We start from the raw sequence: 70,711 nt of genomic DNA, 5'->3' as shown, positions 1-70,711 counted from the left end.
GTTAGGGTGAGGGAGAGAAATGGGACAGGCTTGCCTTTTATTTACAGCCTTGTGTACCTCTCGACTCGCAACACGTTTAGGGCCACGGTAACCTGGAGGGTATGGGAAAGGATTGAACGTTCCTTAGTGTCAGTCTGAGGGATGGGAGTGTGTTCGGCTACTGCCTGTATCCAGGTACACGTTAATGTTCGGTTGAGGGTTAGGAACTCGGTTAACCCGAGGGTGAACAGGGTTGGTGTGTTAGTTAAAATGACGGTGAGGGTTTGGACAGTGTAGCGTTTCGGATAACGGCCAAGTACGTTCGAAACAGTATTTAAATTTGGTCAGCGTGAGGGAAGTTAAAGGTTGGTATGTTGTTTAGGGTGAGGGTAGTGTTGGGACAGTGTTCAGGTTCTGCTTACAGCCAGATGCACGTTTAGCCTCCTAAGACTCTTAGGTCCAAGGTTGGCGGGAGGTTGTGGGAAAAGATTGAATGTTGGTTAGTGTGAGGCCGAGGCATGGGACAGGTTTCAGCTACTGCCTCCACACAGGTATACATTAAGGTTCGGGTCAGTTTTAGGGCCTGGGTTAGCCCTAGTGTGAGAGAGTGTTGGTGTGTTAGTTACAGAGAGGGTGAGGGTTCCGACATTGTACGGGTTCGGAAAACAGCCAAGTATACATTTAGGATCAGACGAGTGTTAGAGTCTCGGTTATCGCCACGGTACGGAACGGTTGGTATGCTTGATATGTTGAGGGTGAGAGATGGAACTGTGTTCGGCTGCTGCCTACAGTCAGGTGTACATTTAGGTTCGGAGCAGTGTTTGAGCCACGTTCACCCCAACGGAAGTTAAAGTTGGTATGTTGGTTAGGGTGAGGGTGAGGGATGGGTCAGTGTTCGGGTTCTGCTTACAACCAGGTGTCCGTTTAGTTTCAGAACACTGTTAGGATCATTGATAGCTGAGTTTATGAAAAAGGATTTTATGTTGGTTAGTGTGAGGATAAGGGAACGGACAGGGTTCGGCTACTGCCTTCAGACAGGTTTACTTAAGGTTCGGGTGAGTGTTAGCTCCTAGGTTAGCCCAAGGGTGAGACAGGATTGGTGTGTGTTAAAGTGCGAGTGAGGGTTGGGACAGGCAGAGTTTAGTATAACAGCCAAGTTTAGAGTCCGATGAGTGTTAGAGCCTCGGTTACCGCGAGGGTAGGGAAAAGGTCATATATTGGTTTAGTTGAGGGTGAGTAATGGAACTTGTTCGGATGTTGCCTACAACCAGGTACACCTTTACATTCGGAACAGTGTATGAGCAGCAGTAACCGTGAGGCAACTTAAAGGTTGGTATGATGGTTAGGGTGATGGAGAGACATGGGACAGGCTTGCCTTTTATTTACCGCCTTGTGTACCTCTAGACTCTCAACACTGTTAGGGCCACGGTTACCTGGAGGGTATGGAAAAGGAGTGAAGGTTCCTTATTGTCAGTCTGAGGGATGTGAGAATGTTCCGCTACTGCCTGTATCCAGGTACACGTTAAAGTTCCGTTGAGGGTTAGGAACTCGGTTCACCCGAGAGTAAACAGGGTTGGTGTGTTAGTTAAAATGACGGTGAGGGTTTGGACAGTGTGGACTTTCGAAAACATCCACGTAGGTTCGGAGCGGTATTTGAAACTTAGTCAGCGTTAGGGAAGTTAAAGTTTGGTATGTTGGTTAGGGTGAGGGTGAGTGACGGGACAGTGTTCAGGTTCTGCTTACAGCCCGATGCACGTTTAGCCTCCTAAGATTCTAAGGTCCACGGTTGGCAGGAGGTTGTGAGAAAACATTGAATGTTGGTTAGTGTGAGGCTGAGGCATGGTACAGGTTTCAGCTACTGCCTCCAGACAGGTATACATTAAGGTTCGGGTCAGTGTTAGGGCCTTGGTTAGCCCGAGTGTGAGAGAGTGTTGATGTGTTACAGAGAGGGTGAGGGTTCAGACATTGTACGGGTTTGGGAAACAGCCGAGTATAAGTTTAGGATCGGAAGAGTGTTAGAGCTTCGGTTATCACCACGGTAAGGAAAAGGTTGGTATGCTTGATATGCTGAGGGTGAGGGATGGAACTGTGTTCGGCTGCTGCCTACAGTCAGGTATACATTTAGGTTCGGAGCAGTGTTTGAGCCACGTTCACCCCAACGGAAGTTAAAGTTGGTATGTTGGTTAGGGTGAGGGTGAGGGATGGGTCAGTGTTCGGGTTCTGCTTACAACCAGGTGTACGTTTAGGTTCAGAACACTGTTAGGATCACTGTTAGCTGGAGGTTATGGCAAAGGATTTTATGTTGGTTAGTGTGAGGATTAGGGAACGGACAAGGTTCCGCTACTGCCTTCAGACAGGTTTACTTAAGGTTCGGGTGAGTGTTAGCTCCTACGTTAGCCCAAGGGTGAGACAGGGTTGGTGTGTGTTAAAGTGAGAGTGACGGTTGGGTCAGGCAGAGTTTAGTATAACAGCCAAGAGTACGTTTAGAGTCCGATGAGTGTTAGAGCCTCGGTTACCGCGAGGGTAGCGAAAAGTTCATATATTGGTTTAGTTGAAGGTAAGGAATGGAACTTGTTCAGAATTTGGCTACCACCAGGTATACATTTACATTCGGAACAGTGTATGAGCCGCAGTAACCGTGAGGCAACTTAAAGGTGGGTATGATGGATAGGGTGATGGAGAGACATGGGACAGGCTTCGCCTTTTATTTGCAGCCTTGTGTACCTCTAGACTCGCAACACTGTTAGGGCCACGGTTACCTGGAGGGTAGGGGAAAGGATTGAACGTTCCTTAGTGTCAGTCTGAGGGATGGGAGAGTGTTCCGCTACTGCCTGTATCCAGGTACACGTTAATGTTCGGTTGAGGGTTAGGAACTCGGTTAACCCGAGGGTGAACAGGCTTGGTGTGTTAGTTCAAATGACGGTGAGGGTTTGGACAGTGTAGATTTCAGATAACAGCCACGTAGGGTCGGAGCAGTATTTGAAACTTGGTCAGCGTGAGGGAAGTTAAAGGATGGTACGTTGGTTAGGGTGAGGGTGAGTGATGGGACAGTGTTCAGGTTCTGCTTACCCTGCTGTGCTTCGTTAGGCTCGGAAGACTCTTAAGGCCACGGTAGGTGGGAGGTTATAGGAAAGGATTGAACGTTGGTTAGTTGAGGCTGAGGGATGGGACATGTTTCAGCTACTGCGTGCATCCACGTATACATTAAAGTTCAGCTGAGGGTTAGGAATTCGGTAGCCATAGGGTGAGACAGGGTTGGTGTGTTAGTTAAAGTGACGGTGAGGGTTTGGACAGTGTAGGGTTTCGGATAACGGCCAAGTACGTTCGAAACAGTTTTCAAACTTTGGTCAGCGTGAGGGAAGTTAAAGGTTGGTATGTTGTTTAGGGTGAGGGTGAGTGTTGGGACAGTGTTCAGGTTCTGCTTACAGCCAGGCGCACGTTTAGGCTCCTAAGACTCTTAGGTCAACGGTTAGCGGGAGGTTATGGGGAAGGATTGAATATTGGTTAGTGTGAGGTTGAGGCAAGGGACATGTTTCAGCTACTGCCTCCAGCCATGTACACATTAAGCTTCGGGTCAGGGTTAGGGCCCCGGTTAGCCCGAGTGTGAGAGAATGTTGGTGTTTTAGTTACACAGCGTGAGGGTTCAGACATTGTACGGGTTCGGAAAACAGCCAAGTATACGTTTAGAGTGCGATGAGTGTTAGAGCCTCGGTTACCGCGAGGGTAGGGAAAAGGTCAATTATTGGTTTAGTTGAGGGTGAGGAATGGAACTTGTTCGGATGGTGCCTACAACCAGGTATACATTTATGTTCGGAACAGTGTTTGAGCCACTGTAACCTTGATGCAACTTAAGGTCGGTATGATGGTTAGGGTGAGGGAGAGAAATGGGACAGGCTTGCCTTTTATTTACAGCCTTGTGTACCTCTCGACTCGCAACACGTTTAGGGCCACGGTAACCTGGAGGGTATGGGAAAGGATTGAACGTTCCTTAGTGTCAGTCTGAGGGATGGGAGTGTGTTCGGCTACTGCCTGTATCCAGGTACACGTTAATGTTCGGTTGAGGGTTAGGAACTCGGTTAACCCGAGGGTGAACAGGGTTGGTGTGTTAGTTAAAATGACGGTGAGGGTTTGGACAGTGTGGACTTTCGGATAACATCCACGTAGGTTCGGAGCGGTATTTGAAACTTAGTCAGCGTTAGGGAAGTTAAAGTTTGGTATGTTGGTTAGGGTGAGGGTGAGTGACGGGACAGTGTTCAGGTTCTGCTTACAGCCCGATGCACGTTTAGCCTCCTAAGATTCTAAGGTCCACGGTTGGCAGGAGGTTGTGAGAAAACATTGAATGTTGGTTAGTGTGAGGCTGAGGCATGGTACAGGTTTCAGCTACTGCCTCCAGACAGGTATACATTAAGGTTCGGGTCAGTGTTAGGGCCTTGGTTAGCCCGAGTGTGAGAGAGTGTTGATGTGTTACAGAGAGGGTGAGGGTTCAGACATTGTACGGGTTTGGGAAACAGCCGAGTATAAGTTTAGGATCGGAAGAGTGTTAGAGCTTCGGTTATCACCACGGTAAGGAAAAGGTTGGTATGCTTGATATGCTGAGGGTGAGGGATGGAACTGTGTTCGGCTGCTGCCTACAGTCAGGTATACATTTAGGTTCGGAGCAGTGTTTGAGCCACGTTCACCCCAACGGAAGTTAAAGTTGGTATGTTGGTTAGGGTGAGGGTGAGGGATGGGTCAGTGTTCGGGTTCTGCTTACAACCAGGTGTACGTTTAGGTTCAGAACACTGTTAGGATCACTGTTAGCTGGAGGTTATGGCAAAGGATTTTATGTTGGTTAGTGTGAGGATTAGGGAACGGACAAGGTTCCGCTACTGCCTTCAGACAGGTTTACTTAAGGTTCGGGTGAGTGTTAGCTCCTACGTTAGCCCAAGGGTGAGACAGGGTTGGTGTGTGTTAAAGTGAGAGTGACGGTTGGGTCAGGCAGAGTTTAGTATAACAGCCAAGAGTACGTTTAGAGTCCGATGAGTGTTAGAGCCTCGGTTACCGCGAGGGTAGCGAAAAGTTCATATATTGGTTTAGTTGAAGGTAAGGAATGGAACTTGTTCAGAATTTGGCTACCACCAGGTATACATTTACATTCGGAACAGTGTATGAGCCGCAGTAACCGTGAGGCAACTTAAAGGTGGGTATGATGGATAGGGTGATGGAGAGACATGGGACAGGCTTCGCCTTTTATTTGCAGCCTTGTGTACCTCTAGACTCACAACACTGTTAGGGCCACGGTTACCTGGAGGGTAGGGGAAAGGATTGAACGTTCCTTAGTGTCAGTCTGAGGGATGGGAGAGTGTTCCGCTACTGCCTGTATCCAGGTACACGTTAATGTTCGGTTGAGGGTTAGGAACTCGGTTAACCCGAGGGTGAACAGGCTTGGTGTGTTAGTTCAAATGACGGTGAGGGTTTGGACAGTGTAGATTTCAGATAACAGCCACGTAGGGTCGGAGCAGTATTTGAAACTTGGTCAGCGTGAGGGAAGTTAAAGGATGGTATGTTGGTTAGGGTGAGGGTGAGTGATGGGACAGTGTTCAGGTTCTGCTTACCCTGCTGTGCTTCGTTAGGCTCGGAAGACTCTTAAGGCCACGGTAGGTGGGAGGTTATAGGAAAGGATTGAACGTTGGTTAGTTGAGGCTGAGGGATGGGACATGTTTCAGCTACTGCGTGCATCCACGTATACATTAAAGTTCAGCTGAGGGTTAGGAATTCGGTAGCCATAGGGTGAGACAGGGTTGGTGTGTTAGTTAAAGTGACGGTGAGGGTTTGGACAGTGTAGGGTTTCGGATAACGGCCAAGTACGTTCGAAACAGTTTTCAAACTTTGGTCAGCGTGAGGGAAGTTAAAGGTTGGTATGTTGTTTAGGGTGAGGGTGAGTGTTGGGACAGTGTTCAGGTTCTGCTTACAGCCAGGCGCACGTTTAGGCTCCTAAGACTCTTAGGTCAACGGTTAGCGGGAGGTTATGGGGAAGGATTGAATATTGGTTAGTGTGAGGTTGAGGCAAGGGACATGTTTCAGCTACTGCCTCCAGCCATGTACACATTAAGCTTCGGGTCAGGGTTAGGGCCCCGGTTAGCCCGAGTGTGAGAGAATGTTGGTGTTTTAGTTACACAGCGTGAGGGTTCAGACATTGTACGGGTTCGGAAAACAGCCAAGTATACGTTTAGAGTGCGATGAGTGTTAGAGCCTCGGTTACCGCGAGGGTAGGGAAAAGGTCAATTATTGGTTTAGTTGAGGGTGAGGAATGGAACTTGTTCGGATGGTGCCTACAACCAGGTATACATTTATGTTCGGAACAGTGTTTGAGCCACTGTAACCTTGATGCAACTTAAGGTCGGTATGATGGTTAGGGTGAGGGAGAGAAATGGGACAGGCTTGCCTTTTATTTACAGCCTTGTGTACCTCTCGACTCGCAACACGTTTAGGGCCACGGTAACCTGGAGGGTATGGGAAAGGATTGAACGTTCCTTAGTGTCAGTCTGAGGGATGGGAGTGTGTTCGGCTACTGCCTGTATCCAGGTACACGTTAATGTTCGGTTGAGGGTTAGGAACTCGGTTAACCCGAGGGTGAACAGGGTTGGTGTGTTAGTTAAAATGACGGTGAGGGTTTGGACAGTGTAGCGTTTCGGATAACGGCCAAGTACGTTCGAAACAGTATTTAAATTTGGTCAGCGTGAGGGAAGTTAAAGGTTGGTATGTTGTTTAGGGTGAGGGTGGGTGTTGGGACACTGTTCAGGTTCTGCTTACAGCCAGATGCACGTTTAGCCTCCTAAGACTCTTAGGTCCAAGGTTGGCGGGAGGTTGTGGGAAAAGATTGAATGTTGGTTAGTGTGAGGCCGAGGCATGGGACAGGTTTCAGCTACTGCCTCCACACAGGTATACATTAAGGTTCGGGTCAGTTTTAGGGCCTGGGTTAGCCCTAGTGTGAGAGAGTGTTGGTGTGTTAGTTACAGAGAGGGTGAGGGTTCCGACATTGTACGGGTTCGGAAAACAGCCAAGTATACATTTAGGATCAGACGAGTGTTAGAGTCTCGGTTATCGCCACGGTACGGAACGGTTGGTATGCTTGATATGTTGAGGGTGAGAGATGGAACTGTGTTCGGCTGCTGCCTACAGTCAGGTGTACATTTAGGTTCGGAGCAGTGTTTGAGCCACGTTCACCCCAACGGAAGTTAAAGTTGGTATGTTGGTTAGGGTGAGGGTGAGGGATGGGTCAGTGTTCGGGTTCTGCTTACAACCAGGTGTCCGTTTAGTTTCAGAACACTGTTAGGATCATTGATAGCTGAGTTTATGAAAAAGGATTTTATGTTGGTTAGTGTGAGGATAAGGGAACGGACAGGGTTCGGCTACTGCCTTCAGACAGGTTTACTTAAGGTTCGGGTGAGTGTTAGCTCCTAGGTTAGCCCAAGGGTGAGACAGGATTGGTGTGTGTTAAAGTGCGAGTGAGGGTTGGGACAGGCAGAGTTTAGTATAACAGCCAAGTTTAGAGTCCGATGAGTGTTAGAGCCTCGGTTACCGCGAGGGTAGGGAAAAGGTCATATATTGGTTTAGTTGAGGGTGAGTAATGGAACTTGTTCGGATGTTGCCTACAACCAGGTACACCTTTACATTCGGAACAGTGTATGAGCAGCAGTAACCGTGAGGCAACTTAAAGGTTGGTATGATGGTTAGGGTGATGGAGAGACATGGGACAGGCTTGCCTTTTATTTACCGCCTTGTGTACCTCTAGACTCTCAACACTGTTAGGGCCACGGTTACCTGGAGGGTATGGAAAAGGAGTGAAGGTTCCTTATTGTCAGTCTGAGGGATGTGAGAATGTTCCGCTACTGCCTGTATCCAGGTACACGTTAAAGTTCCGTTGAGGGTTAGGAACTCGGTTCACCCGAGAGTAAACAGGGTTGGTGTGTTAGTTAAAATGACGGTGAGGGTTTGGACAGTGTGGACTTTCGGATAACATCCACGTAGGTTCGGAGCGGTATTTGAAACTTAGTCAGCGTTAGGGAAGTTAAAGTTTGGTATGTTGGTTAGGGTGAGGGTGAGTGACGGGACAGTGTTCAGGTTCTGCTTACAGCCCGATGCACGTTTAGCCTCCTAAGATTCTAAGGTCCACGGTTGGCAGGAGGTTGTGAGAAAACATTGAATGTTGGTTAGTGTGAGGCTGAGGCATGGTACAGGTTTCAGCTACTGCCTCCAGACAGGTATACATTAAGGTTCGGGTCAGTGTTAGGGCCTTGGTTAGCCCGAGTGTGAGAGAGTGTTGATGTGTTACAGAGAGGGTGAGGGTTCAGACATTGTACGGGTTTGGGAAACAGCCGAGTATAAGTTTAGGATCGGAAGAGTGTTAGAGCTTCGGTTATCACCACGGTAAGGAAAAGGTTGGTATGCTTGATATGCTGAGGGTGAGGGATGGAACTGTGTTCGGCTGCTGCCTACAGTCAGGTATACATTTAGGTTCGGAGCAGTGTTTGAGCCACGTTCCCCCCAACGGAAGTTAAAGTTGGTATGTTGGTTAGGGTGAGGGTGAGGGATGGGTCAGTGTTCGGGTTCTGCTTACAACCAGGTGTACGTTTAGGTTCAGAACACTGTTAGGATCACTGTTAGCTGGAGGTTATGGCAAAGGATTTTATGTTGGTTAGTGTGAGGATTAGGGAACGGACAAGGTTCCGCTACTGCCTTCAGACAGGTTTACTTAAGGTTCGGGTGAGTGTTAGCTCCTACGTTAGCCCAAGGGTGAGACAGGGTTGGTGTGTGTTAAAGTGAGAGTGACGGTTGGGTCAGGCAGAGTTTAGTATAACAGCCAAGAGTACGTTTAGAGTCCGATGAGTGTTAGAGCCTCGGTTACCGCGAGGGTAGCGAAAAGTTCATATATTGGTTTAGTTGAAGGTAAGGAATGGAACTTGTTCAGAATTTGGCTACCACCAGGTATACATTTACATTCGGAACAGTGTATGAGCCGCAGTAACCGTGAGGCAACTTAAAGGTGGGTATGATGGATAGGGTGATGGAGAGACATGGGACAGGCTTCGCCTTTTATTTGCAGCCTTGTGTACCTCTAGACTCGCAACACTGTTAGGGCCACGGTTACCTGGAGGGTAGGGGAAAGGATTGAACGTTCCTTAGTGTCAGTCTGAGGGATGGGAGAGTGTTCCGCTACTGCCTGTATCCAGGTACACGTTAATGTTCGGTTGAGGGTTAGGAACTCGGTTAACCCGAGGGTGAACAGGCTTGGTGTGTTAGTTCAAATGACGGTGAGGGTTTGGACAGTGTAGATTTCAGATAACAGCCACGTAGGGTCGGAGCAGTATTTGAAACTTGGTCAGCGTGAGGGAAGTTAAAGGATGGTATGTTGGTTAGGGTGAGGGTGAGTGATGGGACAGTGTTCAGGTTCTGCTTACCCTGCTGTGCTTCGTTAGGCTCGGAAGACTCTTAAGGCCACGGTAGGTGGGAGGTTATAGGAAAGGATTGAACGTTGGTTAGTTGAGGCTGAGGGATGGGACATGTTTCAGCTACTGCGTGCATCCACGTATACATTAAAGTTCAGCTGAGGGTTAGGAATTCGGTAGCCATAGGGTGAGACAGGGTTGGTGTGTTAGTTAAAGTGACGGTGAGGGTTTGGACAGTGTAGGGTTTCGGATAACGGCCAAGTACGTTCGAAACAGTTTTCAAACTTTGGTCAGCGTGAGGGAAGTTAAAGGTTGGTATGTTGTTTAGGGTGAGGGTGAGTGTTGGGACAGTGTTCAGGTTCTGCTTACAGCCAGGCGCACGTTTAGGCTCCTAAGACTCTTAGGTCAACGGTTAGCGGGAGGTTATGGGGAAGGATTGAATATTGGTTAGTGTGAGGTTGAGGCAAGGGACATGTTTCAGCTACTGCCTCCAGCCATGTACACATTAAGCTTCGGGTCAGGGTTAGGGCCCCGGTTAGCCCGAGTGTGAGAGAATGTTGGTGTTTTAGTTACACAGCGTGAGGGTTCAGACATTGTACGGGTTCGGAAAACAGCCAAGTATACGTTTAGAGTGCGATGAGTGTTAGAGCCTCGGTTACCGCGAGGGTAGGGAAAAGGTCAATTATTGGTTTAGTTGAGGGTGAGGAATGGAACTTGTTCGGATGGTGCCTACAACCAGGTATACATTTATGTTCGGAACAGTGTTTGAGCCACTGTAACCTTGATGCAACTTAAGGTCGGTATGATGGTTAGGGTGAGGGAGAGAAATGGGACAGGCTTGCCTTTTATTTACAGCCTTGTGTACCTCTCGACTCGCAACACGTTTAGGGCCACGGTAACCTGGAGGGTATGGGAAAGGATTGAACGTTCCTTAGTGTCAGTCTGAGGGATGGGAGTGTGTTCGGCTACTGCCTGTATCCAGGTACACGTTAATGTTCGGTTGAGGGTTAGGAACTCGGTTAACCCGAGGGTGAACAGGGTTGGTGTGTTAGTTAAAATGACGGTGAGGGTTTGGACAGTGTAGCGTTTCGGATAACGGCCAAGTACGTTCGAAACAGTATTTAAATTTGGTCAGCGTGAGGGAAGTTAAAGGTTGGTATGTTGTTTAGGGTGAGGGTGGGTGTTGGGACACTGTTCAGGTTCTGCTTACAGCCAGATGCACGTTTAGCCTCCTAAGACTCTTAGGTCCAAGGTTGGCGGGAGGTTGTGGGAAAAGATTGAATGTTGGTTAGTGTGAGGCCGAGGCATGGGACAGGTTTCAGCTACTGCCTCCACACAGGTATACATTAAGGTTCGGGTCAGTTTTAGGGCCTGGGTTAGCCCTAGTGTGAGAGAGTGTTGGTGTGTTAGTTACAGAGAGGGTGAGGGTTCCGACATTGTACGGGTTCGGAAAACAGCCAAGTATACATTTAGGATCAGACGAGTGTTAGAGTCTCGGTTATCGCCACGGTACGGAACGGTTGGTATGCTTGATATGTTGAGGGTGAGAGATGGAACTGTGTTCGGCTGCTGCCTACAGTCAGGTGTACATTTAGGTTCGGAGCAGTGTTTGAGCCACGTTCACCCCAACGGAAGTTAAAGTTGGTATGTTGGTTAGGGTGAGGGCGAGGGATGGGTCAGTGTTCGGGTTCTGCTTACAACCAGGTGTCCGTTTAGTTTCAGAACACTGTTAGGATCATTGATAGCTGAGTTTATGAAAAAGGATTTTATGTTGGTTAGTGTGAGGATAAGGGAACGGACAGGGTTCGGCTACTGCCTTCAGACAGGTTTACTTAAGGTTCGGGTGAGTGTTAGCTCCTAGGTTAGCCCAAGGGTGAGACAGGATTGGTGTGTGTTAAAGTGCGAGTGAGGGTTGGGACAGGCAGAGTTTAGTATAACAGCCAAGTTTAGAGTCCGATGAGTGTTAGAGCCTCGGTTACCGCGAGGGTAGGGAAAAGGTCATATATTGGTTTAGTTGAGGGTGAGTAATGGAACTTGTTCGGATGTTGCCTACAACCAGGTACACCTTTACATTCGGAACAGTGTATGAGCAGCAGTAACCGTGAGGCAACTTAAAGGTTGGTATGATGGTTAGGGTGATGGAGAGACATGGGACAGGCTTGCCTTTTATTTACCGCCTTGTGTACCTCTAGACTCTCAACACTGTTAGGGCCATGGTTACCTGGAGGGTATGGAAAAGGAGTGAAGGTTCCTTATTGTCAGTCTGAGGGATGTGAGAATGTTCCGCTACTGCCTGTATCCAGGTACACGTTAAAGTTCCGTTGAGGGTTAGGAACTCGGTTCACCCGAGAGTAAACAGGGTTGGTGTGTTAGTTAAAATGACGGTGAGGGTTTGGACAGTGTGGACTTTCGGATAACATCCACGTAGGTTCGGAGCGGTATTTGAAACTTAGTCAGCGTTAGGGAAGTTAAAGTTTGGTATGTTGGTTAGGGTGAGGGTGAGTGACGGGACAGTGTTCAGGTTCTGCTTACAGCCCGATGCACGTTTAGCCTCCTAAGATTCTAAGGTCCACGGTTGGCAGGAGGTTGTGAGAAAACATTGAATGTTGGTTAGTGTGAGGCTGAGGCATGGTACAGGTTTCAGCTACTGCCTCCAGACAGGTATACATTAAGGTTCGGGTCAGTGTTAGGGCCTTGGTTAGCCCGAGTGTGAGAGAGTGTTGATGTGTTACAGAGAGGGTGAGGGTTCAGACATTGTACGGGTTTGGGAAACAGCCGAGTATAAGTTTAGGATCGGAAGAGTGTTAGAGCTTCGGTTATCACCACGGTAAGGAAAAGGTTGGTATGCTTGATATGCTGAGGGTGAGGGATGGAACTGTGTTCGGCTGCTGCCTACAGTCAGGTATACATTTAGGTTCGGAGCAGTGTTTGAGCCACGTTCACCCCAACGGAAGTTAAAGTTGGTATGTTGGTTAGGGTGAGGGTGAGGGATGGGTCAGTGTTCGGGTTCTGCTTACAACCAGGTGTACGTTTAGGTTCAGAACACTGTTAGGATCACTGTTAGCTGGAGGTTATGGCAAAGGATTTTATGTTGGTTAGTGTGAGGATTAGGGAACGGACAAGGTTCCGCTACTGCCTTCAGACAGGTTTACTTAAGGTTCGGGTGAGTGTTAGCTCCTACGTTAGCCCAAGGGTGAGACAGGGTTGGTGTGTGTTAAAGTGAGAGTGAGGGTTGGGTCAGGCAGAGTTTAGTATAACAGCCAAGAGTACGTTTAGAGTCCGATGAGTGTTAGAGCCTCGGTTACCGCGAGGGTAGCGAAAAGTTCATATATTGGTTTAGTTGAAGGTAAGGAATGGAACTTGTTCAGAATTTGGCTACCACCAGGTATACATTTACATTCGGAACAGTGTATGAGCCGCAGTAACCGTGAGGCAACTTAAAGGTGGGTATGATGGATAGGGTGATGGAGAGACATGGGACAGGCTTCGCCTTTTATTTGCAGCCTTGTGTACCTCTAGACTCGCAACACTGTTAGGGCCACGGTTACCTGGAGGGTAGGGGAAAGGATTGAACGTTCCTTAGTGTCAGTCTGAGGGATGGGAGAGTGTTCCGCTACTGCCTGTATCCAGGTACACGTTAATGTTCGGTTGAGGGTTAGGAACTCGGTTAACCCGAGGGTGAACAGGCTTGGTGTGTTAGTTCAAATGACGGTGAGGGTTTGGACAGTGTAGATTTCAGATAACAGCCACGTAGGGTCGGAGCAGTATTTGAAACTTGGTCAGCGTGAGGGAAGTTAAAGGATGGTATGTTGGTTAGGGTGAGGGTGAGTGATGGGACAGTGTTCAGGTTCTGCTTACCCTGCTGTGCTTCGTTAGGCTCGGAAGACTCTTAAGGCCACGGTAGGTGGGAGGTTATAGGAAAGGATTGAACGTTGGTTAGTTGAGGCTGAGGGATGGGACATGTTTCAGCTACTGCGTGCATCCACGTATACATTAAAGTTCAGCTGAGGGTTAGGAATTCGGTAGCCATAGGGTGAGACAGGGTTGGTGTGTTAGTTAAAGTGACGGTGAGGGTTTGGACAGTGTAGGGTTTCGGATAACGGCCAAGTACGTTCGAAACAGTTTTCAAACTTTGGTCAGCGTGAGGGAAGTTAAAGGTTGGTATGTTGTTTAGGGTGAGGGTGAGTGTTGGGACAGTGTTCAGGTTCTGCTTACAGCCAGGCGCACGTTTAGGCTCCTAAGACTCTTAGGTCAACGGTTAGCGGGAGGTTATGGGGAAGGATTGAATATTGGTTAGTGTGAGGTTGAGGCAAGGGACATGTTTCAGCTACTGCCTCCAGCCATGTACACATTAAGCTTCGGGTCAGGGTTAGGGCCCCGGTTAGCCCGAGTGTGAGAGAATGTTGGTGTTTTAGTTACACAGCGTGAGGGTTCAGACATTGTACGGGTTCGGAAAACAGCCAAGTATACGTTTAGAGTGCGATGAGTGTTAGAGCCTCGGTTACCGCGAGGGTAGGGAAAAGGTCAATTATTGGTTTAGTTGAGGGTGAGGAATGGAACTTGTTCGGATGGTGCCTACAACCAGGTATACATTTATGTTCGGAACAGTGTTTGAGCCACTGTAACCTTGATGCAACTTAAGGTCGGTATGATGGTTAGGGTGAGGGAGAGAAATGGGACAGGCTTGCCTTTTATTTACAGCCTTGTGTACCTCTCGACTCGCAACACGTTTAGGGCCACGGTAACCTGGAGGGTATGGGAAAGGATTGAACGTTCCTTAGTGTCAGTCTGAGGGATGGGAGTGTGTTCGGCTACTGCCTGTATCCAGGTACACGTTAATGTTCGGTTGAGGGTTAGGAACTCGGTTAACCCGAGGGTGAACAGGGTTGGTGTGTTAGTTAAAATGACGGTGAGGGTTTGGACAGTGTAGCGTTTCGGATAACGGCCAAGTACGTTCGAAACAGTATTTAAATTTGGTCAGCGTGAGGGAAGTTAAAGGTTGGTATGTTGTTTAGGGTGAGGGTGGGTGTTGGGACACTGTTCAGGTTCTGCTTACAGCCAGATGCACGTTTAGCCTCCTAAGACTCTTAGGTCCAAGGTTGGCGGGAGGTTGTGGGAAAAGATTGAATGTTGGTTAGTGTGAGGCCGAGGCATGGGACAGGTTTCAGCTACTGCCTCCACACAGGTATACATTAAGGTTCGGGTCAGTTTTAGGGCCTGGGTTAGCCCTAGTGTGAGAGAGTGTTGGTGTGTTAGTTACAGAGAGGGTGAGGGTTCCGACATTGTACGGGTTCGGAAAACAGCCAAGTATACATTTAGGATCAGACGAGTGTTAGAGTCTCGGTTATCGCCACGGTACGGAACGGTTGGTATGCTTGATATGTTGAGGGTGAGAGATGGAACTGTGTTCGGCTGCTGCCTACAGTCAGGTGTACATTTAGGTTCGGAGCAGTGTTTGAGCCACGTTCACCCCAACGGAAGTTAAAGTTGGTATGTTGGTTAGGGTGAGGGCGAGGGATGGGTCAGTGTTCGGGTTCTGCTTACAACCAGGTGTCCGTTTAGTTTCAGAACACTGTTAGGATCATTGATAGCTGAGTTTATGAAAAAGGATTTTATGTTGGTTAGTGTGAGGATAAGGGAACGGACAGGGTTCGGCTACTGCCTTCAGACAGGTTTACTTAAGGTTCGGGTGAGTGTTAGCTCCTAGGTTAGCCCAAGGGTGAGACAGGATTGGTGTGTGTTAAAGTGCGAGTGAGGGTTGGGACAGGCAGAGTTTAGTATAACAGCCAAGTTTAGAGTCCGATGAGTGTTAGAGCCTCGGTTACCGCGAGGGTAGGGAAAAGGTCATATATTGGTTTAGTTGAGGGTGAGTAATGGAACTTGTTCGGATGTTGCCTACAACCAGGTACACCTTTACATTCGGAACAGTGTATGAGCAGCAGTAACCGTGAGGCAACTTAAAGGTTGGTATGATGGTTAGGGTGATGGAGAGACATGGGACAGGCTTGCCTTTTATTTACCGCCTTGTGTACCTCTAGACTCTCAACACTGTTAGGGCCACGGTTACCTGGAGGGTATGGAAAAGGAGTGAAGGTTCCTTATTGTCAGTCTGAGGGATGTGAGAATGTTCCGCTACTGCCTGTATCCAGGTACACGTTAAAGTTCCGTTGAGGGTTAGGAACTCGGTTCACCCGAGAGTAAACAGGGTTGGTGTGTTAGTTAAAATGACGGTGAGGGTTTGGACAGTGTGGACTTTCGGATAACATCCACGTAGGTTCGGAGCGGTATTTGAAACTTAGTCAGCGTTAGGGAAGTTAAAGTTTGGTATGTTGGTTAGGGTGAGGGTGAGTGACGGGACAGTGTTCAGGTTCTGCTTACAGCCCGATGCACGTTTAGCCTCCTAAGATTCTAAGGTCCACGGTTGGCAGGAGGTTGTGAGAAAACATTGAATGTTGGTTAGTGTGAGGCTGAGGCATGGTACAGGTTTCAGCTACTGCCTCCAGACAGGTATACATTAAGGTTCGGGTCAGTGTTAGGGCCTTGGTTAGCCCGAGTGTGAGAGAGTGTTGATGTGTTACAGAGAGGGTGAGGGTTCAGACATTGTACGGGTTTGGGAAACAGCCGAGTATAAGTTTAGGATCGGAAGAGTGTTAGAGCTTCGGTTATCACCACGGTAAGGAAAAGGTTGGTATGCTTGATATGCTGAGGGTGAGGGATGGAACTGTGTTCGGCTGCTGCCTACAGTCAGGTGTACATTTAGGTTCGGAGCAGTGTTTGAGCCACGTTCACCCCAACGGAAGTTAAAGTTGGTATGTTGGTTAGGGTGAGGGTGAGGGATGGGTCAGTGTTCGGGTTCTGCTTACAACCAGGTGTACGTTTAGGTTCAGAACACTGTTAGGATCACTGTTAGCTGGAGGTTATGGCAAAGGATTTTATGTTGGTTAGTGTGAGGATTAGGGAACGGACAAGGTTCCGCTACTGCCTTCAGACAGGTTTACTTAAGGTTCGGGTGAGTGTTAGCTCCTACGTTAGCCCAAGGGTGAGACAGGGTTGGTGTGTGTTAAAGTGAGAGTGAGGGTTGGGTCAGGCAGAGTTTAGTATAACAGCCAAGAGTACGTTTAGAGTCCGATGAGTGTTAGAGCCTCGGTTACCGCGAGGGTAGCGAAAAGTTCATATATTGGTTTAGTTGAAGGTAAGGAATGGAACTTGTTCAGAATTTGGCTACCACCAGGTATACATTTACATTCGGAACAGTGTATGAGCCGCAGTAACCGTGAGGCAACTTAAAGGTGGGTATGATGGATAGGGTGATGGAGAGACATGGGACAGGCTTCGCCTTTTATTTGCAGCCTTGTGTACCTCTAGACTCGCAACACTGTTAGGGCCACGGTTACCTGGAGGGTAGGGGAAAGGATTGAACGTTCCTTAGTGTCAGTCTGAGGGATGGGAGAGTGTTCCGCTACTGCCTGTATCCAGGTACACGTTAATGTTCGGTTGAGGGTTAGGAACTCGGTTAACCCGAGGGTGAACAGGCTTGGTGTGTTAGTTCAAATGACGGTGAGGGTTTGGACAGTGTAGATTTCAGATAACAGCCACGTAGGGTCGGAGCAGTATTTGAAACTTGGTCAGCGTGAGGGAAGTTAAAGGATGGTATGTTGGTTAGGGTGAGGGTGAGTGATGGGACAGTGTTCAGGTTCTGCTTACCCTGCTGTGCTTCGTTAGGCTCGGAAGACTCTTAAGGCCACGGTAGGTGGGAGGTTATAGGAAAGGATTGAACGTTGGTTAGTTGAGGCTGAGGGATGGGACATGTTTCAGCTACTGCGTGCATCCACGTATACATTAAAGTTCAGCTGAGGGTTAGGAATTCGGTAGCCATAGGGTGAGACAGGGTTGGTGTGTTAGTTAAAGTGACGGTGAGGGTTTGGACAGTGTAGGGTTTCGGATAACGGCCAAGTACGTTCGAAACAGTTTTCAAACTTTGGTCAGCGTGAGGGAAGTTAAAGGTTGGTATGTTGTTTAGGGTGAGGGTGAGTGTTGGGACAGTGTTCAGGTTCTGCTTACAGCCAGGCGCACGTTTAGGCTCCTAAGACTCTTAGGTCAACGGTTAGCGGGAGGTTATGGGGAAGGATTGAATATTGGTTAGTGTGAGGTTGAGGCAAGGGACATGTTTCAGCTACTGCCTCCAGCCATGTACACATTAAGCTTCGGGTCAGGGTTAGGGCCCCGGTTAGCCCGAGTGTGAGAGAATGTTGGTGTTTTAGTTACACAGCGTGAGGGTTCAGACATTGTACGGGTTCGGAAAACAGCCAAGTATACGTTTAGAGTGCGATGAGTGTTAGAGCCTCGGTTACCGCGAGGGTAGGGAAAAGGTCAATTATTGGTTTAGTTGAGGGTGAGGAATGGAACTTGTTCGGATGGTGCCTACAACCAGGTATACATTTATGTTCGGAACAGTGTTTGAGCCACTGTAACCTTGATGCAACTTAAGGTCGGTATGATGGTTAGGGTGAGGGAGAGAAATGGGACAGGCTTGCCTTTTATTTACAGCCTTGTGTACCTCTCGACTCGCAACACGTTTAGGGCCACGGTAACCTGGAGGGTATGGGAAAGGATTGAACGTTCCTTAGTGTCAGTCTGAGGGATGGGAGTGTGTTCGGCTACTGCCTGTATCCAGGTACACGTTAATGTTCGGTTGAGGGTTAGGAACTCGGTTAACCCGAGGGTGAACAGGGTTGGTGTGTTAGTTAAAATGACGGTGAGGGTTTGGACAGTGTAGCGTTTCGGATAACGGCCAAGTACGTTCGAAACAGTATTTAAATTTGGTCAGCGTGAGGGAAGTTAAAGGTTGGTATGTTGTTTAGGGTGAGGGTGGGTGTTGGGACACTGTTCAGGTTCTGCTTACAGCCAGATGCACGTTTAGCCTCCTAAGACTCTTAGGTCCAAGGTTGGCGGGAGGTTGTGGGAAAAGATTGAATGTTGGTTAGTGTGAGGCCGAGGCATGGGACAGGTTTCAGCTACTGCCTCCACACAGGTATACATTAAGGTTCGGGTCAGTTTTAGGGCCTGGGTTAGCCCTAGTGTGAGAGAGTGTTGGTGTGTTAGTTACAGAGAGGGTGAGGGTTCCGACATTGTACGGGTTCGGAAAACAGCCAAGTATACATTTAGGATCAGACGAGTGTTAGAGTCTCGGTTATCGCCACGGTACGGAACGGTTGGTATGCTTGATATGTTGAGGGTGAGAGATGGAACTGTGTTCGGCTGCTGCCTACAGTCAGGTGTACATTTAGGTTCGGAGCAGTGTTTGAGCCACGTTCACCCCAACGGAAGTTAAAGTTGGTATGTTGGTTAGGGTGAGGGTGAGGGATGGGTCAGTGTTCGGGTTCTGCTTACAACCAGGTGTCCGTTTAGTTTCAGAACACTGTTAGGATCCTTGATAGCTGAGTTTATGAAAAAGGATTTTATGTTGGTTAGTGTGAGGATAAGGGAACGGACAGGGTTCGGCTACTGCCTTCAGACAGGTTTACTTAAGGTTCGGGTGAGTGTTAGCTCCTAGGTTAGCCCAAGGGTGAGACAGGATTGGTGTGTGTTAAAGTGCGAGTGAGGGTTGGGACAGGCAGAGTTTAGTATAACAGCCAAGTTTAGAGTCCGATGAGTGTTAGAGCCTCGGTTACCGCGAGGGTAGGGAAAAGGTCATATATTGGTTTAGTTGAGGGTGAGTAATGGAACTTGTTCGGATGTTGCCTACAACCAGGTACACCTTTACATTCGGAACAGTGTATGAGCAGCAGTAACCGTGAGGCAACTTAAAGGTTGGTATGATGGTTAGGGTGATGGAGAGACATGGGACAGGCTTGCCTTTTATTTACCGCCTTGTGTACCTCTAGACTCTCAACACTGTTAGGGCCACGGTTACCTGGAGGGTATGGAAAAGGAGTGAAGGTTCCTTATTGTCAGTCTGAGGGATGTGAGAATGTTCCGCTACTGCCTGTATCCAGGTACACGTTAAAGTTCCGTTGAGGGTTAGGAACTCGGTTCACCCGAGAGTAAACAGGGTTGGTGTGTTAGTTAAAATGACGGTGAGGGTTTGGACAGTGTGGACTTTCGGATAACATCCACGTAGGTTCGGAGCGGTATTTGAAACTTAGTCAGCGTTAGGGAAGTTAAAGTTTGGTATGTTGGTTAGGGTGAGGGTGAGTGACGGGACAGTGTTCAGGTTCTGCTTACAGCCCGATGCACGTTTAGCCTCCTAAGATTCTAAGGTCCACGGTTGGCAGGAGGTTGTGAGAAAACATTGAATGTTGGTTAGTGTGAGGCTGAGGCATGGTACAGGTTTCAGCTACTGCCTCCAGACAGGTATACATTAAGGTTCGGGTCAGTGTTAGGGCCTTGGTTAGCCCGAGTGTGAGAGAGTGTTGATGTGTTACAGAGAGGGTGAGGGTTCAGACATTGTACGGGTTTGGGAAACAGCCGAGTATAAGTTTAGGATCGGAAGAGTGTTAGAGCTTCGGTTATCACCACGGTAAGGAAAAGGTTGGTATGCTTGATATGCTGAGGGTGAGGGATGGAACTGTGTTCGGCTGCTGCCTACAGTCAGGTGTACATTTAGGTTCGGAGCAGTGTTTGAGCCACGTTCACCCCAACGGAAGTTAAAGTTGGTATGTTGGTTAGGGTGAGGGTGAGGGATGGGTCAGTGTTCGGGTTCTGCTTACAACCAGGTGTACGTTTAGGTTCAGAACACTGTTAGGATCACTGTTAGCTGGAGGTTATGGCAAAGGATTTTATGTTGGTTAGTGTGAGGATTAGGGAACGGACAAGGTTCCGCTACTGCCTTCAGACAGGTTTACTTAAGGTTCGGGTGAGTGTTAGCTCCTACGTTAGCCCAAGGGTGAGACAGGGTTGGTGTGTGTTAAAGTGAGAGTGAGGGTTGGGTCAGGCAGAGTTTAGTATAACAGCCAAGAGTACGTTTAGAGTCCGATGAGTGTTAGAGCCTCGGTTACCGCGAGGGTAGCGAAAAGTTCATATATTGGTTTAGTTGAAGGTAAGGAATGGAACTTGTTCAGAATTTGGCTACCACCAGGTATACATTTACATTCGGAACAGTGTATGAGCCGCAGTAACCGTGAGGCAACTTAAAGGTAGGTATGATGGATAGGGTGATGGAGAGACATGGGACAGGCTTCGCCTTTCATTTGCAGCCTTGTGTACCTCTAGACTCGCAACACTGTTAGGGCCACGGTTACCTGGAGGGTAGGGGAAAGGATTGAACGTTCCTTAGTGTCAGTCTGAGGGATGGGAGAGTGTTCCGCTACTGCCTGTATCCAGGTACACGTTAATGTTCGGTTGAGGGTTAGGAACTCGGTTAACCCGAGGGTGAACAGGCTTGGTGTGTTAGTTCAAATGACGGTGAGGGTTTGGACAGTGTAGATTTCAGATAACAGCCACGTAGGGTCGGAGCAGTATTTGAAACTTGGTCAGCGTGAGGGAAGTTAAAGGATGGTATGTTGGTTAGGGTGAGGGTGAGTGATGGGACAGTGTTCAGGTTCTGCTTACCCTGCTGTGCTTCGTTAGGCTCGGAAGACTCTTAAGGCCACGGTAGGTGGGAGGTTATAGGAAAGGATTGAACGTTGGTTAGTTGAGGCTGAGGGATGGGACATGTTTCAGCTACTGCGTGCATCCACGTATACATTAAAGTTCAGCTGAGGGTTAGGAATTCGGTAGCCATAGGGTGAGACAGGGTTGGTGTGTTAGTTAAAGTGACGGTGAGGGTTTGGACAGTGTAGGGTTTCGGATAACGGCCAAGTACGTTCGAAACAGTTTTCAAACTTTGGTCAGCGTGAGGGAAGTTAAAGGTTGGTATGTTGTTTAGGGTGAGGGTGAGTGTTGGGACAGTGTTCAGGTTCTGCTTACAGCCAGGTGCACGTTTAGGCTCCTAAGACTCTTAGGTCAACGGTTAGCGGGAGGTTATGGGGAAGGATTGAATATTGGTTAGTGTGAGGTTGAGGCAAGGGACATGTTTCAGCTACTGCCTCCAGCCATGTACACATTAAGCTTCGGGTCAGGGTTAGGGCCCCGGTTAGCCCGAGTGTGAGAGAATGTTGGTGTTTTAGTTACACAGCGTGAGGGTTCAGACATTGTACGGGTTCGGAAAACAGCCAAGTATACGTTTAGAGTGCGATGAGTGTTAGAGCCTCGGTTACCGCGAGGGTAGGGAAAAGGTCAATTATTGGTTTAGTTGAGGGTGAGGAATGGAACTTGTTCGGATGGTGCCTACAACCAGGTATACATTTATGTTCGGAACAGTGTTTGAGCCACTGTAACCTTGATGCAACTTAAGGTCGGTATGATGGTTAGGGTGAGGGAGAGAAATGGGACAGGCTTGCCTTTTATTTACAGCCTTGTGTACCTCTCGACTCGCAACACGTTTAGGGCCACGGTAACCTGGAGGGTATGGGAAAGGATTGAACGTTCCTTAGTGTCAGTCTGAGGGATGGGAGTGTGTTCGGCTACTGCCTGTATCCAGGTACACGTTAATGTTCGGTTGAGGGTTAGGAACTCGGTTAACCCGAGGGTGAACAGGGTTGGTGTGTTAGTTAAAATGACGGTGAGGGTTTGGACAGTGTAGCGTTTCGGATAACGGCCAAGTACGTTCGAAACAGTATTTAAATTTGGTCAGCGTGAGGGAAGTTAAAGGTTGGTACGTTGTTTAGGGTGAGGGTGGGTGTTGGGACACTGTTCAGGTTCTGCTTACAGCCAGATGCACGTTTAGCCTCCTAAGACTCTTAGGTCCAAGGTTGGCGGGAGGTTGTGGGAAAAGATTGAATGTTGGTTAGTGTGAGGCTGAGGCATGGGACAGGTTTCAGCTACTGCCTCCACACAGGTATACATTAAGGTTCGGGTCAGTTTTAGGGCCTGGGTTAGCCCTAGTGTGAGAGAGTGTTGGTGTGTTAGTTACAGAGAGGGTGAGGGTTCCGACATTGTACGGGTTCGGAAAACAGCCAAGTATACATTTAGGATCAGACGAGTGTTAGAGTCTCGGTTATCGCCACGGTACGGAACGGTTGGTATGCTTGATATGTTGAGGGTGAGAGATGGAACTGTGTTCGGCTGCTGCCTACAGTCAGGTGTACATTTAGGTTCGGAGCAGTGTTTGAGCCACGTTCACCCCAACGGAAGTTAAAGTTGGTATGTTGGTTAGGGTGAGGGTGAGGGATGGGTCAGTGTTCGGGTTCTGCTTACAACCAGGTGTCCGTTTAGTTTCAGAACACTGTTAGGATCCTTGATAGCTGAGTTTATGAAAAAGGATTTTATGTTGGTTAGTGTGAGGATAAGGGAACGGACAGGGTTCGGCTACTGCCTTCAGACAGGTTTACTTAAGGTTCGGGTGAGTGTTAGCTCCTAGGTTAGCCCAAGGGTGAGACAGGATTGGTGTGTGTTAAAGTGCGAGTGAGGGTTGGGACAGGCAGAGTTTAGTATAACAGCCAAGTTTAGAGTCCGATGAGTGTTAGAGCCTCGGTTACCGCGAGGGTAGGGAAAAGGTCATATATTGGTTTAGTTGAGGGTGAGTAATGGAACTTGTTCGGATGTTGCCTACAACCAGGTACACCTTTACATTCGGAACAGTGTATGAGCAGCAGTAACCGTGAGGCAACTTAAAGGTTGGTATGATGGTTAGGGTGATGGAGAGACATGGGACAGGCTTGCCTTTTATTTACCGCCTTGTGTACCTCTAGACTCTCAACACTGTTAGGGCCACGGTTACCTGGAGGGTATGGAAAAGGAGTGAAGGTTCCTTATTGTCAGTCTGAGGGATGTGAGAATGTTCCGCTACTGCCTGTATCCAGGTACACGTTAAAGTTCCGTTGAGGGTTAGGAACTCGGTTCACCCGAGAGTAAACAGGGTTGGTGTGTTAGTTAAAATGACGGTGAGGGTTTGGACAGTGTGGACTTTCGGATAACATCCACGTAGGTTCGGAGCGGTATTTGAAACTTAGTCAGCGTTAGGGAAGTTAAAGTTTGGTATGTTGGTTAGGGTGAGGGTGAGTGACGGGACAGTGTTCAGGTTCTGCTTACAGCCCGATGCACGTTTAGCCTCCTAAGATTCTAAGGTCCACGGTTGGCAGGAGGTTGTGAGAAAACATTGAATGTTGGTTAGTGTGAGGCTGAGGCATGGTACAGGTTTCAGCTACTGCCTCCAGACAGGTATACATTAAGGTTCGGGTCAGTGTTAGGGCCTTGGTTAGCCCGAGTGTGAGAGAGTGTTGATGTGTTACAGAGAGGGTGAGGGTTCAGACATTGTACGGGTTTGGGAAACAGCCGAGTATAAGTTTAGGATCGGAAGAGTGTTAGAGCTTCGGTTATCACCACGGTAAGGAAAAGGTTGGTATGCTTGATATGCTGAGGGTGAGGGATGGAACTGTGTTCGGCTGCTGCCTACAGTCAGTTGTACATTTAGGTTCGGAGCAGTGTTTGAGCCACGTTCACCCCAACGGAAGTTAAAGTTGGTATGTTGGTTAGGGTGAGGGTGAGGGATGGGTCAGTGTTCGGGTTCTGCTTACAACCAGGTGTACGTTTAGGTTCAGAACACTGTTAGGATCACTGTTAGCTGGAGGTTATGGCAAAGGATTTTATGTTGGTTAGTGTGAGGATTAGGGAACGGACAAGGTTCCGCTACTGCCTTCAGACAGGTTTACTTAAGGTTCGGGTGAGTGTTAGCTCCTACGTTAGCCCAAGGGTGAGACAGGGTTGGTGTGTGTTAAAGTGAGAGTGAGGGTTGGGTCAGGCAGAGTTTAGTATAACAGCCAAGAGTACGTTTAGAGTCCGATGAGTGTTAGAGCCTCGGTTACCGCGAGGGTAGCGAAAAGTTCATATATTGGTTTAGTTGAAGGTAAGGAATGGAACTTGTTCAGAATTTGGCTACCACCAGGTATACATTTACATTCGGAACAGTGTATGAGCCGCAGTAACCGTGAGGCAACTTAAAGGTAGGTATGATGGATAGGGTGATGGAGAGACATGGGACAGGCTTCGCCTTTCATTTGCAGCCTTGTGTACCTCTAGACTCGCAACACTGTTAGGGCCACGGTTACCTGGAGGGTAGGGGAAAGGATTGAACGTTCCTTAGTGTCAGTCTGAGGGATGGGAGAGTGTTCCGCTACTGCCTGTATCCAGGTACACGTTAATGTTCGGTTGAGGGTTAGGAACTCGGTTAACCCGAGGGTGAACAGGCTTGGTGTGTTAGTTCAAATGACGGTGAGGGTTTGGACAGTGTAGATTTCAGATAACAGCCACGTAGGGTCGGAGCAGTATTTGAAACTTGGTCAGCGTGAGGGAAGTTAAAGGATGGTATGTTGGTTAGGGTGAGGGTGAGTGATGGGACAGTGTTCAGGTTCTGCTTACCCTGCTGTGCTTCGTTAGGCTCGGAAGACTCTTAAGGCCACGGTAGGTGGGAGGTTATAGGAAAGGATTGAACGTTGGTTAGTTGAGGCTGAGGGATGGGACATGTTTCAGCTACTGCGTGCATCCACGTATACATTAAAGTTCAGCTGAGGGTTAGGAATTCGGTAGCCATAGGGTGAGACAGGGTTGGTGTGTTAGTTAAAGTGACGGTGAGGGTTTGGACAGTGTAGGGTTTCGGATAACGGCCAAGTACGTTCGAAACAGTTTTCAAACTTTGGTCAGCGTGAGGGAAGTTAAAGGTTGGTATGTTGTTTAGGGTGAGGGTGAGTGTTGGGACAGTGTTCAGGTTCTGCTTACAGCCAGGTGCACGTTTAGGCTCCTAAGACTCTTAGGTCAACGGTTAGCGGGAGGTTATGGGGAAGGATTGAATATTGGTTAGTGTGAGGTTGAGGCAAGGGACATGTTTCAGCTACTGCCTCCAGCCATGTACACATTAAGCTTCGGGTCAGGGTTAGGGCCCCGGTTAGCCCGAGTGTGAGAGAATGTTGGTGTTTTAGTTACACAGCGTGAGGGTTCAGACATTGTACGGGTTCGGAAAACAGCCAAGTATACGTTTAGAGTGCGATGAGTGTTAGAGCCTCGGTTACCGCGAGGGTAGGGAAAAGGTCAATTATTGGTTTAGTTGAGGGTGAGGAATGGAACTTGTTCGGATGGTGCCTACAACCAGGTATACATTTATGTTCGGAACAGTGTTTGAGCCACTGTAACCTTGATGCAACTTAAGGTCGGTATGATGGTTAGGGTGAGGGAGAGAAATGGGACAGGCTTGCCTTTTATTTACAGCCTTGTGTACCTCTCGACTCGCAACACGTTTAGGGCCACGGTAACCTGGAGGGTATGGGAAAGGATTGAACGTTCCTTAGTGTCAGTCTGAGGGATGGGAGTGTGTTCGGCTACTGCCTGTATCCAGGTACACGTTAATGTTCGGTTGAGGGTTAGGAACTCGGTTAACCCGAGGGTGAACAGGGTTGGTGTGTTAGTTAAAATGACGGTGAGGGTTTGGACAGTGTAGCGTTTCGGATAACGGCCAAGTACGTTCGAAACAGTATTTAAATTTGGTCAGCGTGAGGGAAGTTAAAGGTTGGTACGTTGTTTAGGGTGAGGGTGGGTGTTGGGACACTGTTCAGGTTCTGCTTACAGCCAGATGCACGTTTAGCCTCCTAAGACTCTTAGGTCCAAGGTTGGCGGGAGGTTGTGGGAAAAGATTGAATGTTGGTTAGTGTGAGGCTGAGGCATGGGACAGGTTTCAGCTACTGCCTCCACACAGGTATACATTAAGGTTCGGGTCAGTTTTAGGGCCTGGGTTAGCCCTAGTGTGAGAGAGTGTTGGTGTGTTAGTTACAGAGAGGGTGAGGGTTCCGACATTGTACGGGTTCGGAAAACAGCCAAGTATACATTTAGGATCAGACGAGTGTTAGAGTCTCGGTTATCGCCACGGTACGGAACGGTTGGTATGCTTGATATGTTGAGGGTGAGAGATGGAACTGTGTTCGGCTGCTGCCTACAGTCAGGTGTACATTTAGGTTCGGAGCAGTGTTTGAGCCACGTTCACCCCAACGGAAGTTAAAGTTGGTATGTTGGTTAGGGTGAGGGTGAGGGATGGGTCAGTGTTCGGGTTCTGCTTACAACCAGGTGTCCGTTTAGTTTCAGAACACTGTTAGGATCCTTGATAGCTGAGTTTATGAAAAAGGATTTTATGTTGGTTAGTGTGAGGATAAGGGAACGGACAGGGTTCGGCTACTGCCTTCAGACAGGTTTACTTAAGGTTCGGGTGAGTGTTAGCTCCTAGGTTAGCCCAAGGGTGAGACAGGATTGGTGTGTGTTAAAGTGCGAGTGAGGGTTGGGACAGGCAGAGTTTAGTATAACAGCCAAGTTTAGAGTCCGATGAGTGTTAGAGCCTCGGTTACCGCGAGGGTAGGGAAAAGGTCATATATTGGTTTAGTTGAGGGTGAGTAATGGAACTTGTTCGGATGTTGCCTACAACCAGGTACACCTTTACATTCGGAACAGTGTATGAGCAGCAGTAACCGTGAGGCAACTTAAAGGTTGGTATGATGGTTAGGGTGATGGAGAGACATGGGACAGGCTTGCCTTTTATTTACCGCCTTGTGTACCTCTAGACTCTCAACACTGTTAGGGCCACGGTTACCTGGAGGGTATGGAAAAGGAGTGAAGGTTCCTTATTGTCAGTCTGAGGGATGTGAGAATGTTCCGCTACTGCCTGTATCCAGGTACACGTTAAAGTTCCGTTGAGGGTTAGGAACTCGGTTCACCCGAGAGTAAACAGGGTTGGTGTGTTAGTTAAAATGACGGTGAGGGTTTGGACAGTGTGGACTTTCGGATAACATCCACGTAGGTTCGGAGCGGTATTTGAAACTTAGTCAGCGTTAGGGAAGTTAAAGTTTGGTATGTTGGTTAGGGTGAGGGTGAGTGACGGGACAGTGTTCAGGTTCTGCTTACAGCCCGATGCACGTTTAGCCTCCTAAGATTCTAAGGTCCACGGTTGGCAGGAGGTTGTGAGAAAACATTGAATGTTGGTTAGTGTGAGGCTGAGGCATGGTACAGGTTTCAGCTACTGCCTCCAGACAGGTATACATTAAGGTTCGGGTCAGTGTTAGGGCCTTGGTTAGCCCGAGTGTGAGAGAGTGTTGATGTGTTACAGAGAGGGTGAGGGTTCAGACATTGTACGGGTTTGGGAAACAGCCGAGTATAAGTTTAGGATCGGAAGAGTGTTAGAGCTTCGGTTATCACCACGGTAAGGAAAAGGTTGGTATGCTTGATATGCTGAGGGTGAGGGATGGAACTGTGTTCGGCTGCTGCCTACAGTCAGGTGTACATTTAGGTTCGGAGCAGTGTTTGAGCCACGTTCACCCCAACGGAAGTTAAAGTTGGTATGTTGGTTAGGGTGAGGGTGAGGGATGGGTCAGTGTTCGGGTTCTGCTTACAACCAGGTGTACGTTTAGGTTCAGAACACTGTTAGGATCACTGTTAGCTGGAGGTTATGGCAAAGGATTTTATGTTGGTTAGTGTGAGGATTAGGGAACGGACAAGGTTCCGCTACTGCCTTCAGACAGGTTTACTTAAGGTTCGGGTGAGTGTTAGCTCCTACGTTAGCCCAAGGGTGAGACAGGGTTGGTGTGTGTTAAAGTGAGAGTGAGGGTTGGGTCAGGCAGAGTTTAGTATAACAGCCAAGAGTACGTTTAGAGTCCGATGAGTGTTAGAGCCTCGGTTACCGCGAGGGTAGCGAAAAGTTCATATATTGGTTTAGTTGAAGGTAAGGAATGGAACTTGTTCAGAATTTGGCTACCACCAGGTATACATTTACATTCGGAACAGTGTATGAGCCGCAGTAACCGTGAGGCAACTTAAAGGTAGGTATGATGGATAGGGTGATGGAGAGACATGGGACAGGCTTCGCCTTTCATTTGCAGCCTTGTGTACCTCTAGACTCGCAACACTGTTAGGGCCACGGTTACCTGGAGGGTAGGGGAAAGGATTGAACGTTCCTTAGTGTCAGTCTGAGGGATGGGAGAGTGTTCCGCTACTGCCTGTATCCAGGTACACGTTAATGTTCGGTTGAGGGTTAGGAACTCGGTTAACCCGAGGGTGAACAGGCTTGGTGTGTTAGTTCAAATGACGGTGAGGGTTTGGACAGTGTAGATTTCAGATAACAGCCACGTAGGGTCGGAGCAGTATTTGAAACTTGGTCAGCGTGAGGGAAGTTAAAGGATGGTATGTTGGTTAGGGTGAGGGTGAGTGATGGGACAGTGTTCAGGTTCTGCTTACCCTGCTGTGCTTCGTTAGGCTCGGAAGACTCTTAAGGCCACGGTAGGTGGGAGGTTATAGGAAAGGATTGAACGTTGGTTAGTTGAGGCTGAGGGATGGGACATGTTTCAGCTACTGCGTGCATCCACGTATACATTAAAGTTCAGCTGAGGGTTAGGAATTCGGTAGCCATAGGGTGAGACAGGGTTGGTGTGTTAGTTAAAGTGACGGTGAGGGTTTGGACAGTGTAGGGTTTCGGATAACGGCCAAGTACGTTCGAAACAGTTTTCAAACTTTGGTCAGCGTGAGGGAAGTTAAAGGTTGGTATGTTGTTTAGGGTGAGGGTGAGTGTTGGGACAGTGTTCAGGTTCTGCTTACAGCCAGGTGCACGTTTAGGCTCCTAAGACTCTTAGGTCAACGGTTAGCGGGAGGTTATGGGGAAGGATTGAATATTGGTTAGTGTGAGGTTGAGGCAAGGGACATGTTTCAGCTACTGCCTCCAGCCATGTACACATTAAGCTTCGGGTCAGGGTTAGGGCCCCGGTTAGCCCGAGTGTGAGAGAATGTTGGTGTTTTAGTTACACAGCGTGAGGGTTCAGACATTGTACGGGTTCGGAAAACAGCCAAGTATACGTTTAGAGTGCGATGAGTGTTAGAGCCTCGGTTACCGCGAGGGTAGGGAAAAGGTCAATTATTGGTTTAGTTGAGGGTGAGGAATGGAACTTGTTCGGATGGTGCCTACAACCAGGTATACATTTATGTTCGGAACAGTGTTTGAGCCACTGTAACCTTGATGCAACTTAAGGTCGGTATGATGGTTAGGGTGAGGGAGAGAAATGGGACAGGCTTGCCTTTTATTTACAGCCTTGTGTACCTCTCGACTCGCAACACGTTTAGGGCCACGGTAACCTGGAGGGTATGGGAAAGGATTGAACGTTCCTTAGTGTCAGTCTGAGGGATGGGAGTGTGTTCGGCTACTGCCTGTATCCAGGTACACGTTAATGTTCGGTTGAGGGTTAGGAACTCGGTTAACCCGAGGGTGAACAGGGTTGGTGTGTTAGTTAAAATGACGGTGAGGGTTTGGACAGTGTAGCGTTTCGGATAACGGCCAAGTACGTTCGAAACAGTATTTAAATTTGGTCAGCGTGAGGGAAGTTAAAGGTTGGTACGTTGTTTAGGGTGAGGGTGGGTGTTGGGACACTGTTCAGGTTCTGCTTACAGCCAGATGCACGTTTAGCCTCCTAAGACTCTTAGGTCCAAGGTTGGCGGGAGGTTGTGGGAAAAGATTGAATGTTGGTTAGTGTGAGGCTGAGGCATGGGACAGGTTTCAGCTACTGCCTCCACACAGGTATACATTAAGGTTCGGGTCAGTTTTAGGGCCTGGGTTAGCCCTAGTGTGAGAGAGTGTTGGTGTGTTAGTTACAGAGAGGGTGAGGGTTCCGACATTGTACGGGTTCGGAAAACAGCCAAGTATACATTTAGGATCAGACGAGTGTTAGAGTCTCGGTTATCGCCACGGTACGGAACGGTTGGTATGCTTGATATGTTGAGGGTGAGAGATGGAACTGTGTTCGGCTGCTGCCTACAGTCAGGTGTACATTTAGGTTCGGAGCAGTGTTTGAGCCACGTTCACCCCAACGGAAGTTAAAGTTGGTATGTTGGTTAGGGTGAGGGTGAGGGATGGGTCAGTGTTCGGGTTCTGCTTACAACCAGGTGTCCGTTTAGTTTCAGAACACTGTTAGGATCCTTGATAGCTGAGTTTATGAAAAAGGATTTTATGTTGGTTAGTGTGAGGATAAGGGAACGGACAGGGTTCGGCTACTGCCTTCAGACAGGTTTACTTAAGGTTCGGGTGAGTGTTAGCTCCTAGGTTAGCCCAAGGGTGAGACAGGATTGGTGTGTGTTAAAGTGCGAGTGAGGGTTGGGACAGGCAGAGTTTAGTATAACAGCCAAGTTTAGAGTCCGATGAGTGTTAGAGCCTCGGTTACCGCGAGGGTAGGGAAAAGGTCATATATTGGTTTAGTTGAGGGTGAGTAATGGAACTTGTTCGGATGTTGCCTACAACCAGGTACACCTTTACATTCGGAACAGTGTATGAGCAGCAGTAACCGTGAGGCAACTTAAAGGTTGGTATGATGGTTAGGGTGATGGAGAGACATGGGACAGGCTTGCCTTTTATTTACCGCCTTGTGTACCTCTAGACTCTCAACACTGTTAGGGCCACGGTTACCTGGAGGGTATGGAAAAGGAGTGAAGGTTCCTTATTGTCAGTCTGAGGGATGTGAGAATGTTCCGCTACTGCCTGTATCCAGGTACACGTTAAAGTTCCGTTGAGGGTTAGGAACTCGGTTCACCCGAGAGTAAACAGGGTTGGTGTGTTAGTTAAAATGACGGTGAGGGTTTGGACAGTGTGGACTTTCGGATAACATCCACGTAGGTTCGGAGCGGTATTTGAAACTTAGTCAGCGTTAGGGAAGTTAAAGTTTGGTATGTTGGTTAGGGTGAGGGTGAGTGACGGGACAGTGTTCAGGTTCTGCTTACAGCCCGATGCACGTTTAGCCTCCTAAGATTCTAAGGTCCACGGTTGGCAGGAGGTTGTGAGAAAACATTGAATGTTGGTTAGTGTGAGGCTGAGGCATGGTACAGGTTTCAGCTACTGCCTCCAGACAGGTATACATTAAGGTTCGGGTCAGTGTTAGGGCCTTGGTTAGCCCGAGTGTGAGAGAGTGTTGATGTGTTACAGAGAGGGTGAGGGTTCAGACATTGTACGGGTTTGGGAAACAGCCGAGTATAAGTTTAGGATCGGAAGAGTGTTAGAGCTTCGGTTATCACCACGGTAAGGAAAAGGTTGGTATGCTTGATATGCTGAGGGTGAGGGATGGAACTGTGTTCGGCTGCTGCCTACAGTCAGGTGTACATTTAGGTTCGGAGCAGTGTTTGAGCCACGTTCACCCCAACGGAAGTTAAAGTTGGTATGTTGGTTAGGGTGAGGGTGAGGGATGGGTCAGTGTTCGGGTTCTGCTTACAACCAGGTGTACGTTTAGGTTCAGAACACTGTTAGGATCACTGTTAGCTGGAGGTTATGGCAAAGGATTTTATGTTGGTTAGTGTGAGGATTAGGGAACGGACAAGGTTCCGCTACTGCCTTCAGACAGGTTTACTTAAGGTTCGGGTGAGTGTTAGCTCCTACGTTAGCCCAAGGGTGAGACAGGGTTGGTGTGTGTTAAAGTGAGAGTGAGGGTTGGGTCAGGCAGAGTTTAGTATAACAGCCAAGAGTACGTTTAGAGTCCGATGAGTGTTAGAGCCTCGGTTACCGCGAGGGTAGCGAAAAGTTCATATATTGGTTTAGTTGAAGGTAAGGAATGGAACTTGTTCAGAATTTGGCTACCACCAGGTATACATTTACATTCGGAACAGTGTATGAGCCGCAGTAACCGTGAGGCAACTTAAAGGTAGGTATGATGGATAGGGTGATGGAGAGACATGGGACAGGCTTCGCCTTTCATTTGCAGCCTTGTGTACCTCTAGACTCGCAACACTGTTAGGGCCACGGTTACCTGGAGGGTAGGGGAAAGGATTGAACGTTCCTTAGTGTCAGTCTGAGGGATGGGAGAGTGTTCCGCTACTGCCTGTATCCAGGTACACGTTAATGTTCGGTTGAGGGTTAGGAACTCGGTTAACCCGAGGGTGAACAGGCTTGGTGTGTTAGTTCAAATGACGGTGAGGGTTTGGACAGTGTAGATTTCAGATAACAGCCACGTAGGGTCGGAGCAGTATTTGAAACTTGGTCAGCGTGAGGGAAGTTAAAGGATGGTATGTTGGTTAGGGTGAGGGTGAGTGATGGGACAGTGTTCAGGTTCTGCTTACCCTGCTGTGCTTCGTTAGGCTCGGAAGACTCTTAAGGCCACGGTAGGTGGGAGGTTATAGGAAAGGATTGAACGTTGGTTAGTTGAGGCTGAGGGATGGGACATGTTTCAGCTACTGCGTGCATCCACGTATACATTAAAGTTCAGCTGAGGGTTAGGAATTCGGTAGCCATAGGGTGAGACAGGGTTGGTGTGTTAGTTAAAGTGACGGTGAGGGTTTGGACAGTGTAGGGTTTCGGATAACGGCCAAGTACGTTCGAAACAGTTTTCAAACTTTGGTCAGCGTGAGGGAAGTTAAAGGTTGGTATGTTGTTTAGGGTGAGGGTGAGTGTTGGGACAGTGTTCAGGTTCTGCTTACAGCCAGGTGCACGTTTAGGCTCCTAAGACTCTTAGGTCAACGGTTAGCGGGAGGTTATGGGGAAGGATTGAATATTGGTTAGTGTGAGGTTGAGGCAAGGGACATGTTTCAGCTACTGCCTCCAGCCATGTACACATTAAGCTTCGGGTCAGGGTTAGGGCCCCGGTTAGCCCGAGTGTGAGAGAATGTTGGTGTTTTAGTTACACAGCGTGAGGGTTCAGACATTGTACGGGTTCGGAAAACAGCCAAGTATACGTTTAGAGTGCGATGAGTGTTAGAGCCTCGGTTACCGCGAGGGTAGGGAAAAGGTCAATTATTGGTTTAGTTGAGGGTGAGGAATGGAACTTGTTCGGATGGTGCCTACAACCAGGTATACATTTATGTTCGGAACAGTGTTTGAGCCACTGTAACCTTGATGCAACTTAAGGTCGGTATGATGGTTAGGGTGAGGGAGAGAAATGGGACAGGCTTGCCTTTTATTTACAGCCTTGTGTACCTCTCGACTCGCAACACGTTTAGGGCCACGGTAACCTGGAGGGTATGGGAAAGGATTGAACGTTCCTTAGTGTCAGTCTGAGGGATGGGAGTGTGTTCGGCTACTGCCTGTATCCAGGTACACGTTAATGTTCGGTTGAGGGTTAGGAACTCGGTTAACCCGAGGGTGAACAGGGTTGGTGTGTTAGTTAAAATGACGGTGAGGGTTTGGACAGTGTAGCGTTTCGGATAACGGCCAAGTACGTTCGAAACAGTATTTAAATTTGGTCAGCGTGAGGGAAGTTAAAGGTTGGTACGTTGTTTAGGGTGAGGGTGGGTGTTGGGACACTGTTCAGGTTCTGCTTACAGCCAGATGCACGTTTAGCCTCCTAAGACTCTTAGGTCCAAGGTTGGCGGGAGGTTGTGGGAAAAGATTGAATGTTGGTTAGTGTGAGGCTGAGGCATGGGACAGGTTTCAGCTACTGCCTCCACACAGGTATACATTAAGGTTCGGGTCAGTTTTAGGGCCTGGGTTAGCCCTAGTGTGAGAGAGTGTTGGTGTGTTAGTTACAGAGAGGGTGAGGGTTCCGACATTGTACGGGTTCGGAAAACAGCCAAGTATACATTTAGGATCAGACGAGTGTTAGAGTCTCGGTTATCGCCACGGTACGGAACGGTTGGTATGCTTGATATGTTGAGGGTGAGAGATGGAACTGTGTTCGGCTGCTGCCTACAGTCAGGTGTACATTTAGGTTCGGAGCAGTGTTTGAGCCACGTTCACCCCAACGGAAGTTAAAGTTGGTATGTTGGTTAGGGTGAGGGTGAGGGATGGGTCAGTGTTCGGGTTCTGCTTACAACCAGGTGTCCGTTTAGTTTCAGAACACTGTTAGGATCCTTGATAGCTGAGTTTATGAAAAAGGATTTTATGTTGGTTAGTGTGAGGATAAGGGAACGGACAGGGTTCGGCTACTGCCTTCAGACAGGTTTACTTAAGGTTCGGGTGAGTGTTAGCTCCTAGGTTAGCCCAAGGGTGAGACAGGATTGGTGTGTGTTAAAGTGCGAGTGAGGGTTGGGACAGGCAGAGTTTAGTATAACAGCCAAGTTTAGAGTCCGATGAGTGTTAGAGCCTCGGTTACCGCGAGGGTAGGGAAAAGGTCATATATTGGTTTAGTTGAGGGTGAGTAATGGAACTTGTTCGGATGTTGCCTACAACCAGGTACACCTTTACATTCGGAACAGTGTATGAGCAGCAGTAACCGTGAGGCAACTTAAAGGTTGGTATGATGGTTAGGGTGATGGAGAGACATGGGACAGGCTTGCCTTTTATTTACCGCCTTGTGTACCTCTAGACTCTCAACACTGTTAGGGCCACGGTTACCTGGAGGGTATGGAAAAGGAGTGAAGGTTCCTTATTGTCAGTCTGAGGGATGTGAGAATGTTCCGCTACTGCCTGTATCCAGGTACACGTTAAAGTTCCGTTGAGGGTTAGGAACTCGGTTCACCCGAGAGTAAACAGGGTTGGTGTGTTAGTTAAAATGACGGTGAGGGTTTGGACAGTGTGGACTTTCGGATAACATCCACGTAGGTTCGGAGCGGTATTTGAAACTTAGTCAGCGTTAGGGAAGTTAAAGTTTGGTATGTTGGTTAGGGTGAGGGTGAGTGACGGGACAGTGTTCAGGTTCTGCTTACAGCCCGATGCACGTTTAGCCTCCTAAGATTCTAAGGTCCACGGTTGGCAGGAGGTTGTGAGAAAACATTGAATGTTGGTTAGTGTGAGGCTGAGGCATGGTACAGGTTTCAGCTACTGCCTCCAGACAGGTATACATTAAGGTTCGGGTCAGTGTTAGGGCCTTGGTTAGCCCGAGTGTGAGAGAGTGTTGATGTGTTACAGAGAGGGTGAGGGTTCAGACATTGTACGGGTTTGGGAAACAGCCGAGTATAAGTTTAGGATCGGAAGAGTGTTAGAGCTTCGGTTATCACCACGGTAAGGAAAAGGTTGGTATGCTTGATATGCTGAGGGTGAGGGATGGAACTGTGTTCGGCTGCTGCCTACAGTCAGGTGTACATTTAGGTTCGGAGCAGTGTTTGAGCCACGTTCACCCCAACGGAAGTTAAAGTTGGTATGTTGGTTAGGGTGAGGGTGAGGGATGGGTCAGTGTTCGGGTTCTGCTTACAACCAGGTGTACGTTTAGGTTCAGAACACTGTTAGGATCACTGTTAGCTGGAGGTTATGGCAAAGGATTTTATGTTGGTTAGTGTGAGGATTAGGGAACGGACAAGGTTCCGCTACTGCCTTCAGACAGGTTTACTTAAGGTTCGGGTGAGTGTTAGCTCCTACGTTAGCCCAAGGGTGAGACAGGGTTGGTGTGTGTTAAAGTGAGAGTGACGGTTGGGTCAGGCAGAGTTTAGTATAACAGCCAAGAGTACGTTTAGAGTCCGATGAGTGTTAGAGCCTCGGTTACCGCGAGGGTAGCGAAAAGTTCATATATTGGTTTAGTTGAAGGTAAGGAATGGAACTTGTTCAGAATTTGGCTACCACCAGGTATACATTTACATTCGGAACAGTGTATGAGCCGCAGTAACCGTGAGGCAACTTAAAGGTAGGTATGATGGATAGGGTGATGGAGAGACATGGGACAGGCTTCGCCTTTCATTTGCAGCCTTGTGTACCTCTAGACTCGCAACACTGTTAGGGCCACGGTTACCTGGAGGGTAGGGGAAAGGATTGAACGTTCCTTAGTGTCAGTCTGAGGGATGGGAGAGTGTTCCGCTACTGCCTGTATCCAGGTACACGTTAATGTTCGGTTGAGGGTTAGGAACTCGGTTAACCCGAGGGTGAACAGGCTTGGTGTGTTAGTTCAAATGACGGTGAGGGTTTGGACAGTGTAGATTTCAGATAACAGCCACGTAGGGTCGGAGCAGTATTTGAAACTTGGTCAGCGTGAGGGAAGTTAAAGGATGGTATGTTGGTTAGGGTGAGGGTGAGTGATGGGACAGTGTTCAGGTTCTGCTTACCCTGCTGTGCTTCGTTAGGCTCGGAAGACTCTTAAGGCCACGGTAGGTGGGAGGTTATAGGAAAGGATTGAACGTTGGTTAGTTGAGGCTGAGGGATGGGACATGTTTCAGCTACTGCGTGCATCCACGTATACATTAAAGTTCAGCTGAGGGTTAGGAATTCGGTAGCCATAGGGTGAGACAGGGTTGGTGTGTTAGTTAAAGTGACGGTGAGGGTTTGGACAGTGTAGGGTTTCGGATAACGGCCAAGTACGTTCGAAACAGTTTTCAAACTTTGGTCAGCGTGAGGGAAGTTAAAGGTTGGTATGTTGTTTAGGGTGAGGGTGAGTGTTGGGACAGTGTTCAGGTTCTGCTTACAGCCAGGTGCACGTTTAGGCTCCTAAGACTCTTAGGTCAACGGTTAGCGGGAGGTTATGGGGAAGGATTGAATATTGGTTAGTGTGAGGTTGAGGCAAGGGACATGTTTCAGCTACTGCCTCCAGCCATGTACACATTAAGCTTCGGGTCAGGGTTAGGGCCCCGGTTAGCCCGAGTGTGAGAGAATGTTGGTGTTTTAGTTACACAGCGTGAGGGTTCAGACATTGTACGGGTTCGGAAAACAGCCAAGTATACGTTTAGAGTGCGATGAGTGTTAGAGCCTCGGTTACCGCGAGGGTAGGGAAAAGGTCAATTATTGGTTTAGTTGAGGGTGAGGAATGGAACTTGTTCGGATGGTGCCTACAACCAGGTATACATTTATGTTCGGAACAGTGTTTGAGCCACTGTAACCTTGATGCAACTTAAGGTCGGTATGATGGTTAGGGTGAGGGAGAGAAATGGGACAGGCTTGCCTTTTATTTACAGCCTTGTGTACCTCTCGACTCGCAACACGTTTAGGGCCACGGTAACCTGGAGGGTATGGGAAAGGATTGAACGTTCCTTAGTGTCAGTCTGAGGGATGGGAGTGTGTTCGGCTACTGCCTGTATCCAGGTACACGTTAATGTTCGGTTGAGGGTTAGGAACTCGGTTAACCCGAGGGTGAACAGGGTTGGTGTGTTAGTTAAAATGACGGTGAGGGTTTGGACAGTGTAGCGTTTCGGATAACGGCCAAGTACGTTCGAAACAGTATTTAAATTTGGTCAGCGTGAGGGAAGTTAAAGGTTGGTACGTTGTTTAGGGTGAGGGTGGGTGTTGGGACACTGTTCAGGTTCTGCTTACAGCCAGATGCACGTTTAGCCTCCTAAGACTCTTAGGTCCAAGGTTGGCGGGAGGTTGTGGGAAAAGATTGAATGTTGGTTAGTGTGAGGCTGAGGCATGGGACAGGTTTCAGCTACTGCCTCCACACAGGTATACATTAAGGTTCGGGTCAGTTTTAGGGCCTGGGTTAGCCCTAGTGTGAGAGAGTGTTGGTGTGTTAGTTACAGAGAGGGTGAGGGTTCCGACATTGTACGGGTTCGGAAAACAGCCAAGTATACATTTAGGATCAGACGAGTGTTAGAGTCTCGGTTATCGCCACGGTACGGAACGGTTGGTATGCTTGATATGTTGAGGGTGAGAGATGGAACTGTGTTCGGCTGCTGCCTACAGTCAGGTGTACATTTAGGTTCGGAGCAGTGTTTGAGCCACGTTCACCCCAACGGAAGTTAAAGTTGGTATGTTGGTTAGGGTGAGGGTGAGGGATGGGTCAGTGTTCGGGTTCTGCTTACAACCAGGTGTCCGTTTAGTTTCAGAACACTGTTAGGATCCTTGATAGCTGAGTTTATGAAAAAGGATTTTATGTTGGTTAGTGTGAGGATAAGGGAACGGACAGGGTTCGGCTACTGCCTTCAGACAGGTTTACTTAAGGTTCGGGTGAGTGTTAGCTCCTAGGTTAGCCCAAGGGTGAGACAGGATTGGTGTGTGTTAAAGTGCGAGTGAGGGTTGGGACAGGCAGAGTTTAGTATAACAGCCAAGTTTAGAGTCCGATGAGTGTTAGAGCCTCGGTTACCGCGAGGGTAGGGAAAAGGTCATATATTGGTTTAGTTGAGGGTGAGTAATGGAACTTGTTCGGATGTTGCCTACAACCAGGTACACCTTTACATTCGGAACAGTGTATGAGCAGCAGTAACCGTGAGGCAACTTAAAGGTTGGTATGATGGTTAGGGTGATGGAGAGACATGGGACAGGCTTGCCTTTTATTTACCGCCTTGTGTACCTCTAGACTCTCAACACTGTTAGGGCCACGGTTACCTGGAGGGTATGGAAAAGGAGTGAAGGTTCCTTATTGTCAGTCTGAGGGATGTGAGAATGTTCCGCTACTGCCTGTATCCAGGTACACGTTAAAGTTCCGTTGAGGGTTAGGAACTCGGTTCACCCGAGAGTAAACAGGGTTGGTGTGTTAGTTAAAATGACGGTGAGGGTTTGGACAGTGTGGACTTTCGGATAACATCCACGTAGGTTCGGAGCGGTATTTGAAACTTAGTCAGCGTTAGGGAAGTTAAAGTTTGGTATGTTGGTTAGGGTGAGGGTGAGTGACGGGACAGTGTTCAGGTTCTGCTTACAGCCCGATGCACGTTTAGCCTCCTAAGATTCTAAGGTCCACGGTTGGCAGGAGGTTGTGAGAAAACATTGAATGTTGGTTAGTGTGAGGCTGAGGCATGGTACAGGTTTCAGCTACTGCCTCCAGACAGGTATACATTAAGGTTCGGGTCAGTGTTAGGGCCTTGGTTAGCCCGAGTGTGAGAGAGTGTTGATGTGTTACAGAGAGGGTGAGGGTTCAGACATTGTACGGGTTTGGGAAACAGCCGAGTATAAGTTTAGGATCGGAAGAGTGTTAGAGCTTCGGTTATCACCACGGTAAGGAAAAGGTTGGTATGCTTGATATGCTGAGGGTGAGGGATGGAACTGTGTTCGGCTGCTGCCTACAGTCAGGTATACATTTAGGTTCGGAGCAGTGTTTGAGCCACGTTCACCCCAACGGAAGTTAAAGTTGGTATGTTGGTTAGGGTGAGGGTGAGGGATGGGTCAGTGTTCGGGTTCTGCTTACAACCAGGTGTACGTTTAGGTTCAGAACACTGTTAGGATCACTGTTAGCTGGAGGTTATGGCAAAGGATTTTATGTTGGTTAGTGTGAGGATTAGGGAACGGACAAGGTTCCGCTACTGCCTTCAGACAGGTTTACTTAAGGTTCGGGTGAGTGTTAGCTCCTACGTTAGCCCAAGGGTGAGACAGGGTTGGTGTGTGTTAAAGTGAGAGTGAGGGTTGGGTCAGGCAGAGTTTAGTATAACAGCCAAGAGTACGTTTAGAGTCCGATGAGTGTTAGAGCCTCGGTTACCGCGAGGGTAGCGAAAAGTTCATATATTGGTTTAGTTGAAGGTAAGGAATGGAACTTGTTCAGAATTTGGCTACCACCAGGTATACATTTACATTCGGAACAGTGTATGAGCCGCAGTAACCGTGAGGCAACTTAAAGGTAGGTATGATGGATAGGGTGATGGAGAGACATGGGACAGGCTTCGCCTTTCATTTGCAGCCTTGTGTACCTCTAGACTCGCAACACTGTTAGGGCCACGGTTACCTGGAGGGTAGGGGAAAGGATTGAACGTTCCTTAGTGTCAGTCTGAGGGATGGGAGAGTGTTCCGCTACTGCCTGTATCCAGGTACACGTTAATGTTCGGTTGAGGGTTAGGAACTCGGTTAACCCGAGGGTGAACAGGCTTGGTGTGTTAGTTCAAATGACGGTGAGGGTTTGGACAGTGTAGATTTCAGATAACAGCCACGTAGGGTCGGAGCAGTATTTGAAACTTGGTCAGCGTGAGGGAAGTTAAAGGATGGTATGTTGGTTAGGGTGAGGGTGAGTGATGGGACAGTGTTCAGGTTCTGCTTACCCTGCTGTGCTTCGTTAGGCTCGGAAGACTCTTAAGGCCACGGTAGGTGGGAGGTTATAGGAAAGGATTGAACGTTGGTTAGTTGAGGCTGAGGGATGGGACATGTTTCAGCTACTGCGTGCATCCACGTATACATTAAAGTTCAGCTGAGGGTTAGGAATTCGGTAGCCATAGGGTGAGACAGGGTTGGTGTGTTAGTTAAAGTGACGGTGAGGGTTTGGACAGTGTAGGGTTTCGGATAACGGCCAAGTACGTTCGAAACAGTTTTCAAACTTTGGTCAGCGTGAGGGAAGTTAAAGGTTGGTATGTTGTTTAGGGTGAGGGTGAGTGTTGGGACAGTGTTCAGGTTCTGCTTACAGCCAGGTGCACGTTTAGGCTCCTAAGACTCTTAGGTCAACGGTTAGCGGGAGGTTATGGGGAAGGATTGAATATTGGTTAGTGTGAGGTTGAGGCAAGGGACATGTTTCAGCTACTGCCTCCAGCCATGTACACATTAAGCTTCGGGTCAGGGTTAGGGCCCCGGTTAGCCCGAGTGTGAGAGAATGTTGGTGTTTTAGTTACACAGCGTGAGGGTTCAGACATTGTACGGGTTCGGAAAACAGCCAAGTATACGTTTAGAGTGCGATGAGTGTTAGAGCCTCGGTTACCGCGAGGGTAGGGAAAAGGTCAATTATTGGTTTAGTTGAGGGTGAGGAATGGAACTTGTTCGGATGGTGCCTACAACCAGGTATACATTTATGTTCGGAACAGTGTTTGAGCCACTGTAACCTTGATGCAACTTAAGGTCGGTATGATGGTTAGGGTGAGGGAGAGAAATGGGACAGGCTTGCCTTTTATTTACAGCCTTGTGTACCTCTCGACTCGCAACACGTTTAGGGCCACGGTAACCTGGAGGGTATGGGAAAGGATTGAACGTTCCTTAGTGTCAGTCTGAGGGATGGGAGTGTGTTCGGCTACTGCCTGTATCCAGGTACACGTTAATGTTCGGTTGAGGGTTAGGAACTCGGTTAACCCGAGGGTGAACAGGGTTGGTGTGTTAGTTAAAATGACGGTGAGGGTTTGGACAGTGTAGCGTTTCGGATAACGGCCAAGTACGTTCGAAACAGTATTTAAATTTGGTCAGCGTGAGGGAAGTTAAAGGTTGGTACGTTGTTTAGGGTGAGGGTGGGTGTTGGGACACTGTTCAGGTTCTGCTTACAGCCAGATGCACGTTTAGCCTCCTAAGACTCTTAGGTCCAAGGTTGGCGGGAGGTTGTGGGAAAAGATTGAATGTTGGTTAGTGTGAGGCTGAGGCATGGGACAGGTTTCAGCTACTGCCTCCACACAGGTATACATTAAGGTTCGGGTCAGTTTTAGGGCCTGGGTTAGCCCTAGTGTGAGAGAGTGTTGGTGTGTTAGTTACAGAGAGGGTGAGGGTTCCGACATTGTACGGGTTCGGAAAACAGCCAAGTATACATTTAGGATCAGACGAGTGTTAGAGTCTCGGTTATCGCCACGGTACGGAACGGTTGGTATGCTTGATATGTTGAGGGTGAGAGATGGAACTGTGTTCGGCTGCTGCCTACAGTCAGGTGTACATTTAGGTTCGGAGCAGTGTTTGAGCCACGTTCACCCCAACGGAAGTTAAAGTTGGTATGTTGGTTAGGGTGAGGGTGAGGGATGGGTCAGTGTTCGGGTTCTGCTTACAACCAGGTGTCCGTTTAGTTTCAGAACACTGTTAGGATCCTTGATAGCTGAGTTTATGAAAAAGGATTTTATGTTGGTTAGTGTGAGGATAAGGGAACGGACAGGGTTCGGCTACTGCCTTCAGACAGGTTTACTTAAGGTTCGGGTGAGTGTTAGCTCCTAGGTTAGCCCAAGGGTGAGACAGGATTGGTGTGTGTTAAAGTGCGAGTGAGGGTTGGGACAGGCAGAGTTTAGTATAACAGCCAAGTTTAGAGTCCGATGAGTGTTAGAGCCTCGGTTACCGCGAGGGTAGGGAAAAGGTCATATATTGGTTTAGTTGAGGGTGAGTAATGGAACTTGTTCGGATGTTGCCTACAACCAGGTACACCTTTACATTCGGAACAGTGTATGAGCAGCAGTAACCGTGAGGCAACTTAAAGGTTGGTATGATGGTTAGGGTGATGGAGAGACATGGGACAGGCTTGCCTTTTATTTACCGCCTTGTGTACCTCTAGACTCTCAACACTGTTAGGGCCACGGTTACCTGGAGGGTATGGAAAAGGAGTGAAGGTTCCTTATTGTCAGTCTGAGGGATGTGAGAATGTTCCGCTACTGCCTGTATCCAGGTACACGTTAAAGTTCCGTTGAGGGTTAGGAACTCGGTTCACCCGAGAGTAAACAGGGTTGGTGTGTTAGTTAAAATGACGGTGAGGGTTTGGACAGTGTGGACTTTCGGATAACATCCACGTAGGTTCGGAGCGGTATTTGAAACTTAGTCAGCGTTAGGGAAGTTAAAGTTTGGTATGTTGGTTAGGGTGAGGGTGAGTGACGGGACAGTGTTCAGGTTCTGCTTACAGCCCGATGCACGTTTAGCCTCCTAAGATTCTAAGGTCCACGGTTGGCAGGAGGTTGTGAGAAAACATTGAATGTTGGTTAGTGTGAGGCTGAGGCATGGTACAGGTTTCAGCTACTGCCTCCAGACAGGTATACATTAAGGTTCGGGTCAGTGTTAGGGCCTTGGTTAGCCCGAGTGTGAGAGAGTGTTGATGTGTTACAGAGAGGGTGAGGGTTCAGACATTGTACGGGTTTGGGAAACAGCCGAGTATAAGTTTAGGATCGGAAGAGTGTTAGAGCTTCGGTTATCACCACGGTAAGGAAAAGGTTGGTATGCTTGATATGCTGAGGGTGAGGGATGGAACTGTGTTCGGCTGCTGCCTACAGTCAGTTGTACATTTAGGTTCGGAGCAGTGTTTGAGCCACGTTCACCCCAACGGAAGTTAAAGTTGGTATGTTGGTTAGGGTGAGGGTGAGGGATGGGTCAGTGTTCGGGTTCTGCTTACAACCAGGTGTACGTTTAGGTTCAGAACACTGTTAGGATCACTGTTAGCTGGAGGTTATGGCAAAGGATTTTATGTTGGTTAGTGTGAGGATTAGGGAACGGACAAGGTTCCGCTACTGCCTTCAGACAGGTTTACTTAAGGTTCGGGTGAGTGTTAGCTCCTACGTTAGCCCAAGGGTGAGACAGGGTTGGTGTGTGTTAAAGTGAGAGTGAGGGTTGGGTCAGGCAGAGTTTAGTATAACAGCCAAGAGTACGTTTAGAGTCCGATGAGTGTTAGAGCCTCGGTTACCGCGAGGGTAGCGAAAAGTTCATATATTGGTTTAGTTGAAGGTAAGGAATGGAACTTGTTCAGAATTTGGCTACCACCAGGTATACATTTACATTCGGAACAGTGTATGAGCCGCAGTAACCGTGAGGCAACTTAAAGGTAGGTATGATGGATAGGGTGATGGAGAGACATGGGACAGGCTTCGCCTTTCATTTGCAGCCTTGTGTACCTCTAGACTCGCAACACTGTTAGGGCCACGGTTACCTGGAGGGTAGGGGAAAGGATTGAACGTTCCTTAGTGTCAGTCTGAGGGATGGGAGAGTGTTCCGCTACTGCCTGTATCCAGGTACACGTTAATGTTCGGTTGAGGGTTAGGAACTCGGTTAACCCGAGGGTGAACAGGCTTGGTGTGTTAGTTCAAATGACGGTGAGGGTTTGGACAGTGTAGATTTCAGATAACAGCCACGTAGGGTCGGAGCAGTATTTGAAACTTGGTCAGCGTGAGGGAAGTTAAAGGATGGTATGTTGGTTAGGGTGAGGGTGAGTGATGGGACAGTGTTCAGGTTCTGCTTACCCTGCTGTGCTTCGTTAGGCTCGGAAGACTCTTAAGGCCACGGTAGGTGGGAGGTTATAGGAAAGGATTGAACGTTGGTTAGTTGAGGCTGAGGGATGGGACATGTTTCAGCTACTGCGTGCATCCACGTATACATTAAAGTTCAGCTGAGGGTTAGGAATTCGGTAGCCATAGGGTGAGACAGGGTTGGTGTGTTAGTTAAAGTGACGGTGAGGGTTTGGACAGTGTAGGGTTTCGGATAACGGCCAAGTACGTTCGAAACAGTTTTCAAACTTTGGTCAGCGTGAGGGAAGTTAAAGGTTGGTATGTTGTTTAGGGTGAGGGTGAGTGTTGGGACAGTGTTCAGGTTCTGCTTACAGCCAGGTGCACGTTTAGGCTCCTAAGACTCTTAGGTCAACGGTTAGCGGGAGGTTATGGGGAAGGATTGAATATTGGTTAGTGTGAGGTTGAGGCAAGGGACATGTTTCAGCTACTGCCTCCAGCCATGTACACATTAAGCTTCGGGTCAGGGTTAGGGCCCCGGTTAGCCCGAGTGTGAGAGAATGTTGGTGTTTTAGTTACACAGCGTGAGGGTTCAGACATTGTACGGGTTCGGAAAACAGCCAAGTATACGTTTAGAGTGCGATGAGTGTTAGAGCCTCGGTTACCGCGAGGGTAGGGAAAAGGTCAATTATTGGTTTAGTTGAGGGTGAGGAATGGAACTTGTTCGGATGGTGCCTACAACCAGGTATACATTTATGTTCGGAACAGTGTTTGAGCCACTGTAACCTTGATGCAACTTAAGGTCGGTATGATGGTTAGGGTGAGGGAGAGAAATGGGACAGGCTTGCCTTTTATTTACAGCCTTGTGTACCTCTCGACTCGCAACACGTTTAGGGCCACGGTAACCTGGAGGGTATGGGAAAGGATTGAACGTTCCTTAGTGTCAGTCTGAGGGATGGGAGTGTGTTCGGCTACTGCCTGTATCCAGGTACACGTTAATGTTCGGTTGAGGGTTAGGAACTCGGTTAACCCGAGGGTGAACAGGGTTGGTGTGTTAGTTAAAATGACGGTGAGGGTTTGGACAGTGTAGCGTTTCGGATAACGGCCAAGTACGTTCGAAACAGTATTTAAATTTGGTCAGCGTGAGGGAAGTTAAAGGTTGGTACGTTGTTTAGGGTGAGGGTGGGTGTTGGGACACTGTTCAGGTTCTGCTTACAGCCAGATGCACGTTTAGCCTCCTAAGACTCTTAGGTCCAAGGTTGGCGGGAGGTTGTGGGAAAAGATTGAATGTTGGTTAGTGTGAGGCTGAGGCATGGGACAGGTTTCAGCTACTGCCTCCACACAGGTATACATTAAGGTTCGGGTCAGTTTTAGGGCCTGGGTTAGCCCTAGTGTGAGAGAGTGTTGGTGTGTTAGTTACAGAGAGGGTGAGGGTTCCGACATTGTACGGGTTCGGAAAACAGCCAAGTATACATTTAGGATCAGACGAGTGTTAGAGTCTCGGTTATCGCCACGGTACGGAACGGTTGGTATGCTTGATATGTTGAGGGTGAGAGATGGAACTGTGTTCGGCTGCTGCCTACAGTCAGGTGTACATTTAGGTTCGGAGCAGTGTTTGAGCCACGTTCACCCCAACGGAAGTTAAAGTTGGTATGTTGGTTAGGGTGAGGGTGAGGGATGGGTCAGTGTTCGGGTTCTGCTTACAACCAGGTGTCCGTTTAGTTTCAGAACACTGTTAGGATCCTTGATAGCTGAGTTTATGAAAAAGGATTTTATGTTGGTTAGTGTGAGGATAAGGGAACGGACAGGGTTCGGCTACTGCCTTCAGACAGGTTTACTTAAGGTTCGGGTGAGTGTTAGCTCCTAGGTTAGCCCAAGGGTGAGACAGGATTGGTGTGTGTTAAAGTGCGAGTGAGGGTTGGGACAGGCAGAGTTTAGTATAACAGCCAAGTTTAGAGTCCGATGAGTGTTAGAGCCTCGGTTACCGCGAGGGTAGGGAAAAGGTCATATATTGGTTTAGTTGAGGGTGAGTAATGGAACTTGTTCGGATGTTGCCTACAACCAGGTACACCTTTACATTCGGAACAGTGTATGAGCAGCAGTAACCGTGAGGCAACTTAAAGGTTGGTATGATGGTTAGGGTGATGGAGAGACATGGGACAGGCTTGCCTTTTATTTACCGCCTTGTGTACCTCTAGACTCTCAACACTGTTAGGGCCACGGTTACCTGGAGGGTATGGAAAAGGAGTGAAGGTTCCTTATTGTCAGTCTGAGGGATGTGAGAATGTTCCGCTACTGCCTGTATCCAGGTACACGTTAAAGTTCCGTTGAGGGTTAGGAACTCGGTTCACCCGAGAGTAAACAGGGTTGGTGTGTTAGTTAAAATGACGGTGAGGGTTTGGACAGTGTGGACTTTCGGATAACATCCACGTAGGTTCGGAGCGGTATTTGAAACTTAGTCAGCGTTAGGGAAGTTAAAGTTTGGTATGTTGGTTAGGGTGAGGGTGAGTGACGGGACAGTGTTCAGGTTCTGCTTACAGCCCGATGCACGTTTAGCCTCCTAAGATTCTAAGGTCCACGGTTGGCAGGAGGTTGTGAGAAAACATTGAATGTTGGTTAGTGTGAGGCTGAGGCATGGTACAGGTTTCAGCTACTGCCTCCAGACAGGTATACATTAAGGTTCGGGTCAGTGTTAGGGCCTTGGTTAGCCCGAGTGTGAGAGAGTGTTGATGTGTTACAGAGAGGGTGAGGGTTCAGACATTGTACGGGTTTGGGAAACAGCCGAGTATAAGTTTAGGATCGGAAGAGTGTTAGAGCTTCGGTTATCACCACGGTAAGGAAAAGGTTGGTATGCTTGATATGCTGAGGGTGAGGGATGGAACTGTGTTCGGCTGCTGCCTACAGTCAGTTGTACATTTAGGTTCGGAGCAGTGTTTGAGCCACGTTCACCCCAACGGAAGTTAAAGTTGGTATGTTGGTTAGGGTGAGGGTGAGGGATGGGTCAGTGTTCGGGTTCTGCTTACAACCAGGTGTACGTTTAGGTTCAGAACACTGTTAGGATCACTGTTAGCTGGAGGTTATGGCAAAGGATTTTATGTTGGTTAGTGTGAGGATTAGGGAACGGACAAGGTTCCGCTACTGCCTTCAGACAGGTTTACTTAAGGTTCGGGTGAGTGTTAGCTCCTACGTTAGCCCAAGGGTGAGACAGGGTTGGTGTGTGTTAAAGTGAGAGTGAGGGTTGGGTCAGGCAGAGTTTAGTATAACAGCCAAGAGTACGTTTAGAGTCCGATGAGTGTTAGAGCCTCGGTTACCGCGAGGGTAGCGAAAAGTTCATATATTGGTTTAGTTGAAGGTAAGGAATGGAACTTGTTCAGAATTTGGCTACCACCAGGTATACATTTACATTCGGAACAGTGTATGAGCCGCAGTAACCGTGAGGCAACTTAAAGGTAGGTATGATGGATAGGGTGATGGAGAGACATGGGACAGGCTTCGCCTTTCATTTGCAGCCTTGTGTACCTCTAGACTCGCAACACTGTTAGGGCCACGGTTACCTGGAGGGTAGGGGAAAGGATTGAACGTTCCTTAGTGTCAGTCTGAGGGATGGGAGAGTGTTCCGCTACTGCCTGTATCCAGGTACACGTTAATGTTCGGTTGAGGGTTAGGAACTCGGTTAACCCGAGGGTGAACAGGCTTGGTGTGTTAGTTCAAATGACGGTGAGGGTTTGGACAGTGTAGATTTCAGATAACAGCCACGTAGGGTCGGAGCAGTATTTGAAACTTGGTCAGCGTGAGGGAAGTTAAAGGATGGTATGTTGGTTAGGGTGAGGGTGAGTGATGGGACAGTGTTCAGGTTCTGCTTACCCTGCTGTGCTTCGTTAGGCTCGGAAGACTCTTAAGGCCACGGTAGGTGGGAGGTTATAGGAAAGGATTGAACGTTGGTTAGTTGAGGCTGAGGGATGGGACATGTTTCAGCTACTGCGTGCATCCACGTATACATTAAAGTTCAGCTGAGGGTTAGGAATTCGGTAGCCATAGGGTGAGACAGGGTTGGTGTGTTAGTTAAAGTGACGGTGAGGGTTTGGACAGTGTAGGGTTTCGGATAACGGCCAAGTACGTTCGAAACAGTTTTCAAACTTTGGTCAGCGTGAGGGAAGTTAAAGGTTGGTATGTTGTTTAGGGTGAGGGTGAGTGTTGGGACAGTGTTCAGGTTCTGCTTACAGCCAGGTGCACGTTTAGGCTCCTAAGACTCTTAGGTCAACGGTTAGCGGGAGGTTATGGGGAAGGATTGAATATTGGTTAGTGTGAGGTTGAGGCAAGGGACATGTTTCAGCTACTGCCTCCAGCCATGTACACATTAAGCTTCGGGTCAGGGTTAGGGCCCCGGTTAGCCCGAGTGTGAGAGAATGTTGGTGTTTTAGTTACACAGCGTGAGGGTTCAGACATTGTACGGGTTCGGAAAACAGCCAAGTATACGTTTAGAGTGCGATGAGTGTTAGAGCCTCGGTTACCGCGAGGGTAGGGAAAAGGTCAATTATTGGTTTAGTTGAGGGTGAGGAATGGAACTTGTTCGGATGGTGCCTACAACCAGGTATACATTTATGTTCGGAACAGTGTTTGAGCCACTGTAACCTTGATGCAACTTAAGGTCGGTATGATGGTTAGGGTGAGGGAGAGAAATGGGACAGGCTTGCCTTTTATTTACAGCCTTGTGTACCTCTCGACTCGCAACACGTTTAGGGCCACGGTAACCTGGAGGGTATGGGAAAGGATTGAACGTTCCTTAGTGTCAGTCTGAGGGATGGGAGTGTGTTCGGCTACTGCCTGTATCCAGGTACACGTTAATGTTCGGTTGAGGGTTAGGAACTCGGTTAACCCGAGGGTGAACAGGGTTGGTGTGTTAGTTAAAATGACGGTGAGGGTTTGGACAGTGTAGCGTTTCGGATAACGGCCAAGTACGTTCGAAACAGTATTTAAATTTGGTCAGCGTGAGGGAAGTTAAAGGTTGGTACGTTGTTTAGGGTGAGGGTGGGTGTTGGGACACTGTTCAGGTTCTGCTTACAGCCAGATGCACGTTTAGCCTCCTAAGACTCTTAGGTCCAAGGTTGGCGGGAGGTTGTGGGAAAAGATTGAATGTTGGTTAGTGTGAGGCTGAGGCATGGGACAGGTTTCAGCTACTGCCTCCACACAGGTATACATTAAGGTTCGGGTCAGTTTTAGGGCCTGGGTTAGCCCTAGTGTGAGAGAGTGTTGGTGTGTTAGTTACAGAGAGGGTGAGGGTTCCGACATTGTACGGGTTCGGAAAACAGCCAAGTATACATTTAGGATCAGACGAGTGTTAGAGTCTCGGTTATCGCCACGGTACGGAACGGTTGGTATGCTTGATATGTTGAGGGTGAGAGATGGAACTGTGTTCGGCTGCTGCCTACAGTCAGGTGTACATTTAGGTTCGGAGCAGTGTTTGAGCCACGTTCACCCCAACGGAAGTTAAAGTTGGTATGTTGGTTAGGGTGAGGGTGAGGGATGGGTCAGTGTTCGGGTTCTGCTTACAACCAGGTGTCCGTTTAGTTTCAGAACACTGTTAGGATCCTTGATAGCTGAGTTTATGAAAAAGGATTTTATGTTGGTTAGTGTGAGGATAAGGGAACGGACAGGGTTCGGCTACTGCCTTCAGACAGGTTTACTTAAGGTTCGGGTGAGTGTTAGCTCCTAGGTTAGCCCAAGGGTGAGACAGGATTGGTGTGTGTTAAAGTGCGAGTGAGGGTTGGGACAGGCAGAGTTTAGTATAACAGCCAAGTTTAGAGTCCGATGAGTGTTAGAGCCTCGGTTACCGCGAGGGTAGGGAAAAGGTCATATATTGGTTTAGTTGAGGGTGAGTAATGGAACTTGTTCGGATGTTGCCTACAACCAGGTACACCTTTACATTCGGAACAGTGTATGAGCAGCAGTAACCGTGAGGCAACTTAAAGGTTGGTATGATGGTTAGGGTGATGGAGAGACATGGGACAGGCTTGCCTTTTATTTACCGCCTTGTGTACCTCTAGACTCTCAACACTGTTAGGGCCACGGTTACCTGGAGGGTATGGAAAAGGAGTGAAGGTTCCTTATTGTCAGTCTGAGGGATGTGAGAATGTTCCGCTACTGCCTGTATCCAGGTACACGTTAAAGTTCCGTTGAGGGTTAGGAACTCGGTTCACCCGAGAGTAAACAGGGTTGGTGTGTTAGTTAAAATGACGGTGAGGGTTTGGACAGTGTGGACTTTCGGATAACATCCACGTAGGTTCGGAGCGGTATTTGAAACTTAGTCAGCGTTAGGGAAGTTAAAGTTTGGTATGTTGGTTAGGGTGAGGGTGAGTGACGGGACAGTGTTCAGGTTCTGCTTACAGCCCGATGCACGTTTAGCCTCCTAAGATTCTAAGGTCCACGGTTGGCAGGAGGTTGTGAGAAAACATTGAATGTTGGTTAGTGTGAGGCTGAGGCATGGTACAGGTTTCAGCTACTGCCTCCAGACAGGTATACATTAAGGTTCGGGTCAGTGTTAGGGCCTTGGTTAGCCCGAGTGTGAGAGAGTGTTGATGTGTTACAGAGAGGGTGAGGGTTCAGACATTGTACGGGTTTGGGAAACAGCCGAGTATAAGTTTAGGATCGGAAGAGTGTTAGAGCTTCGGTTATCACCACGGTAAGGAAAAGGTTGGTATGCTTGATATGCTGAGGGTGAGGGATGGAACTGTGTTCGGCTGCTGCCTACAGTCAGGTATACATTTAGGTTCGGAGCAGTGTTTGAGCCACGTTCACCCCAACGGAAGTTAAAGTTGGTATGTTGGTTAGGGTGAGGGTGAGGGATGGGTCAGTGTTCGGGTTCTGCTTACAACCAGGTGTACGTTTAGGTTCAGAACACTGTTAGGATCACTGTTAGCTGGAGGTTATGGCAAAGGATTTTATGTTGGTTAGTGTGAGGATTAGGGAACGGACAAGGTTCCGCTACTGCCTTCAGACAGGTTTACTTAAGGTTCGGGTGAGTGTTAGCTCCTACGTTAGCCCAAGGGTGAGACAGGGTTGGTGTGTGTTAAAGTGAGAGTGAGGGTTGGGTCAGGCAGAGTTTAGTATAACAGCCAAGAGTACGTTTAGAGTCCGATGAGTGTTAGAGCCTCGGTTACCGCGAGGGTAGCGAAAAGTTCATATATTGGTTTAGTTGAAGGTAAGGAATGGAACTTGTTCAGAATTTGGCTACCACCAGGTATACATTTACATTCGGAACAGTGTATGAGCCGCAGTAACCGTGAGGCAACTTAAAGGTAGGTATGATGGATAGGGTGATGGAGAGACATGGGACAGGCTTCGCCTTTCATTTGCAGCCTTGTGTACCTCTAGACTCGCAACACTGTTAGGGCCACGGTTACCTGGAGGGTAGGGGAAAGGATTGAACGTTCCTTAGTGTCAGTCTGAGGGATGGGAGAGTGTTCCGCTACTGCCTGTATCCAGGTACACGTTAATGTTCGGTTGAGGGTTAGGAACTCGGTTAACCCGAGGGTGAACAGGCTTGGTGTGTTAGTTCAAATGACGGTGAGGGTTTGGACAGTGTAGATTTCAGATAACAGCCACGTAGGGTCGGAGCAGTATTTGAAACTTGGTCAGCGTGAGGGAAGTTAAAGGATGGTATGTTGGTTAGGGTGAGGGTGAGTGATGGGACAGTGTTCAGGTTCTGCTTACCCTGCTGTGCTTCGTTAGGCTCGGAAGACTCTTAAGGCCACGGTAGGTGGGAGGTTATAGGAAAGGATTGAACGTTGGTTAGTTGAGGCTGAGGGATGGGACATGTTTCAGCTACTGCGTGCATCCACGTATACATTAAAGTTCAGCTGAGGGTTAGGAATTCGGTAGCCATAGGGTGAGACAGGGTTGGTGTGTTAGTTAAAGTGACGGTGAGGGTTTGGACAGTGTAGGGTTTCGGATAACGGCCAAGTACGTTCGAAACAGTTTTCAAACTTTGGTCAGCGTGAGGGAAGTTAAAGGTTGGTATGTTGTTTAGGGTGAGGGTGAGTGTTGGGACAGTGTTCAGGTTCTGCTTACAGCCAGGTGCACGTTTAGGCTCCTAAGACTCTTAGGTCAACGGTTAGCGGGAGGTTATGGGGAAGGATTGAATATTGGTTAGTGTGAGGTTGAGGCAAGGGACATGTTTCAGCTACTGCCTCCAGCCATGTACACATTAAGCTTCGGGTCAGGGTTAGGGCCCCGGTTAGCCCGAGTGTGAGAGAATGTTGGTGTTTTAGTTACACAGCGTGAGGGTTCAGACATTGTACGGGTTCGGAAAACAGCCAAGTATACGTTTAGAGTGCGATGAGTGTTAGAGCCTCGGTTACCGCGAGGGTAGGGAAAAGGTCAATTATTGGTTTAGTTGAGGGTGAGGAATGGAACTTGTTCGGATGGTGCCTACAACCAGGTATACATTTATGTTCGGAACAGTGTTTGAGCCACTGTAACCTTGATGCAACTTAAGGTCGGTATGATGGTTAGGGTGAGGGAGAGAAATGGGACAGGCTTGCCTTTTATTTACAGCCTTGTGTACCTCTCGACTCGCAACACGTTTAGGGCCACGGTAACCTGGAGGGTATGGGAAAGGATTGAACGTTCCTTAGTGTCAGTCTGAGGGATGGGAGTGTGTTCGGCTACTGCCTGTATCCAGGTACACGTTAATGTTCGGTTGAGGGTTAGGAACTCGGTTAACCCGAGGGTGAACAGGGTTGGTGTGTTAGTTAAAATGACGGTGAGGGTTTGGACAGTGTAGCGTTTCGGATAACGGCCAAGTACGTTCGAAACAGTATTTAAATTTGGTCAGCGTGAGGGAAGTTAAAGGTTGGTACGTTGTTTAGGGTGAGGGTGGGTGTTGGGACACTGTTCAGGTTCTGCTTACAGCCAGATGCACGTTTAGCCTCCTAAGACTCTTAGGTCCAAGGTTGGCGGGAGGTTGTGGGAAAAGATTGAATGTTGGTTAGTGTGAGGCTGAGGCATGGGACAGGTTTCAGCTACTGCCTCCACACAGGTATACATTAAGGTTCGGGTCAGTTTTAGGGCCTGGGTTAGCCCTAGTGTGAGAGAGTGTTGGTGTGTTAGTTACAGAGAGGGTGAGGGTTCCGACATTGTACGGGTTCGGAAAACAGCCAAGTATACATTTAGGATCAGACGAGTGTTGGAGTCTCGGTTATCGCCACGGTACGGAACGGTTGGTATGCTTGATATGTTGAGGGTGAGAGATGGAACTGTGTTCGGCTGCTGCCTACAGTCAGGTGTACATTTAGGTTCGGAGCAGTGTTTGAGCCACGTTCACCCCAACGGAAGTTAAAGTTGGTATGTTGGTTAGGGTGAGGGTGAGGGATGGGTCAGTGTTCGGGTTCTGCTTACAACCAGGTGTCCGTTTAGTTTCAGAACACTGTTAGGATCCTTGATAGCTGAGTTTATGAAAAAGGATTTTATGTTGGTTAGTGTGAGGATAAGGGAACGGACAGGGTTCGGCTACTGCCTTCAGACAGGTTTACTTAAGGTTCGGGTGAGTGTTAGCTCCTAGGTTAGCCCAAGGGTGAGACAGGATTGGTGTGTGTTAAAGTGCGAGTGAGGGTTGGGACAGGCAGAGTTTAGTATAACAGCCAAGTTTAGAGTCCGATGAGTGTTAGAGCCTCGGTTACCGCGAGGGTAGGGAAAAGGTCATATATTGGTTTAGTTGAGGGTGAGTAATGGAACTTGTTCGGATGTTGCCTACAACCAGGTACACCTTTACATTCGGAACAGTGTATGAGCAGCAGTAACCGTGAGGCAACTTAAAGGTTGGTATGATGGTTAGGGTGATGGAGAGACATGGGACAGGCTTGCCTTTTATTTACCGCCTTGTGTACCTCTAGACTCTCAACACTGTTAGGGCCACGGTTACCTGGAGGGTATGGAAAAGGAGTGAAGGTTCCTTATTGTCAGTCTGAGGGATGTGAGAATGTTCCGCTACTGCCTGTATCCAGGTACACGTTAAAGTTCCGTTGAGGGTTAGGAACTCGGTTCACCCGAGAGTAAACAGGGTTGGTGTGTTAGTTAAAATGACGGTGAGGGTTTGGACAGTGTGGACTTTCGGATAACATCCACGTAGGTTCGGAGCGGTATTTGAAACTTAGTCAGCGTTAGGGAAGTTAAAGTTTGGTATGTTGGTTAGGGTGAGGGTGAGTGACGGGACAGTGTTCAGGTTCTGCTTACAGCCCGATGCACGTTTAGCCTCCTAAGATTCTAAGGTCCACGGTTGGCAGGAGGTTGTGAGAAAACATTGAATGTTGGTTAGTGTGAGGCTGAGGCATGGTACAGGTTTCAGCTACTGCCTCCAGACAGGTATACATTAAGGTTCGGGTCAGTGTTAGGGCCTTGGTTAGCCCGAGTGTGAGAGAGTGTTGATGTGTTACAGAGAGGGTGAGGGTTCAGACATTGTACGGGTTTGGGAAACAGCCGAGTATAAGTTTAGGATCGGAAGAGTGTTAGAGCTTCGGTTATCACCACGGTAAGGAAAAGGTTGGTATGCTTGATATGCTGAGGGTGAGGGATGGAACTGTGTTCGGCTGCTGCCTACAGTCAGGTATACATTTAGGTTCGGAGCAGTGTTTGAGCCACGTTCACCCCAACGGAAGTTAAAGTTGGTATGTTGGTTAGGGTGAGGGTGAGGGATGGGTCAGTGTTCGGGTTCTGCTTACAACCAGGTGTACGTTTAGGTTGAGAACACTGTTAGGATCACTGTTAGCTGGAGGTTATGGCAAAGGATTTTATGTTGGTTAGTGTGAGGATTAGGGAACGGACAAGGTTCCGCTACTGCCTTCAGACAGGTTTACTTAAGGTTCGGGTGAGTGTTAGCTCCTACGTTAGCCCAAGGGTGAGACAGGGTTGGTGTGTGTTAAAGTGAGAGTGAGGGTTGGGTCAGGCAGAGTTTAGTATAACAGCCAAGAGTACGTTTAGAGTCCGATGAGTGTTAGAGCCTCGGTTACCGCGAGGGTAGCGAAAAGTTCATATATTGGTTTAGTTGAAGGTAAGGAATGGAACTTGTTCAGAATTTGGCTACCACCAGGTATACATTTACATTCGGAACAGTGTATGAGCCGCAGTAACCGTGAGGCAACTTAAAGGTAGGTATGATGGATAGGGTGATGGAGAGACATGGGACAGGCTTCGCCTTTCATTTGCAGCCTTGTGTACCTCTAGACTCGCAACACTGTTAGGGCCACGGTTACCTGGAGGGTAGGGGAAAGGATTGAACGTTCCTTAGTGTCAGTCTGAGGGATGGGAGAGTGTTCCGCTACTGCCTGTATCCAGGTACACGTTAATGTTCGGTTGAGGGTTAGGAACTCGGTTAACCCGAGGGTGAACAGGCTTGGTGTGTTAGTTCAAATGACGGTGAGGGTTTGGACAGTGTAGATTTCAGATAACAGCCACGTAGGGTCGGAGCAGTATTTGAAACTTGGTCAGCGTGAGGGAAGTTAAAGGATGGTATGTTGGTTAGGGTGAGGGTGAGTGATGGGACAGTGTTCAGGTTCTGCTTACCCTGCTGTGCTTCGTTAGGCTCGGAAGACTCTTAAGGCCACGGTAGGTGGGAGGTTATAGGAAAGGATTGAACGTTGGTTAGTTGAGGCTGAGGGATGGGACATGTTTCAGCTACTGCGTGCATCCACGTATACATTAAAGTTCAGCTGAGGGTTAGGAATTCGGTAGCCATAGGGTGAGACAGGGTTGGTGTGTTAGTTAAAGTGACGGTGAGGGTTTGGACAGTGTAGGGTTTCGGATAACGGCCAAGTACGTTCGAAACAGTTTTCAAACTTTGGTCAGCGTGAGGGAAGTTAAAGGTTGGTATGTTGTTTAGGGTGAGGGTGAGTGTTGGGACAGTGTTCAGGTTCTGCTTACAGCCAGGTGCACGTTTAGGCTCCTAAGACTCTTAGGTCAACGGTTAGCGGGAGGTTATGGGGAAGGATTGAATATTGGTTAGTGTGAGGTTGAGGCAAGGGACATGTTTCAGCTACTGCCTCCAGCCATGTACACATTAAGCTTCGGGTCAGGGTTAGGGCCCCGGTTAGCCCGAGTGTGAGAGAATGTTGGTGTTTTAGTTACACAGCGTGAGGGTTCAGACATTGTACGGGTTCGGAAAACAGCCAAGTATACGTTTAGAGTGCGATGAGTGTTAGAGCCTCGGTTACCGCGAGGGTAGGGAAAAGGTCAATTATTGGTTTAGTTGAGGGTGAGGAATGGAACTTGTTCGGATGGTGCCTACAACCAGGTATACATTTATGTTCGGAACAGTGTTTGAGCCACTGTAACCTTGATGCAACTTAAGGTCGGTATGATGGTTAGGGTGAGGGAGAGAAATGGGACAGGCTTGCCTTTTATTTACAGCCTTGTGTACCTCTCGACTCGCAACACGTTTAGGGCCACGGTAACCTGGAGGGTATGGGAAAGGATTGAACGTTCCTTAGTGTCAGTCTGAGGGATGGGAGTGTGTTCGGCTACTGCCTGTATCCAGGTACACGTTAATGTTCGGTTGAGGGTTAGGAACTCGGTTAACCCGAGGGTGAACAGGGTTGGTGTGTTAGTTAAAATGACGGTGAGGGTTTGGACAGTGTAGCGTTTCGGATAACGGCCAAGTACGTTCGAAACAGTATTTAAATTTGGTCAGCGTGAGGGAAGTTAAAGGTTGGTACGTTGTTTAGGGTGAGGGTGGGTGTTGGGACACTGTTCAGGTTCTGCTTACAGCCAGATGCACGTTTAGCCTCCTAAGACTCTTAGGTCCAAGGTTGGCGGGAGGTTGTGGGAAAAGATTGAATGTTGGTTAGTGTGAGGCTGAGGCATGGGACAGGTTTCAGCTACTGCCTCCACACAGGTATACATTAAGGTTCGGGTCAGTTTTAGGGCCTGGGTTAGCCCTAGTGTGAGAGAGTGTTGGTGTGTTAGTTACAGAGAGGGTGAGGGTTCCGACATTGTACGGGTTCGGAAAACAGCCAAGTATACATTTAGGATCAGACGAGTGTTAGAGTCTCGGTTATCGCCACGGTACGGAACGGTTGGTATGCTTGATATGTTGAGGGTGAGAGATGGAACTGTGTTCGGCTGCTGCCTACAGTCAGGTGTACATTTAGGTTCGGAGCAGTGTTTGAGCCACGTTCACCCCAACGGAAGTTAAAGTTGGTATGTTGGTTAGGGTGAGGGTGAGGGATGGGTCAGTGTTCGGGTTCTGCTTACAACCAGGTGTCCGTTTAGTTTCAGAACACTGTTAGGATCCTTGATAGCTGAGTTTATGAAAAAGGATTTTATGTTGGTTAGTGTGAGGATAAGGGAACGGACAGGGTTCGGCTACTGCCTTCAGACAGGTTTACTTAAGGTTCGGGTGAGTGTTAGCTCCTAGGTTAGCCCAAGGGTGAGACAGGATTGGTGTGTGTTAAAGTGCGAGTGAGGGTTGGGACAGGCAGAGTTTAGTATAACAGCCAAGTTTAGAGTCCGATGAGTGTTAGAGCCTCGGTTACCGCGAGGGTAGGGAAAAGGTCATATATTGGTTTAGTTGAGGGTGAGTAATGGAACTTGTTCGGATGTTGCCTACAACCAGGTACACCTTTACATTCGGAACAGTGTATGAGCAGCAGTAACCGTGAGGCAACTTAAAGGTTGGTATGATGGTTAGGGTGATGGAGAGACATGGGACAGGCTTGCCTTTTATTTACCGCCTTGTGTACCTCTAGACTCTCAACACTGTTAGGGCCACGGTTACCTGGAGGGTATGGAAAAGGAGTGAAGGTTCCTTATTGTCAGTCTGAGGGATGTGAGAATGTTCCGCTACTGCCTGTATCCAGGTACACGTTAAAGTTCCGTTGAGGGTTAGGAACTCGGTTCACCCGAGAGTAAACAGGGTTGGTGTGTTAGTTAAAATGACGGTGAGGGTTTGGACAGTGTGGACTTTCGGATAACATCCACGTAGGTTCGGAGCGGTATTTGAAACTTAGTCAGCGTTAGGGAAGTTAAAGTTTGGTATGTTGGTTAGGGTGAGGGTGAGTGACGGGACAGTGTTCAGGTTCTGCTTACAGCCCGATGCACGTTTAGCCTCCTAAGATTCTAAGGTCCACGGTTGGCAGGAGGTTGTGAGAAAACATTGAATGTTGGTTAGTGTGAGGCTGAGGCATGGTACAGGTTTCAGCTACTGCCTCCAGACAGGTATACATTAAGGTTCGGGTCAGTGTTAGGGCCTTGGTTAGCCCGAGTGTGAGAGAGTGTTGATGTGTTACAGAGAGGGTGAGGGTTCAGACATTGTACGGGTTTGGGAAACAGCCGAGTATAAGTTTAGGATCGGAAGAGTGTTAGAGCTTCGGTTATCACCACGGTAAGGAAAAGGTTGGTATGCTTGATATGCTGAGGGTGAGGGATGGAACTGTGTTCGGCTGCTGCCTACAGTCAGGTATACATTTAGGTTCGGAGCAGTGTTTGAGCCACGTTCACCCCAACGGAAGTTAAAGTTGGTATGTTGGTTAGGGTGAGGGTGAGGGATGGGTCAGTGTTCGGGTTCTGCTTACAACCAGGTGTACGTTTAGGTTCAGAACACTGTTAGGATCACTGTTAGCTGGAGGTTATGGCAAAGGATTCTATGTTGGTTAGTGTGAGGATTAGGGAACGGACAAGGTTCCGCTACTGCCTTCAGACAGGTTTACTTAAGGTTCGGGTGAGTGTTAGCTCCTACGTTAGCCCAAGGGTGAGACAGGGTTGGTGTGTGTTAAAGTGAGAGTGAGGGTTGGGTCAGGCAGAGTTTAGTATAACAGCCAAGAGTACGTTTAGAGTCCGATGAGTGTTAGAGCCTCGGTTACCGCGAGGGTAGCGAAAAGTTCATATATTGGTTTAGTTGAAGGTAAGGAATGGAACTTGTTCAGAATTTGGCTACCACCAGGTATACATTTACATTCGGAACAGTGTATGAGCCGCAGTAACCGTGAGGCAACTTAAAGGTAGGTATGATGGATAGGGTGATGGAGAGACATGGGACAGGCTTCGCCTTTCATTTGCAGCCTTGTGTACCTCTAGACTCGCAACACTGTTAGGGCCACGGTTACCTGGAGGGTAGGGGAAAGGATTGAACGTTCCTTAGTGTCAGTCTGAGGGATGGGAGAGTGTTCCGCTACTGCCTGTATCCAGGTACACGTTAATGTTCGGTTGAGGGTTAGGAACTCGGTTAACCCGAGGGTGAACAGGCTTGGTGTGTTAGTTCAAATGACGGTGAGGGTTTGGACAGTGTAGATTTCAGATAACAGCCACGTAGGGTCGGAGCAGTATTTGAAACTTGGTCAGCGTGAGGGAAGTTAAAGGATGGTATGTTGGTTAGGGTGAGGGTGAGTGATGGGACAGTGTTCAGGTTCTGCTTACCCTGCTGTGCTTCGTTAGGCTCGGAAGACTCTTAAGGCCACGGTAGGTGGGAGGTTATAGGAAAGGATTGAACGTTGGTTAGTTGAGGCTGAGGGATGGGACATGTTTCAGCTACTGCGTGCATCCACGTATACATTAAAGTTCAGCTGAGGGTTAGGAATTCGGTAGCCATAGGGTGAGACAGGGTTGGTGTGTTAGTTAAAGTGACGGTGAGGGTTTGGACAGTGTAGGGTTTCGGATAACGGCCAAGTACGTTCGAAACAGTTTTCAAACTTTGGTCAGCGTGAGGGAAGTTAAAGGTTGGTATGTTGTTTAGGGTGAGGGTGAGTGTTGGGACAGTGTTCAGGTTCTGCTTACAGCCAGGTGCACGTTTAGGCTCCTAAGACTCTTAGGTCAACGGTTAGCGGGAGGTTATGGGGAAGGATTGAATATTGGTTAGTGTGAGGTTGAGGCAAGGGACATGTTTCAGCTACTGCCTCCAGCCATGTACACATTAAGCTTCGGGTCAGGGTTAGGGCCCCGGTTAGCCCGAGTGTGAGAGAATGTTGGTGTTTTAGTTACACAGCGTGAGGGTTCAGACATTGTACGGGTTCGGAAAACAGCCAAGTATACGTTTAGAGTGCGATGAGTGTTAGAGCCTCGGTTACCGCGAGGGTAGGGAAAAGGTCAATTATTGGTTTAGTTGAGGGTGAGGAATGGAACTTGTTCGGATGGTGCCTACAACCAGGTATACATTTATGTTCGGAACAGTGTTTGAGCCACTGTAACCTTGATGCAACTTAAGGTCGGTATGATGGTTAGGGTGAGGGAGAGAAATGGGACAGGCTTGCCTTTTATTTACAGCCTTGTGTACCTCTCGACTCGCAACACGTTTAGGGCCACGGTAACCTGGAGGGTATGGGAAAGGATTGAACGTTCCTTAGTGTCAGTCTGAGGGATGGGAGTGTGTTCGGCTACTGCCTGTATCCAGGTACACGTTAATGTTCGGTTGAGGGTTAGGAACTCGGTTAACCCGAGGGTGAACAGGGTTGGTGTGTTAGTTAAAATGACGGTGAGGGTTTGGACAGTGTAGCGTTTCGGATAACGGCCAAGTACGTTCGAAACAGTATTTAAATTTGGTCAGCGTGAGGGAAGTTAAAGGTTGGTACGTTGTTTAGGGTGAGGGTGGGTGTTGGGACACTGTTCAGGTTCTGCTTACAGCCAGATGCACGTTTAGCCTCCTAAGACTCTTAGGTCCAAGGTTGGCGGGAGGTTGTGGGAAAAGATTGAATGTTGGTTAGTGTGAGGCTGAGGCATGGGACAGGTTTCAGCTACTGCCTCCACACAGGTATACATTAAGGTTCGGGTCAGTTTTAGGGCCTGGGTTAGCCCTAGTGTGAGAGAGTGTTGGTGTGTTAGTTACAGAGAGGGTGAGGGTTCCGACATTGTACGGGTTCGGAAAACAGCCAAGTATACATTTAGGATCAGACGAGTGTTGGAGTCTCGGTTATCGCCACGGTACGGAACGGTTGGTATGCTTGATATGTTGAGGGTGAGAGATGGAACTGTGTTCGGCTGCTGCCTACAGTCAGGTGTACATTTAGGTTCGGAGCAGTGTTTGAGCCACGTTCACCCCAACGGAAGTTAAAGTTGGTATGTTGGTTAGGGTGAGGGTGAGGGATGGGTCAGTGTTCGGGTTCTGCTTACAACCAGGTGTCCGTTTAGTTTCAGAACACTGTTAGGATCCTTGATAGCTGAGTTTATGAAAAAGGATTTTATGTTGGTTAGTGTGAGGATAAGGGAACGGACAGGGTTCGGCTACTGCCTTCAGACAGGTTTACTTAAGGTTCGGGTGAGTGTTAGCTCCTAGGTTAGCCCAAGGGTGAGACAGGATTGGTGTGTGTTAAAGTGCGAGTGAGGGTTGGGACAGGCAGAGTTTAGTATAACAGCCAAGTTTAGAGTCCGATGAGTGTTAGAGCCTCGGTTACCGCGAGGGTAGGGAAAAGGTCATATATTGGTTTAGTTGAGGGTGAGTAATGGAACTTGTTCGGATGTTGCCTACAACCAGGTACACCTTTACATTCGGAACAGTGTATGAGCAGCAGTAACCGTGAGGCAACTTAAAGGTTGGTATGATGGTTAGGGTGATGGAGAGACATGGGACAGGCTTGCCTTTTATTTACCGCCTTGTGTACCTCTAGACTCTCAACACTGTTAGGGCCACGGTTACCTGGAGGGTATGGAAAAGGAGTGAAGGTTCCTTATTGTCAGTCTGAGGGATGTGAGAATGTTCCGCTACTGCCTGTATCCAGGTACACGTTAAAGTTCCGTTGAGGGTTAGGAACTCGGTTCACCCGAGAGTAAACAGGGTTGGTGTGTTAGTTAAAATGACGGTGAGGGTTTGGACAGTGTGGACTTTCGGATAACATCCACGTAGGTTCGGAGCGGTATTTGAAACTTAGTCAGCGTTAGGGAAGTTAAAGTTTGGTATGTTGGTTAGGGTGAGGGTGAGTGACGGGACAGTGTTCAGGTTCTGCTTACAGCCCGATGCACGTTTAGCCTCCTAAGATTCTAAGGTCCACGGTTGGCAGGAGGTTGTGAGAAAACATTGAATGTTGGTTAGTGTGAGGCTGAGGCATGGTACAGGTTTCAGCTACTGCCTCCAGACAGGTATACATTAAGGTTCGGGTCAGTGTTAGGGCCTTGGTTAGCCCGAGTGTGAGAGAGTGTTGATGTGTTACAGAGAGGGTGAGGGTTCAGACATTGTACGGGTTTGGGAAACAGCCGAGTATAAGTTTAGGATCGGAAGAGTGTTAGAGCTTCGGTTATCACCACGGTAAGGAAAAGGTTGGTATGCTTGATATGCTGAGGGTGAGGGATGGAACTGTGTTCGGCTGCTGCCTACAGTCAGGTGTACATTTAGGTTCGGAGCAGTGTTTGAGCCACGTTCACCCCAACGGAAGTTAAAGTTGGTATGTTGGTTAGGGTGAGGGTGAGGGATGGGTCAGTGTTCGGGTTCTGCTTACAACCAGGTGTACGTTTAGGTTCAGAACACTGTTAGGATCACTGTTAGCTGGAGGTTATGGCAAAGGATTTTATGTTGGTTAGTGTGAGGATTAGGGAACGGACAAGGTTCCGCTACTGCCTTCAGACAGGTTTACTTAAGGTTCGGGTGAGTGTTAGCTCCTACGTTAGCCCAAGGGTGAGACAGGGTTGGTGTGTGTTAAAGTGAGAGTGAGGGTTGGGTCAGGCAGAGTTTAGTATAACAGCCAAGAGTACGTTTAGAGTCCGATGAGTGTTAGAGCCTCGGTTACCGCGAGGGTAGCGAAAAGTTCATATATTGGTTTAGTTGAAGGTAAGGAATGGAACTTGTTCAGAATTTGGCTACCACCAGGTATACATTTACATTCGGAACAGTGTATGAGCCGCAGTAACCGTGAGGCAACTTAAAGGTAGGTATGATGGATAGGGTGATGGAGAGACATGGGACAGGCTTCGCCTTTCATTTGCAGCCTTGTGTACCTCTAGACTCGCAACACTGTTAGGGCCACGGTTACCTGGAGGGTAGGGGAAAGGATTGAACGTTCCTTAGTGTCAGTCTGAGGGATGGGAGAGTGTTCCGCTACTGCCTGTATCCAGGTACACGTTAATGTTCGGTTGAGGGTTAGGAACTCGGTTAACCCGAGGGTGAACAGGCTTGGTGTGTTAGTTCAAATGACGGTGAGGGTTTGGACAGTGTAGATTTCAGATAACAGCCACGTAGGGTCGGAGCAGTATTTGAAACTTGGTCAGCGTGAGGGAAGTTAAAGGATGGTATGTTGGTTAGGGTGAGGGTGAGTGATGGGACAGTGTTCAGGTTCTGCTTACCCTGCTGTGCTTCGTTAGGCTCGGAAGACTCTTAAGGCCACGGTAGGTGGGAGGTTATAGGAAAGGATTGAACGTTGGTTAGTTGAGGCTGAGGGATGGGACATGTTTCAGCTACTGCGTGCATCCACGTATACATTAAAGTTCAGCTGAGGGTTAGGAATTCGGTAGCCATAGGGTGAGACAGGGTTGGTGTGTTAGTTAAAGTGACGGTGAGGGTTTGGACAGTGTAGGGTTTCGGATAACGGCCAAGTACGTTCGAAACAGTTTTCAAACTTTGGTCAGCGTGAGGGAAGTTAAAGGTTGGTATGTTGTTTAGGGTGAGGGTGAGTGTTGGGACAGTGTTCAGGTTCTGCTTACAGCCAGGTGCACGTTTAGGCTCCTAAGACTCTTAGGTCAACGGTTAGCGGGAGGTTATGGGGAAGGATTGAATATTGGTTAGTGTGAGGTTGAGGCAAGGGACATGTTTCAGCTACTGCCTCCAGCCATGTACACATTAAGCTTCGGGTCAGGGTTAGGGCCCCGGTTAGCCCGAGTGTGAGAGAATGTTGGTGTTTTAGTTACACAGCGTGAGGGTTCAGACATTGTACGGGTTCGGAAAACAGCCAAGTATACGTTTAGAGTGCGATGAGTGTTAGAGCCTCGGTTACCGCGAGGGTAGGGAAAAGGTCAATTATTGGTTTAGTTGAGGGTGAGGAATGGAACTTGTTCGGATGGTGCCTACAACCAGGTATACATTTATGTTCGGAACAGTGTTTGAGCCACTGTAACCTTGATGCAACTTAAGGTCGGTATGATGGTTAGGGTGAGGGAGAGAAATGGGACAGGCTTGCCTTTTATTTACAGCCTTGTGTACCTCTCGACTCGCAACACGTTTAGGGCCACGGTAACCTGGAGGGTATGGGAAAGGATTGAACGTTCCTTAGTGTCAGTCTGAGGGATGGGAGTGTGTTCGGCTACTGCCTGTATCCAGGTACACGTTAATGTTCGGTTGAGGGTTAGGAACTCGGTTAACCCGAGGGTGAACAGGGTTGGTGTGTTAGTTAAAATGACGGTGAGGGTTTGGACAGTGTAGCGTTTCGGATAACGGCCAAGTACGTTCGAAACAGTATTTAAATTTGGTCAGCGTGAGGGAAGTTAAAGGTTGGTACGTTGTTTAGGGTGAGGGTGGGTGTTGGGACACTGTTCAGGTTCTGCTTACAGCCAGATGCACGTTTAGCCTCCTAAGACTCTTAGGTCCAAGGTTGGCGGGAGGTTGTGGGAAAAGATTGAATGTTGGTTAGTGTGAGGCTGAGGCATGGGACAGGTTTCAGCTACTGCCTCCACACAGGTATACATTAAGGTTCGGGTCAGTTTTAGGGCCTGGGTTAGCCCTAGTGTGAGAGAGTGTTGGTGTGTTAGTTACAGAGAGGGTGAGGGTTCCGACATTGTACGGGTTCGGAAAACAGCCAAGTATACATTTAGGATCAGACGAGTGTTGGAGTCTCGGTTATCGCCACGGTACGGAACGGTTGGTATGCTTGATATGTTGAGGGTGAGAGATGGAACTGTGTTCGGCTGCTGCCTACAGTCAGGTGTACATTTAGGTTCGGAGCAGTGTTTGAGCCACGTTCACCCCAACGGAAGTTAAAGTTGGTATGTTGGTTAGGGTGAGGGTGAGGGATGGGTCAGTGTTCGGGTTCTGCTTACAACCAGGTGTCCGTTTAGTTTCAGAACACTGTTAGGATCCTTGATAGCTGAGTTTATGAAAAAGGATTTTATGTTGGTTAGTGTGAGGATAAGGGAACGGACAGGGTTCGGCTACTGCCTTCAGACAGGTTTACTTAAGGTTCGGGTGAGTGTTAGCTCCTAGGTTAGCCCAAGGGTGAGACAGGATTGGTGTGTGTTAAAGTGCGAGTGAGGGTTGGGACAGGCAGAGTTTAGTATAACAGCCAAGTTTAGAGTCCGATGAGTGTTAGAGCCTCGGTTACCGCGAGGGTAGGGAAAAGGTCATATATTGGTTTAGTTGAGGGTGAGTAATGGAACTTGTTCGGATGTTGCCTACAACCAGGTACACCTTTACATTCGGAACAGTGTATGAGCAGCAGTAACCGTGAGGCAACTTAAAGGTTGGTATGATGGTTAGGGTGATGGAGAGACATGGGACAGGCTTGCCTTTTATTTACCGCCTTGTGTACCTCTAGACTCTCAACACTGTTAGGGCCACGGTTACCTGGAGGGTATGGAAAAGGAGTGAAGGTTCCTTATTGTCAGTCTGAGGGATGTGAGAATGTTCCGCTACTGCCTGTATCCAGGTACACGTTAAAGTTCCGTTGAGGGTTAGGAACTCGGTTCACCCGAGAGTAAACAGGGTTGGTGTGTTAGTTAAAATGACGGTGAGGGTTTGGACAGTGTGGACTTTCGGATAACATCCACGTAGGTTCGGAGCGGTATTTGAAACTTAGTCAGCGTTAGGGAAGTTAAAGTTTGGTATGTTGGTTAGGGTGAGGGTGAGTGACGGGACAGTGTTCAGGTTCTGCTTACAGCCCGATGCACGTTTAGCCTCCTAAGATTCTAAGGTCCACGGTTGGCAGGAGGTTGTGAGAAAACATTGAATGTTGGTTAGTGTGAGGCTGAGGCATGGTACAGGTTTCAGCTACTGCCTCCAGACAGGTATACATTAAGGTTCGGGTCAGTGTTAGGGCCTTGGTTAGCCCGAGTGTGAGAGAGTGTTGATGTGTTACAGAGAGGGTGAGGGTTCAGACATTGTACGGGTTTGGGAAACAGCCGAGTATAAGTTTAGGATCGGAAGAGTGTTAGAGCTTCGGTTATCACCACGGTAAGGAAAAGGTTGGTATGCTTGATATGCTGAGGGTGAGGGATGGAACTGTGTTCGGCTGCTGCCTACAGTCAGGTGTACATTTAGGTTCGGAGCAGTGTTTGAGCCACGTTCACCCCAACGGAAGTTAAAGTTGGTATGTTGGTTAGGGTGAGGGTGAGGGATGGGTCAGTGTTCGGGTTCTGCTTACAACCAGGTGTACGTTTAGGTTCAGAACACTGTTAGGATCACTGTTAGCTGGAGGTTATGGCAAAGGATTTTATGTTGGTTAGTGTGAGGATTAGGGAACGGACAAGGTTCCGCTACTGCCTTCAGACAGGTTTACTTAAGGTTCGGGTGAGTGTTAGCTCCTACGTTAGCCCAAGGGTGAGACAGGGTTGGTGTGTGTTAAAGTGAGAGTGACGGTTGGGTCAGGCAGAGTTTAGTATAACAGCCAAGAGTACGTTTAGAGTCCGATGAGTGTTAGAGCCTCGGTTACCGCGAGGGTAGCGAAAAGTTCATATATTGGTTTAGTTGAAGGTAAGGAATGGAACTTGTTCAGAATTTGGCTACCACCAGGTATACATTTACATTCGGAACAGTGTATGAGCCGCAGTAACCGTGAGGCAACTTAAAGGTAGGTATGATGGATAGGGTGATGGAGAGACATGGGACAGGCTTCGCCTTTCATTTGCAGCCTTGTGTACCTCTAGACTCGCAACACTGTTAGGGCCACGGTTACCTGGAGGGTAGGGGAAAGGATTGAACGTTCCTTAGTGTCAGTCTGAGGGATGGGAGAGTGTTCCGCTACTGCCTGTATCCAGGTACACGTTAATGTTCGGTTGAGGGTTAGGAACTCGGTTAACCCGAGGGTGAACAGGCTTGGTGTGTTAGTTCAAATGACGGTGAGGGTTTGGACAGTGTAGATTTCAGATAACAGCCACGTAGGGTCGGAGCAGTATTTGAAACTTGGTCAGCGTGAGGGAAGTTAAAGGATGGTATGTTGGTTAGGGTGAGGGTGAGTGATGGGACAGTGTTCAGGTTCTGCTTACCCTGCTGTGTTTCGTTAGGCTCGGAAGACTCTTAAGGCCACGGTAGGTGGGAGGTTATAGGAAAGGATTGAACGTTGGTTAGTTGAGGCTGAGGGATGGGACATGTTTCAGCTACTGCGTGCATCCACGTATACATTAAAGTTCAGCTGAGGGTTAGGAATTCGGTAGCCATAGGGTGAGACAGGGTTGGTGTGTTAGTTAAAGTGACGGTGAGGGTTTGGACAGTGTAGGGTTTCGGATAACGGCCAAGTACGTTCGAAACAGTTTTCAAACTTTGGTCAGCGTGAGGGAAGTTAAAGGTTGGTATGTTGTTTAGGGTGAGGGTGAGTGTTGGGACAGTGTTCAGGTTCTGCTTACAGCCAGGTGCACGTTTAGGCTCCTAAGACTCTTAGGTCAACGGTTAGCGGGAGGTTATGGGGAAGGATTGAATATTGGTTAGTGTGAGGTTGAGGCAAGGGACATGTTTCAGCTACTGCCTCCAGCCATGTACACATTAAGCTTCGGGTCAGGGTTAGGGCCCCGGTTAGCCCGAGTGTGAGAGAATGTTGGTGTTTTAGTTACACAGCGTGAGGGTTCAGACATTGTACGGGTTCGGAAAACAGCCAAGTATACGTTTAGAGTGCGATGAGTGTTAGAGCCTCGGTTACCGCGAGGGTAGGGAAAAGGTCAATTATTGGTTTAGTTGAGGGTGAGGAATGGAACTTGTTCGGATGGTGCCTACAACCAGGTATACATTTATGTTCGGAACAGTGTTTGAGCCACTGTAACCTTGATGCAACTTAAGGTCGGTATGATGGTTAGGGTGAGGGAGAGAAATGGGACAGGCTTGCCTTTTATTTACAGCCTTGTGTACCTCTCGACTCGCAACACGTTTAGGGCCACGGTAACCTGGAGGGTATGGGAAAGGATTGAACGTTCCTTAGTGTCAGTCTGAGGGATGGGAGTGTGTTCGGCTACTGCCTGTATCCAGGTACACGTTAATGTTCGGTTGAGGGTTAGGAACTCGGTTAACCCGAGGGTGAACAGGGTTGGTGTGTTAGTTAAAATGACGGTGAGGGTTTGGACAGTGTAGCGTTTCGGATAACGGCCAAGTACGTTCGAAACAGTATTTAAATTTGGTCAGCGTGAGGGAAGTTAAAGGTTGGTACGTTGTTTAGGGTGAGGGTGGGTGTTGGGACACTGTTCAGGTTCTGCTTACAGCCAGATGCACGTTTAGCCTCCTAAGACTCTTAGGTCCAAGGTTGGCGGGAGGTTGTGGGAAAAGATTGAATGTTGGTTAGTGTGAGGCTGAGGCATGGGACAGGTTTCAGCTACTGCCTCCACACAGGTATACATTAAGGTTCGGGTCAGTTTTAGGGCCTGGGTTAGCCCTAGTGTGAGAGAGTGTTGGTGTGTTAGTTACAGAGAGGGTGAGGGTTCCGACATTGTACGGGTTCGGAAAACAGCCAAGTATACATTTAGGATCAGACGAGTGTTAGAGTCTCGGTTATCGCCACGGTACGGAACGGTTGGTATGCTTGATATGTTGAGGGTGAGAGATGGAACTGTGTTCGGCTGCTGCCTACAGTCAGGTGTACATTTAGGTTCGGAGCAGTGTTTGAGCCACGTTCACCCCAACGGAAGTTAAAGTTGGTATGTTGGTTAGGGTGAGGGTGAGGGATGGGTCAGTGTTCGGGTTCTGCTTACAACCAGGTGTCCGTTTAGTTTCAGAACACTGTTAGGATCCTTGATAGCTGAGTTTATGAAAAAGGATTTTATGTTGGTTAGTGTGAGGATAAGGGAACGGACAGGGTTCGGCTACTGCCTTCAGACAGGTTTACTTAAGGTTCGGGTGAGTGTTAGCTCCTAGGTTAGCCCAAGGGTGAGACAGGATTGGTGTGTGTTAAAGTGCGAGTGAGGGTTGGGACAGGCAGAGTTTAGTATAACAGCCAAGTTTAGAGTCCGATGAGTGTTAGAGCCTCGGTTACCGCGAGGGTAGGGAAAAGGTCATATATTGGTTTAGTTGAGGGTGAGTAATGGAACTTGTTCGGATGTTGCCTACAACCAGGTACACCTTTACATTCGGAACAGTGTATGAGCAGCAGTAACCGTGAGGCAACTTAAAGGTTGGTATGATGGTTAGGGTGATGGAGAGACATGGGACAGGCTTGCCTTTTATTTACCGCCTTGTGTACCTCTAGACTCTCAACACTGTTAGGGCCACGGTTACCTGGAGGGTATGGAAAAGGAGTGAAGGTTCCTTATTGTCAGTCTGAGGGATGTGAGAATGTTCCGCTACTGCCTGTATCCAGGTACACGTTAAAGTTCCGTTGAGGGTTAGGAACTCGGTTCACCCGAGAGTAAACAGGGTTGGTGTGTTAGTTAAAATGACGGTGAGGGTTTGGACAGTGTGGACTTTCGGATAACATCCACGTAGGTTCGGAGCGGTATTTGAAACTTAGTCAGCGTTAGGGAAGTTAAAGTTTGGTATGTTGGTTAGGGTGAGGGTGAGTGACGGGACAGTGTTCAGGTTCTGCTTACAGCCCGATGCACGTTTAGCCTCCTAAGATTCTAAGGTCCACGGTTGGCAGGAGGTTGTGAGAAAACATTGAATGTTGGTTAGTGTGAGGCTGAGGCATGGTACAGGTTTCAGCTACTGCCTCCAGACAGGTATACATTAAGGTTCGGGTCAGTGTTAGGGCCTTGGTTAGCCCGAGTGTGAGAGAGTGTTGATGTGTTACAGAGAGGGTGAGGGTTCAGACATTGTACGGGTTTGGGAAACAGCCGAGTATAAGTTTAGGATCGGAAGAGTGTTAGAGCTTCGGTTATCACCACGGTAAGGAAAAGGTTGGTATGCTTGATATGCTGAGGGTGAGGGATGGAACGGTGTTCGGCTGCTGCCTACAGTCAGGTGTACATTTAGGTTCGGAGCAGTGTTTGAGCCACGTTCACCCCAACGGAAGTTAAAGTTGGTATGTTGGTTAGGGTGAGGGTGAGGGATGGGTCAGTGTTCGGGTTCTGCTTACAACCAGGTGTACGTTTAGGTTCAGAACACTGTTAGGATCACTGTTAGCTGGAGGTTATGGCAAAGGATTTTATGTTGGTTAGTGTGAGGATTAGGGAACGGACAAGGTTCCGCTACTGCCTTCAGACAGGTTTACTTAAGGTTCGGGTGAGTGTTAGCTCCTACGTTAGCCCAAGGGTGAGACAGGGTTGGTGTGTGTTAAAGTGAGAGTGAGGGTTGGGTCAGGCAGAGTTTAGTATAACAGCCAAGAGTACGTTTAGAGTCCGATGAGTGTTAGAGCCTCGGTTACCGCGAGGGTAGCGAAAAGTTCATATATTGGTTTAGTTGAAGGTAAGGAATGGAACTTGTTCAGAATTTGGCTACCACCAGGTATACATTTACATTCGGAACAGTGTATGAGCCGCAGTAACCGTGAGGCAACTTAAAGGTAGGTATGATGGATAGGGTGATGGAGAGACATGGGACAGGCTTCGCCTTTCATTTGCAGCCTTGTGTACCTCTAGACTCGCAACACTGTTAGGGCCACGGTTACCTGGAGGGTAGGGGAAAGGATTGAACGTTCCTTAGTGTCAGTCTGAGGGATGGGAGAGTGTTCCGC

Source organism: Rhinolophus sinicus, chromosome 12, assembly GCF_057876585.1.
Source record: "Rhinolophus sinicus isolate RSI-liver-muscle chromosome 12, RSI-T2T, whole genome shotgun sequence".
Classification (NCBI taxonomy): domain Eukaryota; kingdom Metazoa; phylum Chordata; class Mammalia; order Chiroptera; family Rhinolophidae; genus Rhinolophus; species Rhinolophus sinicus.
This window is presented reverse-complemented; position numbering follows the sequence as displayed.